Consider the following 72,089-nt stretch of genomic DNA (forward strand, 5'->3'; position numbering starts at 1 on the left):
TCCCAGACACGGGACTGTGCAGACCTCTCTCCATCAGAATCATCTCTTTTCTTATCCTCTCCATCATTAAGCCTTGTAGAAAGAAACACAATTTCCAGGGCTGGTGCTCCGATGAGTTGTGGCGGAGCTAATCCGCATTCAGCTCAGCAACTGTCTCTAAATAATATAACACCTTTTTATGAGCGAGACGCAAAAAAAAATTGAGGAATGCCAATGCGAGCAACGAATGACTGTTCAAAATGACCCGTGCATCCTTTCTAGCCCAAAATGTAATTCATCAAAAAGTGGTTGCTGCTCGTCGTTAAGGTGCGCGTGACGCTGCTCGAATGATCATTTATTGTAACAGGTTTATAAGCAAATAAATACGAGAGGGCTGTCAGTTGATGATGGAGGCGGCCTGCGGTCAGACGAATATATATCCAAGTGGAGAGGAAGAGGAGAAGTGAGGAGTGGAGCGCGTGTCCCTGGGTTGATCTGCGTCTGCTTAAGATTGCTCTTGGGTTTGGCCTCTGGGGTGAAATTGACAGTCTGATTAATAAAATGAGCGCGGCAACATTTCCCTCTTCATTTAGGAATATCATTATGCTTTGATTCTCTATTGTTTCTCCCTTCTGTTCTCTTTGTCCCTCAGTCTGTTTGTCTTTCTCTTTTATTCTCACTTTCTCCATCGATAATTTTACTGAGGCATTCTCGAATGATACATTATTACTGAAAGTTATTTTGTGAAATCCATTTAACAGCATTTAAATGCGAGATAATATAGTGATAAGTGTGATTCGAATTTCACTTTTATTATCATGTGAATTTGTCCTAAGCATTTTTGTCATGTTTGTTTTACACTCTTCACTGTAATAAAAACACATTTTGAGATCATCATTACACTAAATTTTAAACAATGCCGATACAATAGGAAGTTATAACATGTGCCATATGCTAGTGATGTTAGCATTTTCTTTAAAGGGGCAATCTGCAGTTGCTACATCCATTTTTGGACTTAGAAATAAATTATATTGATTCTTGAAGACTATAACTAAATGCCTCATGAGCTTAGTTCAACTGTCGTACCCCATCAGAACACAAAATATGCTTGTTTTACTCCAATGTTTGTAAACAAATTACATTTAAACAAACACTGTATAGCCTAAAAAACATGGTTAAAACTACAATTTTTATATCATGGATGGTAAGTCCTTGCACCCATAGCTCTGTCTGAATTTGAGAGTGGTTACATTTCTCCAGCCCCATCCTTCTGCTTTTTACCCAAACCGTGGCAGGGAGTCGCTTTGTTATTGTTTCAACTGCGAATTTACCTTTTAAGGCAGCCTATATTATCTCCATTACTTCAGTAGGCCTACCGAGTTAGACTTAGAAGGATAAGAAATTATGCCTGACGAATACTTATTTTTTTCTTAGTCATTTTTTATTTTCAAGCGTGGAATAATGATGTGTAATTGTGCTCATTTAAAACCCTCCTGGTGAAATATTACCTATTTTACCGCAGGTTTGGAGTTGTATTATAATCAGGATTATTTTATATTATTCTATATTTTAGAACTATCCTATAGTCAAAGGTATATGTTGGACAGGCTCCAATTACATTGTTTTTGCTGTTATCAAAGATTGTGGTATTAGCCTAATATTGTGATGATTAGTCTCCCGATGTGCTGCCTGTAGATCTCTTAGTAAGCTATAGTCTATTATTTGAGAAACTCGATGTAATATTGAGAATACATCGAGGTGATGCTCTGTCTATCTCCTGAACAGTCTCAGATTTAGAGGCAGAATGGCTCTTATAGCTAAGGTTATCGGGAATGGATCTTGTATTCGGTAAGGTAATGTACCAGAGGGGCCTGGAAACATCGTCTACGTGTCATTTGGCGCCCCCCAGAGTTTCCCTGGATTGTTACAACGCTTGAGTCGGAAGTCCTTCCCGTGATGAACAAGGCTATGTACTGTTTGTTGTCCATCTCTCATCATCGCTAAAATCATCTGGGCTAGCCTATTGGAGTCAATATGACGGGTTAAAAGACCTCTAGTCGCTCTGTACTGTGAAATTTTGAAAATTATGTCTTATGGGCTTCCTAAATATTTGTAGAAGTGAAATGGGAATTACTGCATTCCTTAAAAAACACAAACATTGTGGATGTTTTGAGAAAAATAACGCGGATTAGCTCAACCGTTGGAATTAGAATTCTGTTTTGTGGGCTAAACAATGAACAATGGCCGAATTCAATGATCCATGAATAGACTATTATGTCACCTGATATAGGCTAGCTGTCATTTGTTAGTAAAAGCCGTATAGAGTCTTGTAACAATACTCAAATATAACAATTCTTTATTTATGAAATAGCCTACAATGAAACAAATAGTATAATTATTGGTTGAATCGTATTATAATGTGCTTATACAATCTGTAGTGTTTGAATTTGTCAGACCAGAGCCATATTTATATCTAAATATATACTCTGTGTCAGATTTATTGTAGGCCCAGATGCATTAGCCACCATGATACTCAGGTGCTATCATTGGAATAATGAAGTATTATCGATTTTATTTTAGACCAATTTAATGAATTTAAATTAAGGACTTCTATTCCCAAAGCTCTCCATCAAGTATAATTGTTGCACTTGTGACTCATTGACGATGTACTTGAAGTTGGTGTACTAAAGGTGTACAAATTCTGCTGTCTCACTTCTCTCAAGTTTTACAGTGAGACACCTGTTTGAGTAGAAGTCGAAGACAAAACAACAGGTTGTAGAGCACAATTCGAAGTCGTTAGAAAGTCGTTTAAGGCCAGGTGTGGCTGCACGCTAGAACTGGCTTTTGACTGGGGTGGATATTCAGTCTAGTCTCCACAATTTATGAATCCCTTTTCAATGTAAACTGATAGAGCCATCTAGTGATAACTTTATACCATTGCAGGCTGCCACCCTTAAGAGAGGTGTCTGTGTGGTCGAAGGTTTAGCCGTCTCATATTCATTAGCTTCAACAGAATGCAACCACTGTGCCCCAAACTAGAGACTCACAGCCAAAGTTCACATTCGACACTGACTGAGTCGACCGGTTAGGACTTCAACTCGTTTTGAATATTCATAGACACGTATATTCTGTTTGTGCCACTGTTGTTGCCTTCAGAAGCACAGGATATATGAAGGAACTATAACCTTCTTCCCTTTTGAAGTGCAGCTTCGATGTGTGTTGCATGATTCCTGTTTCAGACCTTTCCTTACACTCTTAGAAAAAAAGGTTCCATATAGAATCAAAAAGGGTTCTATCACTTGCTTCAGATATGGAACCCTTAAAAGTTATATATAGGACCCTTGTATAGGGTTCTTTGATCAGTAGCCGATCTTCACTGAACCAATATTGGTTCCATATAGAGCCCTGTATGGTGCAATTAATTAATTATGGCTTCTAATAAACAGTAATATTTCTAGCTAAGAATAACCTACAATATATTAAACAATTAAATAATGGACAAAATAATACCAGCATAGTTTAGAGATGTTATTGTAATTATATAGATGCGGTAAAGCGATCAATGGAATGCAGACGGTGGGATAGAAAAGGGACGGTGGATTGGTGCACATTCAAGAAATCTGGGCCTCGTTTCACAGAGCCTTTGTAGCGTTAAGACCATCGTTAGAACCATCTTACGATGTATCTTTAGTAACCGATCTGTTTCTCCGAGCCTTCGTTAGTAACGTTGCTCTTAAAAACCTTCGCACATCTACGAGCGAACCTGACCACTCGTAGAGCTGGCAAAGTGCATCATTAGATGTTTTTTGCCCTTCCGCGTAACTTTATTCACACATAATCAACGCTAAACATAGAATCAATATGTTTAGGCTAGGTAGGCTATCTGTCTGACTGTGACCGCGAATAACTTCAGAACAAAGTTGACTACAAATACAAAGTTGCCAAAGTATTTGCAATTGTTACAAACAAGTGAAAGATAAAACGATGCTTCAAATGAAAAATTAGATGACTGCATTAAAATATAAATACATGGGCCTATAGGCCTATATTTAAATCATATTGAAATCATATCGCCTTGTATTTTTCCACGAGGGTACTGTGTGTAATAGCTTGAATGATGTGTGACAAGATGTGTGCAATGACGTCCCCAATCTGTGATTTAGCCTAGTGTATTATTATTGGGTAAGCATAATAAGCCGGATCCATATATTAGGTTGTAATATCTCGCTAGGAGCTGATCCGTTGTCGGTGTTGTGGAATAATTATAATGTTAAGGTAAGATTTGAGTGGAGAAGGCTGGGCCCAGTTTCCTTATAGTGACAGAATTTAGGCTTACGAGTGTTTTAACCAGTAGCGGTGCGTGGGTAAAATCACTGGGGAAGCCCCCCCAAAAACATATTACAACCTATGTGTTGTGATAATTGCGTTATTTGCTTTATAACCTGTTAATTCATATGCCTTGCAACAGTGATATATAGGCCTAAAGGCCGAGACAATAAGAATAATAAATTCAACCACACCTTTGTTTTATCACAAAACTGGATAGCAACCTCTGTCCAGTGATGTCCACAAAGCATATTGCATGTACAGTAACAGACAGTTACATGACCTACAGCATGGTCAAGCATTTTTTCAGACATTTTCAGACCACTAAACAACTATTGATTTAGAACCACAGAGAGTTACCGCAAGTCACAAAGAAAACAGGAGCTGCCTCCACTATTCCAGCACCATTTCAACTTCAACATTTCAACATCATCAAAATACCCCTGCTTAGTCTAATACAGTGACAACTAAAAGATACCCAAAACAATTTAGTCCAATCAACGTAAGCTAAATATGATGTGGCTGTCCATGGTTCTGATTTCTGTGTGCGTGTGTGTGTGTGTGTGTGTGTTCATGCAAGTAGAAAAACATGTTGACTAACCCTACTTGCAGAGAAACGCCAATGCCATCCTCCTCTCTTTCATGTTGACGAAACGGTCTATCACTCTGTCATACAGTACACGCTTTAATTTTTTGTTGTCCTAGGCTACCTGGCTAAAATGCTTGCTCGCTAGCCTAACTTCCATTCATGGGCAATGTTAGCTAGTTAACATTAGTCTTCTACATCTAGCTACATATTGAACTTCCATCCTCTCAGGCCACCGGCACAACAATGTATGAATTAATGGTTGGATCAGAATCACCATTATAATCATTGACCAGTTTGGAGAATTAAGTAAAATCACAAGTCCAAATCCCTATCCCCATCCATGGCAAATTTAGGAAAGGGCCAATTTAAGCTAGCTGGCTAGCTTGCCACCGGAGGACAACAACACAACGAGATGGAACAATTCAAGTTTTCTGTTAATGACATATGCTCTCAATGGGATTTGTTAAGAGTGACGCCAAATCCAAGTTGGCTTCCCTTGACACTTTTTTTTGGGGCGCCAGGACCGTTCACAGTTGAGCTCGCTCAGTTTAGCTCAATGCTGATTGTCTAATTTGTTATACTTTTTTGTCAAGGGAGGCCAGATGCTCAATGGCTTCCCTTGCCTTCAATGCTACTAACGGCAACAATGTCATACTCGTTTGGACCAGACAGCATCAGATAGATGGCCTACACATACAGAGACAGAGGGGCGCTGTTTCGCTGGCTCGGATGCTTTCTCCTGTGAGATACATTCAGCCTCTTGCGAATTGAAGGAAAATTATGAAACACAGAGAGACGAAAGATATATATGTTTTTTTTATTGGTCAATTTTTGGGGGAAGCCTGGCTTCCCTTGGCATCCATGAATACACGCCTACAGAAATCGGTGGTGGTAGTCAGTCGTTTTTAACACTAATGCAGTTAATTAGCGATGATGACATCAAATCAAATCAATTGTAATTTACCACATGCACCGAATACAATAGGTGTAGACTTTACTGTGGAATGCTTACTTATGAGCCCTTTCCCAACAATGCAGAGTTAAAGACTAAGAAAATGTACACAAAAAAAAAACGAAATAGAAACACTATAAAATAACAATAACGAGGCTATGTACAAGGAGTACGTGTACCGAGTCAATGTGCTGGGGTATGAGGTAGTTGAGGTGATTGAGATAATATGTACATGTAGGTAGGGGCAAAAGTGACTAGGCAATCAGGATAGATAATAAACAGAGTAGCAGCAGTGTGTTTGAAGAGTGTGAAAGAGTGTGAAAGTGTGTGTGTGAGTGTGTGTGTGTGTGTGTTTGTGTGTGTGTTGGAGTGTCAGTGTAGTATGTGTGAGTGTGCAGGTAGAGTCCAGTGAGTCTGCATAGAACCAGTGCAAACCAGTGCAGAGTCTGTGCAAAATAAATAAGGGGGTCAATGCAAATAGTCTGGGTAGCCATTTGATGAACTGTTCAGCAGTCTTATGGCTTGGTGGTAGAAGCTGTTCAGGAGCCTTTTGGTCCCAGACTTGGTGCTCCGGCACCGCTTGCCGTGCGGTAGCAGAAAGAACAGTCTATGACTTGGGTGGCTGGAGTCATTGACAATTTTTAGGGCCTTCCTCTGACACCGCCTGGTATCGAGGTCCTGGATGGCAGGGAACTTGGCCCCAGTGATGTACTGGGCCGTACACACTACCCTCTGTAGTGCCTTGCGGTTGGATACCAATTAGTTGCCATATCAAGCGGTGATGCAGCCAGTCAAGATGCTCTCAATGGTGCAGCTGTATAACGTATTGAGGATCTGAGGGCCCATGCCAAATCTTTTCAGCCTCCTGAGGGGGAATATGCTTTGTCGTGCCCTCTTCATGACTGTGTGATGTGGACACAGGGAACTTGATGCTCTCAACCCGCTCCACTACAGCCCAGTTGATGTGAATGGAGGCGTGCTTGGCCCTCCGTTTCCTGTAATCCACAATCAGCTCCTTTGTCTTGCTAACGTTGAGGAAGAGGTTGTTGTCCTGATACTACACTGCCAGGTCTCTGACCTCCTCCCTGTAGGCTGTCTAATCGTGTTGAGGGTCAGCATGGCGGATGTGTTATTGCCTGCCCTCACCACCTGGGGGTGGCCCGTAAGGAAGTCCAGGATCCAGTTGCAGAGGGAGCTATTTAATCCCAGGGTCCTTAGCTTGGTGATGAGTTTGGAAGGCACTATGGTGTTGAACGCTGAGCTGTAGTCAATGAATAGCATTCTCATGTAAGTGTTCCTTTTGTTCAGGTGGGAAAAGGTAGTGTGGAGTGCAATAGAGATAGCGTCATCTGTGGATCTGTTGGGGCAGTATATGAATTGGAGTGGGTCCAGGGTGTCTAGGATGATGGTGTTGATGTGAGCCATGACCAGCCTTTCAAAGCATTTCATGGCTACGGGGCAATAGTAATTTAGAGAGGTTACCTTGGCTTTCTTGGGCACAGGGACTATGGTGGTCTGCTTGAAACATGTAGGTATTACAGACTGGGTCAGGGAGAGGTTGAAAATATCAGTGAAGACACTTGCCAGCTGGTCAGTGCATAATCTGAGTACGTGTTCTGGTAATTCGTCTGGCCTTGTGACCTTGTGAATGTTAACCTTTTTAAAAATCTTACTTGCATCGGCTACGGAGAGCGTGATCACACAGACGTCTGGAACAGCTGGTTCTCTCATGCATGGGTCAGTGTTGCTTGCCTCGAAGCGAGCATAGAAGGCATTTAGCTTGCGTCACTGGGCAGCTAGCGGCTGGGTTTCCCTTTCTAAAAGACATGAACGTGTATTGGGACTGACATCCATACAAGCATTATACTCCGATTTTTACTTCAACATAGTGTGAAATACACATATAAATAATAGCCTATCTGTAGGCTAATTTTGCTGGGGGCAAGTGTCCCTGTGCCCCCTATGGGCATGACACCTCTGTTGCCCCCAGCAAGTGACCCCAATAATCATGAGTTAATCTGCTAAAATTAAGGCAAAATGCTACGCAGATATTGTATATTTATTATTATGTAGAAGAACAATTTAAATGCAGTTGTTGTCAGCAGCAGCCGAAAGAGAGATAATCTACCTCTGGTAGTTGGGTTACTGCCAGACAGCAAAACATAGATAGTATTTCAAAAGTAATGTAGGCTAATGATTAACTAGGCTATTGAATCACCAAGACTTATTATAAATAATTTATTATAAATAATTTAGATAGCTCCATACCTTCTTTCAGTCAGCCCACTGCCCACCATGTGCATTCAACAGAGGTCAGCAACAGTATTCTAATGCCTTCATGAAACAAGTCCCCTCATCTGACTCAACACTGAAATACTGAAATAAAGTAACAATTAGCTAATTGCCAATGTCAGGCTGTAGTCTATAGCTCTATTTGGCATATTCAATAACAAACATGTACATTTATTTGTAATAGTTAGTTAGCTAGCTATCTTCTAAAGTGGCTAATTAAAGTAGCATATCCCATAAACTTTTTCCTGTCTAGCATTAGCGGATTCTGAAATAACCTTATCTATCTAACCTTTAGTTCATCATATGATTATGGCTTAATATGTTTCAATTAAATAATCAACTTTGCCTAACTTAATTCATTGAAAAATAACGTGCTTATTGGTAGGGTATTTGCAACCACCTTGCTCTTGTGTCTTCATGCTGGAATAGCAGTTGATGCCTATATAGAACTCCTTCTTTATCTAAGAGTGTATACTTTTATTAAACGCATTATATCCTCTTGCGTCTAGGTAGCATTTAGTTTGCAACAGCAGAGGTTTGTATGAACCTTGCTGTTTGCCACTTTGACCTCGGCAACATTGTTGCAAAATATGATTTCGATCTCCCCCTGCAGGTGTCCAGCCGAGACAGCTAGCCTTTTTTCTGACCAGGCGAAATCATGCAGCAGCATCATCAATATGGATATACCCGTCAATGCAAAAAAGCCAAAACAAGTGAAAAGGCAGCTAGTTAGCTGTCCTTTCGGAGTTTGACATGACTGTGTTAGCTTTTGTTAGCTGTTGTTGGCTAAAATCCACATTACACTCTGGGGTAGGGATAGAACCCTCAAGCTTCTTTGCCTTCAGGTTAATATATATAACCTTTTTTAGTAAAGGGTTCTTTAATCTCGTCAAAATAACCATACGATTCTATATAAAACCCCAAATAACCGTTTTTCTAAGAGTGTACTTTATTTGAAAAATTCAACTTTGTGTGTCCACAGGCATTACCTGGGGGGGGGAATGTCTACCATTAGGCCTACATTGTTACGTGCAGACAGCAAGTTCAAGAGTGATGTTCAAGTGCAATAGTGTTTCCATGGTGTGCTATTTTGTCTATAGGCTTTTGAATCAGTTGTGTGTCTTTACTGATATTGACTATAAATATTTGGTGTAACATTGAGCAGACTTAGGCCTAGGCTACTGGTTTCTACTGAAATTCAATTCTAAGACTTAATTTAAATTATATGCTGATTATTCATTATGTAGTGACATGGATGTCAAGGTTTGTATAAGGATTCAATAATTATTTGAAACGACATGATTTTAGGACTAAAATATTTGAATATAGGCCTATTTATAGAAGAGTGGTAGAGTAATATTCTTGTTGGACTCCTATTTCAATCAAATGTTGGCACCATGGTTTGTGGAGTAGGTAAAAATGAAAAAAAAACGATATCCAATAGCCACTTTAAACATATATTATTAGTGGTATAAATGTGTAGGCCTATATGTGATAATTGTAGGCTAAAGTTTGTCCCAACAATCATTCATTCTTTTTTAACACGAAGTTAAAAAGGTGTTAAGGCCTATATTGCTAAATTATGGAATTATGTTGAATATACCATAGTGACGTTTCTCATTATAATTACATGCAAATAGGTTGATATAAACATTTCTACAATAACTGAGGAAGTCGATACAAAGCCTGCAACAGTTTTCAAATGTAGATGCCTCCCTGCACGTTTAACAAGTGGGCATATTTATACAGACATACATTGTCAGACAATAACGTATATTTTTTTATGTTCTGGTTTTGTTCTTTTGTTCAATTTAGGCTTTATTTCATCCGTGAAAATGATTGAATTGGTTCACCCGTGGGGAAACATCTAGCCGAAGTCAGGAGTTGGCAACGATAACATTATAAGTGGAATTGTTGGCCTATATATTCAGTTAAATAAAAGCTGACATTGATACAAAAAAAATAGGCTATTGTAACATTTGTTAACAATACAAAACCATTGTTACGAAGACACTTTTTGACGCTATAAGCATAGACTATTTGATATTCAAATGTCTTGCCGTTTTTTTGTTTCATCGATCGTTTTGGAATCCTAGGCTGTTATATATTTTACATTCTCCTATATTTTACAAACATTATTGCCAAAAACAAAATCGCAATAGCCTAGCGCTCAGATGATCCATTAGCCATATATATTTGCATGTCACGTGAAAGCAACCGACCAACCACATTTAGTTGTCACAGTTCTGTAATCAGTCAGGCAAAAAAAAACGAAAGGGTTATTTGTCTTCATCCTTGGTTTGCATTCATGCACTGCAAAGCAATACGTTCTGGATCTGAGGGGACTATGTGAGGTTTTCATGGAGAGAAGTTGCGTTGGCAGTTCGTCAAACTGAAATGGAGGGCTTGGGAGATAATTTCCCTTCTGTCCATCGCAGAAGTTTTTATTCCTCTGCTCCCGGGACTCACCCAAGCCGGTCTGTACCAGGAGTAACGGTATACACCATTTCGGACAAACCAAACTCTCTTGGCTTAGAATCTCTTAAACCATATTCACCTCTTTCTACAGTAGCCACAAATGGATCACTCACCTTTGGCTGTCATTTGGGGAGCAGTTGTTATGGTTGCACCATCCCTGACAGCCGTCTATTCCAACAGGGTGTGATGAAACCAACTTCTCAGGCGTCTCTATCTGGACACTCCACAGATAAACCAATGCATTTCTCAGGGTTTTCAAGTTCCAACATACACTGCAGTGAAATGCAGTCCAGACTGAAAGACTTTGGTAATGTTTACCAAGGCTACACGGGTCCTTACCCAAGAATCCCTGGATACATTGATGTACCTGTTGTAACAAGGGCTGGTCCTGGAGATCCGAGGCATGAGGACTATCAGCAATTGAACTGGGCTAATAGTTGGAGCAATCCGCTGTATTATGCCAGAGAACAGACCCAGGGCTCGCAATTCTGGAAGTCATCCCTCACAGGTAGGTTATATCTTCTGTAACCTTTTCTATTAACTATTATTTCACCCACTTGATGCTTAGTCTGTTTTTAATTGACTTGTTCAGTTTAGCCCACCCGATGATTCCAGAAGAATAATAGACACAGTCTATATATTAGCCTGAGAAAAAAAACTGCTAAACAAATATTGTGACTTTTGATGTAACTATGTTTTTTTGTGTGTCAGAAAACGTCCTACACATAAAGACCACACTATTAACTGTAAATTACGTTTAGTGGTAATATCATGGCAAAATTGTTTTCCTCTTCTCGAAACATGAACTTTCTTCTTGTGCCATACGTGTGTAGAGGAAGCAGTAATGAACCAGCCAGATGTCAGCACTTTACACCGACGTGGGAGGAAGAAACGGGTGCCCTACACGAAACTACAGCTCAAGGACCTTGAACGAGAGTACACCATTGGCAAGTTTATTACCAAGGAGAAAAGACAACGGATAGCTTCTTCCACCAACTTGTCTGAGAGACAAGTAACAATATGGTTTCAAAATCGTCGTGTCAAAGACAAGAAGCTTATATCAAAAGATAGAGACCTTGAAACTTCCTCTTGATTTTTTCATTTCACCGTTTATGAAATGTTGAATTGTCTCAGGTATTAGTCTCACAATATTTTGGTAAATATTTATATTCGTGTGTTAAAATGTGTGCTAACTGACAGATTGAGCTGCTGTCTATTGTGTAGCTGTCATATATTCTGATGCTGAAATTGTATTTGTGCAATTTAAAAAATATATATTTTTCCTGCTCTTTATTTAAACTTTGTTGTTGAATTTATAGGCCTTGGTTGGGTTATGTAGGTCAAATTCCAAGTGTATATGCATATCACATCACATATGCATATCACTTAGATTTATTTTGAAGATTGGTCTACATTTGTGGTCGGTTTCCCCAGACAAAGATTAAGCCTAGGCCTGGACTAAAAAGCATTCTCAATGGTGAATCTCCCTTATGGACACATTTGTTTCAATGTCAACGCCTATTCGAAAACGTGGCCACACATTTAGGCCTACAATTACGCAAATTTGTGTTGATAAGGTAACATATATGTTTGCCAAAGCAAATGGTGAATTAGGTATGATTGGGTCAATAAAATACAATTGTTCAGACAATCATTGTTTTTTTCTTCATATTTCTAAGACGTATCAAGTCCGTTCTTAAACATGAATTGTGCTTCTCATATATATGGTATTACAACATTCATATTTTTAGCAATGTGGCTGTGAGGGCATGCAGTCCTATAGGCCTATAGACTTATACCATATACGTGCAAGTAGGCCTACTTAAGGTTGTGCGATTAGGCCCCTATTTGAGAATAGAATCTCAAATATAAAGTGATGTTTTATTTGTAGACGAGAATGTTGTCTAACAGATATAAAGCAAACATTCAACTCAAATGAGACATTTCCACGACGCAGAATTAGCAGATGTTTTACAATCAGGTCTTACTAATTACACATAGGCTACCACATAGGGTCTAAGAGAAAGTCATATCGGTATGTAGGCCATCGCGATGGACCCAATTCCATAATTCCACTGAAACTGCGGGTGTTTGTCAATAAGGAAGGCCTATAGTTTTCGAGGAATTATAGGTAGGCTACTGTTCATGTTAAAGTCTATATCAATCTAATCTATCAATCAATAAAAACATTTTCCTGATCATTGTTGATGACCATTTTATATACGTTTTCATTCTGACCTATTATAAATACATTTAGAGACTATGATCTCACTCACATTAATGATAATATTGCAACGTTTCATGGACTTGTTTCGCCATCTACTGGTTTCAGCACGCAATTTCTCCACGATAGGGACTTTCTTTTAAAAAATAACAGAATTGAAATGCATTTTTATTGCGAATTAAATTATCAAAGTTTATTGAAAATCGTTCTATTCTGTATGCTGAAAAATCATAATCAGTTTGGGGACATTTTGTATGAAAATATAAAAACCTACCATTTGGTGTGAGCACAACATTTACCCACCCAACGACAAGAGTTCATATAAAACACACGTCTGAGCTTAAGTTTTAGTGCTGTTGGCTATTATCTTACGAGTGATCCACCCACATCAAAAGCTGTATGCATTATCTTTCAAGAAAGGCCATCAGAGGCGATTCTTTGTTTTAATAAACGAGCAATCGCCTCTGCCAAGAAACCACACCAAACATGCACTTGGACTTGTTTTTACTTAATCTGAGCTCTGTGGACATTGACCTTGAACTATACCAATATTAAACGCTTTTGGTAAAACGTTGGCTTTTGCAATATGCATAAAACATATTTTGGTCGTTAGTTTTCTATGTATGAGTGGCTCAAAAGAATGCCGTTTTAGGGTATTCTTAAATTTACTAGACTCGTAAAAGATGGGAGGCCAAGCTGTCGCCTTTCTTTCCGGAGACGGAGGGTTTACAATTATCATTTCTAGAGTCCGAGGATCCTGACTGACTAGATTTGCTGGGAAAACTAAAGGAGAAGTATTAGCCTAGGTAAGATGAATTATCTAGATATGTGTCAAGGGCCAGTATGAAAAAACTGTTGAGAGCATGCTATGCTAATATCGGTATTATAGGAATCAGGAAGCTAGTAATGTATCTTGTGAAATTAATAAAAAATATATATTTATGTAGGCTAGTCTAATCCAGCTGCTTATATATTTATAACCAGGGTTGCTAATTAAAAGTATCAAAAGGGGAAATGTCTTTACTGTAGCCTATTTGTCAAGAGATAATAGCCTACTATTTAAAAGTGTGAACAAAAAAATCCGTTCATGTACATTTTCATTTATAAAACATGAATCATAGCCTATAGGCCCCAAAATGATTTGTATTTTTCAGATGGCACAAAGGTTAGGCTAAATAAGAGTATAGTAGGCTATATATTATTATTTCCAATATAGTTATTCGTTCGTTATCATACTGTGGTCTTCTCGGAAGCAATTCATTTAAAGGTAGGCCTATGCGAGGCTACCGTTTTGTTTGAACACTGCAGGCCTATTTTTCAGTGTTATTTTTCTATATACTAAATTGTTACTAAACTGTAGTGGGGATTCACAATTTCTCGAATCAGAAAACTATTTTTTGTTGTTTGAGGTATGTGTAGGGCTATATCCATGAATTGTGAATAGGGGAAGAATCGTTCGTTAGTAGGATTAGTATTATTGCTTTGAAATTGTATGCAAAATAATACTGCATAGCCTATAATATGGTGATGGTTATTGGGCTTGTAGCAACCATACCCGTCTGTCAATCGTCAATGACTTATGAGCCGTATAGTTTGCTGTAGGAATAGCCTTCACAGCAAACCACCCATAGACCTATGTTAATCTTGGTTATTTTATCGAAATGTTTTTTTACACTGCTGCCTTATAATTTTAGCTAAATCTTAGTAACTTCACATAGACCAGCCTAACTAGCTATATTATCTCTTAACGTGAGCATGTTTTGCGTAAATTACATTGTCTTGCATTGAACATATAGCCTATTGTTTTTCAATAATAACAATGTAATTTAGCAAACTAGCAACAAAACCTTATAATAATATATTGGCATTGAAAATGGTCTCTTTGATTTTGATAGAGCCATCTAACCAACACCTTTCCATTTGACTATACGGTATATAATTTCTCTATGAGAATAAAATTCCCATTTGTATTTCTCACATAGGCTATGTATTTTTTATTTTACTCTTGCATAACATTACCTTATGGAATATCTAGCCTTGCAGTATTAAGGCCAAGGGTGGGACTGAACAACATGTTTTGCATATCACGTGACATTGTATGAGCAAATCAACAATTACCTTCCCTTTATTCATTAGGAGTCGCTAAAAAGGGTTGTAAGAAGCGTTTGAGAGAGCTCCATGGAAATGTGTGAGCGAAATCTTCTGAATTCTGGCTATGTTGGTTCTCTGTTGAATTTTCCTACCCCGGAGTCGTTATATTTTTCCAACCTGCGGGGCAATGGAGCTCATCTCTCCGGGCTGCATCAGATTTCCTACAACAGGCGAGAGGTGTGCTCGCTCCCGTGGACTTCCCCAAGTTCGTGCACATCTCCGCCTCAGAGCCGCGCCTTTAGTGGCTACTCTCCGCCGTTTCTATCCAATTCAGTGCATGTAAATACTAATCCCAACAACCACAACAAGGGACCACTTGACGAGTCCAATAAATACTACTTTCAGGATGTAAACCACAAGCCAGAAGAACCTGCTAGACACGCGCAGGCCTTTTCTGGTGAACATGGCGTTATCAGTTTCGGTAGCTCGAAATATGCATTTTCGAACTTGGACAGACTGTCACATAATTCCGATGCACAACACGAACTGAATCTCACCAACCAGGCAAGTGCTGCCGGCTTCAAGCAGTCGGCCAATTCAAATGCCACAGTTCAACCATCTTCAAGTAATGCATGTGCCAGAGCGTCTTTTTCTCATGGTAAGCAACATCTAACGTTTTCTGATCTGTATGTCGAGAGTATTTATTTCCGCTCCAAATCATAGTTCTTGTTTTGTTATATTTGATGTTTAAGCAATGATAATTGCAGACCATGCCTGCATGCTTCTGGATTCTCGAGCATATCATTTAGTTTTTTTACAAAGTGTAGGAGATCCACAAGTGTATCCACAAGTTGCTAAGGACTGTATTTTTTCTTTTTCCAGGTGCACCCTGGTGCTCTTCACAAGTGAAACCGAGAAAGAAGAGAAAACCATACACAAAGCCACAGCTTGCTGAACTTGAGAACGAATATATGATGAACGAGTTCATAAACAGGCAAAAAAGGAAGGAACTCTCTGAAAGACTGGACTTGAGTGATCAACAAGTCAAAATATGGTTTCAGAACCGCAGAATGAAAAAGAAGAGGCTGATGATGCGTGAGCATGCATTTTCCATGTACTGAGAGCCTTGGGTCTTGATAATGATCTCGTGTGGCTTCCGTTCAGACAAGCGCAGCCACTTCAAACCTCTGTCCTAAGCCGCTCATCTTGGCAATATAGTGATAGGACTATCATTTTATTTTATTTTTAAGAACGATTTATTGTACATTTTGGATGGTTATACAAACAACTGAGATTGTGAATTGTTGTTACTTTTGGCCTTGTATTATTAGTTAGTTGGTGATGAAGAAAGTATTATTTATTTTCAGAAAGTCACGTATTGAACTTGTGTTTTGATTGTTTGTTAAGCATGCGATTTAGGTAAATAGGATACATCTAGGCCTAATGATTTTAATCAATGACCCATACACTATTTCTGAGCGTATAATAAGGTATGACAATGTCAATGTATGATTGTTTTTAATATAGGTAGGCTATGCAAGCGTTACTTTTCTTTATTTCTGGGCTATCAACATGAATGTTATTTATAATTTAATCTTAATACATGTATAAGTTATGTAGGCTTATTGTATTGACGAAATACACAATGATGATATGGTTAGAAATGTAGATTGCTCATATCTGTGGTCAGTCCTACAACTAGGCCTTCAGAATTGCTCGTCCAAGCTCAAGTTCGTGTTTTGTCGGTGGAAGAATGAACCATGAAATGTGTTTTGTATTTCGTATTTTTGTATTGCTTGCATGTCTATTGCATGGCTATCTAATTCAACACAATACATTTGTTTTTGTCTTATTTTGTGTGTGTGTTTGTGTTTGAGTTTGCATAATGGTGCATAATGCATCCTCCATTTTCTGCTGCATTTAAAGGTTAGCGCTTGGGTGGCTATAGCATTCTCTATAGGCCTATAACTGCATTGGGGGTCCAGTTTATGAATAATTACAACAGTTTACTGAAACATATCAGTTTATCCTTATTTCGAAAAGTTTAATATTTTACATCAATTCATACAATTCCACGATGACTAGGTGTCTTGTGTACATGTACATGCATGTACATGTGTACATTTGTGTAGACAGTTGAGGCTACATGAATTGCTCAACATGCCACTATAACACTTGTGGTACTATTTCATCATATCTGTCCAGCACGTACACGTAGGCTATCATTTACTGCATAGTTAGGACTATGTGGATTCCACTTAGTATAACGCAGTTCCTACTGCTACGATTATATGTTTGTATTATATATTTGATCAAGCGGCACATCAACACAAATAGGCTAGGCTATTCCTAAAAAAAACTACAGGAATTTACTACTTACTGAATATGCTCGCTCTCACTCTTTAGCCTATGATCTTTACCGTTTTGTTTGCTTGTAAATATTCCATTTAATAGTCTACCTTACATGAATGCATTGATTGTTAAATTTAGAAATGGTTATGGGGTTTTCTAGGGAGTAGTTTGTAGGATATATTCAGTGGTGGAAAAAGTACCCATTTGTCATAAAGATACCTTAATAAAAATTACTCAAGTAAAAGAAAGAGTCACCCAGTAAAATACTACTTGAGTAAAAGTCTAAAAGTAGGCTGTTTGGTTTTAAATATAGCCTACTTAAGTATAAAAAGTAAATGTAATTGCTAAAATATACTTAAGTATCAAAAGTAAAAGTATAAATAATTTCAAATTCTTTATATTAAGGAAACCAGATGGAACGATTTGCTTGTTTTTCTCATTTATGGATAGCCAGGGGCACACTCCAAAACTCAGACATCATTTACAAATGAAGCATTTGTGTTTAGAGTCTGCCATATCAGATCCTGCTAAGCATTCAAAATGTAAGGAGTACTTTTGGGTGTCAGGGAAAATGTATGGAGTGAAACGTACATTATTTTCTTTAGGAATGTAGTGGAGTAAAAGTTGTCAAAAATATAAATAGTAAAGTAAAGATACCCACAAAAACTACTTAAGTAGTACTTTAAAGTATTTTTACTTAAGTATTTTACACCACTGGACATATTGTCATCTATGGTTGGCTATCAGGGAGGCAGGAGGCTATTGGCCTAATGGTTAGAAAAAAGCTAGCTAGCACACAAGCGCTTGAAATGCTTCAGAATGGCCAATAGCTAAACATGTGTTGTTAATGTTCCGTTATTTACCTCATGACTCTGAAATTATATTTGCTAGTTTACAATCCCATTGTCTTAAAGCGATCAAAGGGGAATGGTGTGGCTTTTTTGTCCAGCAAGGTATTTTTATGAGAACTCTGCCAGATCACGTCTGCTCATGCTCTCAAGATATGAGGGCGCCAAAACAAAGTTAAGGTCAAGTTAGTGTGTAATCTTCTATTGCAAAATACGCACAAAAACTCATTTTTGCATGAAACAACAACAATCCAATTATTTTTATTTTTGTGTGCTTTAGAGACGTGGTATTTGCAAGAAGGAATCTATTTGATGACACATCCGCATGAGACGGGTGTGAAAACAAGGCCCAAATCGCCCATTTTGTCCACAAGGACTGTTTGGCAGGTTACTCATCGTTGCGTTGTCAACCAACCTGTGTTCATTGCCAAATGTATTTATTTTGCATTATGCTACTGTTGGTAGTATAGGACTAGATAATGTTATTTTGATATAGTTAGTACATGGGTAGCATGTGCAGCATTCTCTAATTTACCCTATGCTTATTGTGTAGCTCCTAGTTTTGGGGAATTATTTGTGCGTAATGACTTTTTAACATTGTATTAACTCGTGTGTTTCAAGGTTTCTTTTTCACTGCAAGGTTAATAGAAATAATGATAATATAATCAAGTGTTTTTTCACATTCATTATGTAGCTAAGATTGGGGATATTTCATTGTAGTACACTATATAGAAAAATAACACGGGCTAAACGCATTTCGGGGAGACTGAGGGGAAAACATGTCATTACAAAAACATTTGCATTTGGGCCAAGTTTTTCAGTCCAAATAGCAACGCTCAAACATCATGTGTTATTATTGTTCTCAGGGTTACACACAGGATTAATTATGCTATAGCCTACTATTCTTTTCGTGTGTGTTTGAGGGGCTAAAATATAACTTGTTACTTTTAGCGCCCCCAAAAAATAAAAAAAATAATAAAAATAATAATAATAATTCAGTATTGTGTTACTGTTCAACTACAAAATAACCTGGGCCTGTCGAAAGAAATGTAGATTTTTTGTGTGTAGATTTTTATCCGTGCAGTAATACTATTGATATAATGGAAAATGGGACATTGGGCCCACAATTATAGATCTAATTAGTTAGGGATTTGCTATGTTGAATGCTATACCGTTTACTTCCTTTTCACGTTCTTTTGTATTATTTAATAGGCCTATGTATTTCTAAAGTGAAAAATGTTGTAACTTCAAAATTAAACTCCTGTAGGCCTATCTTCTAGAATACTGTTGAAAGTAGGCTAGACCTAGCTCAGGCTACGGTTTCAAAATGTCTAAAGCACAAAGTAATCGCCACCTACCAAAGTGTTTTTTCCTCCAACAGCTACAAGATACACTTAAACTAGAACACTTCCTTTTGTCTGTGCAATAAAATGATTTGAGTGCCGACGTTATTGGTGATTGCTTGGTGCACATCGTCTCAGACCGCAGACGGTCAAAGCCAGCAGAGATGTTTTGTACTTGGCAGTGCAAAGCCTTCCTGCAGCCAATCATGCTGATGACGCTTCTATTTTTTATTTATATTTTGGAAGATCTTATCCGAAGAACCACTAATTACATATGTAAGAGGAAAATTAAGGCTTATGGATTTGGGGCGAACAACCAGGTAAAGAATTTCCATGTATCCCTTTGTCAGGCCTGGATATGTTTCTGAAATCGGAAAATACAAAAAATATGAATGCTCAGAGACAATATAGGGCCTGGAAATATAATGGAAGTGAGTCAAAATGTAGTTGATACTAAAATCAGAAAAGTCTAACTATTTCCCCCACATAGTCCTAATCCTTCTTTATAATTAACTTTGGTCTTTATATGTCTCTCTTTCTTGTTTTCGTTCTTTTCATGTTTTTATTTTCTACCTTTCACCTTTTCTCTGCTTTTGGTAGCCTATGTGGATAATGAAATAGAATTTGAGATTAGTCTTGTGAAGACTAATGTTTTGGTGCATTTTGTGCATTCGTTTGTATTGTTGAGGCACGAGCGTTAAAAATGTACTTTTGTTGTATCTATCCGTCCAAGTTATTACGCGCGTAACTTGTGCGTAATTACAGGCTAATGTTAAACTTGTGAGTATAGATTTGGATACGAAATAGACCGTGCATGAGGGAACATTCTGTGCCCTTTAACTTGGACTCCAAGGGGAGGTCAACTACAATGTTGCCAGTGTAACAAGTATTTCTTAATATATATATATATATTCCACTACCATGATGCATAAATGGCATACTTTCATAATAGTGCGCACATATAGGGCATGCATGGCATACATACAAAGTTGTGGGTTTGCCATTCTATAACTCGAATTCTATTGCAGTAACCCATTGATGAAATATCTCAGGGATTGTTTAGTAATGTCTATTTCGCGAGGGCGAGAGCAGATCTACATAGGAGTTGCTTCTGAACCCAGGCAACCAATGAACTGTCGTGTGCGCTCACATGAGTTGCTCTAGACAGTTCTTAATGACTGATATTGATATATGGTAATTCCTTAACCGGATCACATGACACAATTACCTCAAGAATCGATAAAGATGAATTGCACGTCAGCCTACGTTTCCGATTTTTTCTCCATCGCGGGTCCTTTCCACGCGCCTATGGTGCAATAGATAGACAAAGTTTAACACACTCGAGCTGCCAATTCTATTTCGCTATAGCAATAGTGTGAAGGGAGAGATGGCGGAGTACGATGAGCGTGGCAACTGTGCGTCAAATATGTATTTACCGAGTTGTACATATTACGTTTCGGCGCCTGATTTTTCTTCAGTCTCCTCGTTTTTACCCCAGACTACTTCGTGTCAAATAAATTTTCCTTATTCTTCCAACATAGCTCAAGTCCAACCTGTTCGAGAAGTGGCTTTCAGGGACTATGGACTCGATCACCCAAACAAATGGCATTACAGGGGCAATTACGCTTCTTACTACTCAACGGACGAGATAATGCACCGAGACTTAATCCAGTCGTCGAACAGGGCGGAAATGATATTCAAAAATGATTCCTTGTACGGCCATCACGGCGGTACGAGTTCGCCATGCAATTTCTTCACCAATGTCGGCCGAAATGGGGTTCTTCCACAAGGGTTCGACCAGTTCTTAGAGACTGTTAACTCTGAGAAGCCCAACCCTGACGACTCAAAACAAAAGACACACTCCAGTCTCCCCGGAGATGCTGCATGTAATAAACAGACTTCAGATAGGCCTACATCTGAGGAGTCTAAACGAGACCCAACTGAGGACATAGACGAAGATGATTCTTCGATATCAAACTGCGCTGTGGACAAGAACAACGGCCCAAGTAGGTACAAGCATTAAATGGGGTTATAGTAAGTCCACTACTTTGTCGGTCCGATTTTATGTGCCCCTTTATAAGCATGCAAAGGTTTTATATACCCCAATAAGATTTACTTGACTGTTGTAAAAATATTTACGATGGGAAAGCAGTTTAGGTGAGCTATACTGCAATATTTCTGATGTGTTGTGTTTTTCTGAATTAATTAAAGTTCTCTGATTCGCTTGCATGGTGTAAATTACAATGCAAGCATGTTTATTAGGCCTATTTGTTTATGACAATGAATTTACAAAGTAATAAAATAATGATATAAACAGGGAGGTAGGCAATGCTGTAATATTTGAGATAGAGGATAGCCTACATAGGCAATAAGCCTAGGCTATGTGAAGGGGTTTTCTTCGGCTGTATAATAATGTTTTACCTATAACTTCGAGAATAGCCGTGTAGGATAGACATGGACTCAAAGAAAATGTGTGTGTGTGTGTGCGCGCGCGCGCGCTCACGAGCATATCTGCTTGTGTGTTTGCCTGTGTGTTTGTGGATGCATGCTGGAAGATGATCTTTTTACTCGGCTAACTTGTTAATTATATGTTCTTTAATGACTAGCATTGAACCAACTTTGATCTGAACTACATTGTACTACATATTTGTAGTAAATCAAGTGTTTGTCTTTGTTTAGGTTCTTCAAAGTCCAGAAAAAAGAGATGCCCCTACTCCAAATACCAGATCCGAGAACTTGAACGAGAATTCTTTTTCAATGTGTACATAAACAAGGAGAAGCGGCTCCAGTTGTCAAGGATGTTAAACCTGACAGATCGACAGGTGAAGATTTGGTTCCAGAACAGAAGAATGAAAGAGAAAAAGCTCAACCGGGACCGGCTTCAGTATTTCACTGGGAATCCCTTATTCTGATCTTTTGCATTTGGAGTCAATAGTTGCTAAATGCTTCACAACAGATTGAATAAAGAGTTTTGGGGGGGGGGGGGGGGGGGGGGGCGGCATCTCATAATCTATCAAAACAACAGAAGGTGAAACACCGCACAGCATACTGAACATTGCAAACAGGCTGGATCTATCTATGCAAGGCTCTTGGCATCTGCCACTTAAATACTTACCTCAATGAACACATGAATCCTGTTATTTAAAATAAGATTCAAACCAGTGAAGAAATCATCCAGGAGACCTCGTCATAATGTCAATTTGTATATCATTATGCTAATTAATTATAATCTCTAGGCTATGTATGTCTTTTTTATTTATTTAAGTTTACATGGTGGCGTTTGATGGATTCGAAAATATTGCAGTAAGCAACGCGTACTTTGCGTAGAGTAATCAATCAAGTAGGCTACAATAAGTAATTTATAATAGTAGAATTGTGTATGCATTTAGTAGACGCATGTGATGTATATTGTGGTTATGTGGTATCAAAATAAAGTACACGTGGCAAATGTAGTTATGCGTTACCTCAAATAATTGCAATCACAAGGAACTAATTTTGTATAGCTCAGGATCCACATTTGGCATAGAAAAAAAGTTTGGCATAATTTCATAAAATACTCTTCTATAGGGATGCTCTTGTCAAAGCAATCTGATATTGGATATTGATATATTTGTAAATTACCAATTGCACTGACACTAGTAGTTATATCAGTAGGCCACAGGACTATACAGCTAATATCCTGTTATTGTAGCCATCCAGTAGCGCCTCTTACTCGCTTCAACTTCAACATTTAGACTAGACCTTTTCTTCCCTTTATTTTGTCTTACACTTAGGCGGTTTGCTAAACCTTGAACCGTCTAGACAGTATACTAAAAACTAGCTGTAAATGTCTAAATTGGGGGCTATTGGACCCTCTGGCCACTCCAAATGCGGCCCTACCACAAAATAGTCGAGAAGAATGCAGTAGGCTACTGTTTACTTGTCAAGCCATTGAGTTTAAAGGAAAGCTAAATGTGTATGACCAAAATGATCTATATCTTTATATAGGCCTTTATTGTATATATTTTTCATATTTAACTTAAATTGGCAAGACCGTAAAAGCGAAGAAAACCCATACGTACAAGGCCTATGATTTGATTTGGCTCCTTAAAAAAAAAGTGGTGTATTTATTGTAATTTTTTCAATGATTAGTATCAAATAGCCTATTGTTAATTGAATTAACAAATGTTCTTTCCTCCCTTTGAATTTCCCGTATAACGTCAATGTCGTCACCTCTCACCTTTTTGAATAAGTAGGCTATAGGCGCCTTTTGGCTGATCTCTTGAGAAACGACACCTTCTGAATGATATCTGCATTGCAGCAGGATTCCAATATGGCTCCGAAGCACTGAGTTTTCCTGTATGAAAAGCAAGCAGATACAGGGATACAAATTCTTGTTTGAAGTCGATACCTGTCTTCTATATATTAACCGATTAAGATGTTGCATTACATTTTGCCTAATGCAATATTCATAAAATCATGCGCAATCTTCTGATGTGGTAGCATTACGCACGACTTTTACAGTCTTACAAGAGTATAATATAGTTTAGCTTAATTAACAACATTGAAACCAAAAATATTTGTCATAATCAATGGTTTAATTCGAATCCACGGATAGGTCCCTCGTGTATTAGAATTTAACAAAGCAAGGCAGTGCACTGCAGTGTACTAATAGTGAACCAGTCAACCATGTGTCATCCTAAATAAGCCTAAATATTTCTGTGACCAATGCTTTTTCACTTTTAGCATTGGGCATTGATTTTCTTTTCGCTGAAAAATGTAAGCCTAGGAGGTCTAATAGGCATGACATGTTGGACATGTTAGTGTATCTGATCATTCAAATTGTATTCCTAGCTGTAGGAAATCAGTCACAAACACACACATATCAGTCAGTCTTTTGATTGGCATGTTTTATTGGGGTTTTGGTTCAAGAAATAGGCCTAGTTGGGAAAAAACGTTGTGCAGACATGGTGACTGCTCGTTCCTATTCTAACCACACGAGGGCAGACGTGTAGCAAGTTTCGGTCCGAGTTTGTTCATGAAAACACACATAGGTTGAATTACAGCTGTGGTCTGGAATATTATTGAAAGGCTGGTAATGTTCTTGTTTGTGGTTTGATGAGAGAATGTACCATACGTTCGGTGATCTGACTTTCTTTTTTGACTTTGCTTCCTTCAGGTAAACGTTGGAAAATAGCTTATTTAAAAAATATAAGCAAACAGACTTTGTTTCGTTCATGCATTCCATGCATTGCAATCAAAGGGGCACCATCACTGTTCCTAACGCCACCATTTTAAAGTGGATTAAACAGTAGCTTTAAATATGTGGATTTGTGTATCATAGGCCTATAGAAGACACCAAATCCAGCTTAACCCTGGTATATATTGGACATGACTTGAAATATTACTGTGTTAAACTTAATTTCCATTCCAATCAAACCCTAAAGTAATGAAATAATTGTTGATAAATTATGGAATAAGGCCATGACCTATCTGGATTCCTCAATCAACCCTGGTTAGACTTAAATTGTCGTGTGCATTACCGATGCATTAAACTAGGTATTTTGATTTGGACGACAATTAGGCCTTGTCTAATAAATATGTTGTCTAATAATTTCAACCGATGTTCCCTGATAGGGTAAAATGTTTTAAAATGGGATGTCTAAACCTAAAATGTTGAATAGACCATGGGTTTGCATTTTACTGAATTATTTGCTCAAGCATTTCACATAATTATTTGCTTAATTGTTAAATACACTATAATCACCGCCAGAACACCTGGATGGTTTTGATGTTGTATTCCTGAAGTTAAAAACAACACATTGCACACTGGTGAATTCGTAACGTGTCCTAAAACGTGAGGTTTTCATTTTCTTCGTTTAATAGACGCATATTGTATGTCTGCATTTTTTGCGTAATTGACCATTTGGCATGTATATCCGTATAGGCCTTTTATAACTTTAGAAATATTTTGGAGAGCAAATTCTATTTTAGGCTATTGTCCATTTAGACATGTATTGAAGTAGCCTACACCTATATATCGTAAAAACGAATTAATTCCTTATATTGTCATCTTTCTCCCTGTTCTTTCAGTCGAGCTTATACGTTAGATTTCTCAAATGTTTATTTGAATTATCTTCGTATTAGTGTTGACCTGAAGCATTGTTTTGGCCTACAACCTTGAAGGTTAAGTTTCAGATGTAGGGATATGCTGTTGTTGGATGTCCTTGGATGTGCGCTTACGCTCTCATTGTTGAAAAAAAAAACTATGCCATCCCTACATGTGCATGTTTTTGGGTTAAATAACAGGTATGTAGGCTATTATAGGTTCATTTATAAAAATCGATGCTTAAATTGAAAGAAACATCATGTAACAAATATACATAGGCTACATATAAATATATAGCATATTAGATATAGGCTATAGTCTGATATTTTCCTCCCATCGTTATTTTGTTTAGTAATCTACGTGCACAAACTTGGCTCATTTAGGTAGGCCTATTCAGCGTTTAATTAATTACATGCTCTTAATAAAATTAGTAGTCTTTTTCAGCAAATCATCTGTTTTTGTATGCTTGTTGGTTTGTCAATTCATTATTATTTCTCTGGGTAAAAAATCCACATAGTCTACCTATTTGAAAACGTAGACCTGTTAAACCGATGTGAGATGCTGAATTGAGAATAGGCGTGTGTTTAGCGCTGTAGTTTATTATTATTAAATGCCTTAGTTTCCCAGTCCGTCATATAGGTCACAAATGCCTTAGTTTCCCAGTCCGTCATATAGGTCACAAAGAAACTAACTGCGTCATACCCTGAGCAGGCATTCAAAGGTTATTAAAATTGTTTTGAAAAATTAGAACCGGTTAATCGATATCACCTATGTGTAGACTTTCCTTGTATTTTTATTTTTAGAGAATAATATCCTACTTAAGCCAGACGCTGTTTAATTAAGAATCCAATTACAAAAAAAAGATATAGGCCTATAATAGCCATATTTGGTTTTAATTTAGGTTGTAATTGTTTAATTACCTCCTGTAAATGTATTATTCTTTTCAGTTAGGCTTAGATTTCGATCACTACACCGTGATTATTTTAGTTAATGTCAAAGCATTGGCTTTAGTGGTTCTATAGCCTATAAAAGTGAGTAGATTACCTATCAGTCGTGAACTTAAATTGTGTGAAGGGTTTTTAAAGGTGTCAAGGTAAGGGCATTGGAGCTTGATGCAACTGTAAATTATTTTCAGGTTAAGACCATGCACATCAGCTTTGATTTTGTTTCATGCCAAGCAAAGACAACAGGCTAAATGTTCAAGATGTCCTTTGTCAGTCTTGGAATCAATTTCAAGTCCGTGTTCTAGGTGTCGCTGTTGACCACGTCTGCCTCCCAGTCATGAGTCAATTCGTCCATGTGATGGGAAAAGAAGCTGCGTCTCAAGGCCATTTTCAAATTTCATTGGTGAGCTTGTCATGTGGTAGAGAGGCATCCTGAGCAACACGGAGATTTTTGTGCTAGATATGTCAGCCTACAAAGGACATCTCTCTCCTTTTTAAAACTTCTCCAAAATGTCCTTTCCCAACAGCTCTCCTGCTGCGAATACTTTTTTAGTTGATTCGTTGATTGGCGCTTGCAGAACAGACAGCTTTTACTCCAGCAGCAACATGTACATGCCGTCCGGTGCAGAAATGGGAACTTATGGAATGCAAACCTGTGGACTCCTGCCGTCTCTCGGTAAACGAGGGGACGTCAACCACCAAAATATGGGCATGAATGTCCACTCTTACATACCTCAAATTGATAACTGGACAGATCCGAATAGATCTTGCAGAATAGAGCAACCATCCAACCAGATGCCCAATTGCACATTTTCACAAAACATTAAGGAGGAGAGTAATTACTGCATGTATTCAGACAAGATAGCAAAGATCAACTCGTCCGATGTCCCAGTATATTCTAATATAATCCCCGAATCTTGTTCAGTTGATGGCCCCGAGATCCCTGTTCCGGGCTATTTCAGACTAAGCCAAACTTACGCGAGTGGGAAACACCAGGACTATGGCCACGAGATAACGAGTCCAAACACCACATTGATGCAGCTCAACAGAGTTACTCCCAAACCGCAGTTGTCTTCCTTTGTCGAAGTGGAAAAGAAAACGGCTGATATACCGCATAACCAGGAGATCAGCAGGACTCCCATCCCCGCGGAAAGCCCGGATCCAAAGTCGAGCGCGCAGGAGGAGAATAATTGCTCCACTGAAGCTTCAGTCTCCAGCCCAGAGTTGCCACAGAAGGAAGCGAAAGGTAGGTACAATAAAAGGATGAATCGTGTCATGGTGTAATATGAACGGTCCAGCATCATAAAAGCCAATATAAAACACAAACAGCCCTAAAGTCGTAATGTTTAATGAGAGCCTTACTCAGGTTGCAGTAAAACGCTACAGGAAACTGTTCGACCCGCACATGTTTGCATTGAGGTCTGTTCTCTTCTATATTTAGGCTTTCTTAATTAATGTTTTTCTTTGTTGATTGTAGCCTAACGGAACATTCCGTTTTATCTTTGGGAAAATGTTATTTATTGATTTATTTAAGTGTAATCCATATTATCAACATCTAGTAGACATAAGGCTGGTAGTCTGTTATGGATCTTCATCCTCAGTGTTGTGATTATCAATTTCCTCCGAAATTATAATACAGAAATACTCTAGGCTCAAACAAATGCGTATTTTAGTTGATTTCATCAGTATGCCTAATATGCATGTCAAATATTACTTTGGTCTAAAAGCTTAGTCTTGTAATTTAGAGCAGGTGTTGTTAGTTATAGCCTACAGCCTGCAATATTCCAACACTTGATCCAAACGAGAGTAGCAGATTACGACTACCAACCAATAATACTCATATAGGCTAAAACTATATCAATATAATTGAAGCATTCTATCATTCTGACCAGAGCTGGGTGACTAGTGAAAACATATTTGTGATAGTTTCATATTTTGCCATGTTAAAACATTTGTTGGTTTGATTCCATTTCAGACAGCAAAACTGACCTTCCAACGAGCAATTGGTTGACTGCAAAAAGTGGAAGGAAGAAAAGATGCCCCTACACAAAGCACCAGACGCTGGAATTGGAAAAGGAGTTTTTATTCAACATGTACCTGACTCGAGAGCGCCGTCTAGAGATCAGTAAAGGCGTCAACCTCACCGACAGGCAAGTCAAGATCTGGTTCCAAAACCGCAGGATGAAGCTCAAGAAAATGAGCAGGGAAAACCGAATTCGGGAACTTACCTCAAATCTCACCTTTTCGTGAGCATGCTTACAAATGCTTGTTTTATTGTCCCTTTCCTCTCTCTTCAAAGTAGTGCTGTGGCAGCATTGGACTTGTTTTTTTGTTTTTTTTTTTCAATGAAACTGTGACTGTAATTGCTATTTTTGTCTTATTTACATGTTCTTATTTACATGGTGACGCATTGTGTATTTTGAATGTTTCATCACAGGGTACAGTAGGCTAGGTCTTAAATTATTAAAATATAGAAGGTATTCATTATTGGACTGTTTGGTTTGATTGAGTCTAAGGAAGATGTCACAGTGACTTGTTTGTAATATCATTTTTTTCGGACATGAAAGCACATTTATTTATAGTGGTTGAATAGATAAACATTCGTTCAGAGTTAAGCGCAAACCCTTTGCTGAATCGTAAGTAATCTTATAAACGTTTCTGTATTATAAATGTGGTGAGCAATGTTAATGAGTGTAAATCTTATGCATGTTTGTGGCATGTATCATGCAATAAATTGATTGTCAAACGTAATTTCTTATTTCAGTGTTTTGTTTTGTAGTAGGCCAAGGCAGATGTGTAAAAAATAAATTAAAGAAACTAGAGCACTATTTCTGGAATGTGTAGGCTATAGGACCTAACGTCCTTTCAGTTACGTTAAAATTAATAGGAACTGGTCCGTAGCTTCAAATTGTTATCGTGCTTGAATCAAAGTAAAAGAAAAACAAGTCTAATAACGATATTAGTATTTTTATCTTTAGACGTATGTGCAGGGTCGCAATATGAATTTCAGAAGCATCTCAATTTTAGCATTAGGCTGCACTCAACATAATTCGCCCGGCTATTTTCAAATTAGTTTATAGTTCTAAAGTTATTATCTATTGAATCATTTTAAAATTATTGTATTTATCATGAATTAATGATTAGGACTATTGTCAATTAGCTTTCAGCAACTTGACTGTAATGAAAAATAAATGTTAGCCTATAAAGTTAAGTTATTTTAGCTTTTTATTGTGAATAAGGTATCCAATTGGCGTTCGTGGACTGTAAAACGTATTCAAATACACAAAATACACACTTGTACTTCTATTCAAAAACACAAAAATAAGACTCATATCCAATCATGCCCTATATAGCTATGTAGCTAACATGTTATGATATTTACACGGATCTGGGAAGGTTCCTAATCAACCTACAAAAACAGCCATTGGCGTCCGGATATAGGCTACTATAAAGGAGCTACACTCTTAGAAAACGGGTTAATTAGGGTTCCAAAAAAGGTTCTATATAGAACAATTTATTCTAAGCGTGTAGAGGGATAGGCCTATAACAATAGCCTATTTAAATTGCCTTTATTGATCAAAACAGTTATGCCTCCATACCACCTAAATATAAGGCTCTGATCATATATATAGCCTACAATAATGTTTACTTCTGGTTAAAACAATAATAATTTAAATAAAATACTGGCGCAACATTCTGTCATGATTCAAAGTGTTGCTTATGTTGATGTAGTTAAACGTCATGAGATGATTTGTTTTGTTTTGTAGGCTCATAATAGCATGCTGGTTTGCCCCGTAGTAGACTTGTCTTCAGCCACAGTGTACAGTCCAACCCAAGTTTATAGCTCTTTATCTGTGTAGACTATTTGAACTCGGCACTCCTATTTTCCGCTTTCCTCTGCCTCTCTTTTACGCACGCATCACCCGCTGATGTCCAGACGAATGAAGGCTGAAACACACACACACAACACCACCACCAACAACAACAACAACAACGATTGTATGATTTTATTTATCAATGGCCTTGGCCGCATCATTCGTTTGGTAACACTTTAATTAAAGCATCCAGGTATAGACTAGTGCTCTATAACTTGTTATAAACATATACGAACCCTTATAATGTCTTATAACAAGACCTATACTATGCTATGTCTCTCGAGCTAACGCTGACGAAGCGGGTCCCTATAGCGTGTATGGACCTAATGATGTTCAAGCACAAATTCATTGGCAGCTCACCGCCGTGTTGTGCTGTTCCTTCTTTCTCCTTGTTTTTGCTCCATCCTGACCATGTATTTAAAATAAATCGGTTTATGGATTTTATTTACATTTCTAGGCCTATTCATTGCTGACTTGTGTCTTGATGTGAGTTTGCAAAAGTAGGCTACTTCCAATGCTCTTGTAGTGAGTGGTCAACTAATAGCCTAATCAAGAAGTCATGTGTTCTCAAAAGTAAGAAAACCTAAAAAGGCCCTCTTAAATCTAGATTTTTTTGACATCACTGCACAGATCCACTTTGTTGCGCCATGAGTCCGTTTTATTAAGGGCACATTAATGTATAATCAAACGCACCTCATAAAGATTTTATTGATCATAAAAACATTAGGCCTATGCCTCTCCTCTAGATAAATACAATTAGTATACAAATAATACTTCCTGATTCAAACTTACAAGACCAACCAAACTAGTGAAAGTGACTCCTCATTGAATAAAAACGAACAATTCCAAAACAGAGTCGGTGCGGAAATGGTGTCTCGTTATTTTACAGCATGTTATTACATTTATTTTACGAGGACTTACAACTCAGAAGTCTATAAAATGTTTTACAAGCATTGAGTGTATGACATACCTTATGACGATATCTTGTAAGAGTTTACATGCATAATATGCTATGGCATCAATGTTGAGTGGTGGTTGTGAAATAAATGTGTGTATTAATCTGTTGACGTAAAAAAAAAATAGTCCGGCACCACCCTCAACCGTATGCACATTCAAAATGCCCAGAAACACAGAATTTCTTAAAGTTTTGCATTTGTTCTCCTTAAACATTCGGTTTTATTAGCACTCTTGAATAAATAGCCAAATTAAATTTAGGCCTACCGTTACCAGCGGACTGATTTACTCACTGTATTGGTAAATATGATCACGTGATTCATGTAACCAATCCCTGAAGATGAAGCCAGCAAAAATACTATGATTGTTCAGAGGGAAGGTTTCCGTAACAGTGTAACCTTTTATATGACTACGAAGGGATCCAAATATGTCGACCAGTAGCACTCTAAGTAACTATTATGTGGACTCTATAATGGGGCATGAAGTGGAGGATGTGTACGGGGCGCGCTTTGTCCAGGGTCCGCACACTACGACCTCAAGGCCATCAGGTGTTGGGGACAATGCAGATTTTTCCTCCTGCAGTTTTGCACCCAAGTCAGCCGTTTTCCCAGGGTCTTGGTCCTCGGTTCACCCGCAGTCCACTGCCGCAGTGTCAGGGATTTACCATCCTTACGTCCACCAGTCCCATCTCTCCGCAGCAGACAGCAGATATGTTCGGTCCTGGATAGACCCCATTTCTAATGTTTCTTTCTCCAGCTTTCACTCTAACAGTCGGCATTATGGAACAAATGGAACCAAGCCCGAAAGTTTACCACTGAAAAGGACTGAGAGTGCCACTTTTGAGACAGAGACTCCGGTGGTCGCCCCTGGCCCTGATTACGCATGTGGAGTATCCGAATGCCCGGGAAAAGTAACCAAAGAGAGCGTTGGCAGTGATATGTCGAGTCACAGCGAGCCTAAAGAAGAGAAACAACAACAACAACTTGACCCAAGTAAGTAAACGGAATTGCCCCCTGATTTACAACCTTAAGAACTGTAGGAGCTGGGTGTGTAAAACTGGAGGTTTTACTAACCCATAAAAGTGTCTAGCTCATAACCACGGGCCGAAAAAAACTACCCACGGCTGTAAAGTGGGTATTTAACACAAAAGTGAGATAATAATTCCATCCACAAATTCAGTATTTTGTACAAGTATACAGTAATTAATTAAATTCCGATGCTTGTATTTTCCATGTTCCTAGTTTCTGTTTATTTCGTTTTCCTGCTAATTCTCATGTGAGTTTCAACTTTGTCCTCTCTCTTCTCCAGACAACCCTGCAGCAAACTGGATTCATGCACGTTCAACAAGGAAGAAGCGATGTCCATACACAAAATATCAGACACTAGAACTGGAAAAAGAATTCCTCTTCAACATGTATTTGACACGAGATCGACGATACGAAGTTGCTCGAATTCTCAATTTAACTGAAAGGCAGGTCAAAATCTGGTTCCAGAACAGAAGAATGAAAATGAAAAAAATGAACAGAGAGAGGGGCAGTAAGGATCACTTATAACTAGATTGGATGTAGTCCCTCGCCCTTTTGATGTATCATATTGTTGTGATTACTTAGAATAAAACTTTAGTTGGAGCTTAGGCTATGCATTTTTGTGTTGACATATCAAATGGAAAGGTTGACTCAGCATGCCCGGAAATATGCTTTCTTTCTTTTTTGTTTTAATCAAAGTAAATTTTCAGTCTTAAATGAATTACTTTATTGATTAACCAGAGCTCGAGTATTTATGCCTAATATGAGACCAGGGAATATGCTTGCGTATATAGTTTTCATAGTCATGTAGCCTTTTAGAAAAATCAAATGTTTTCAGACGTTGCATTTATGCTTATATTTCAGTGAAAGAATCATCACGCAAATTGGAAATTATTTAACTTACTAACAAGGTAGAGGCCGACTGATTATGTTTGTCCAACTAGGACTAGAACTTAAAACTAAAGGGTCATGTTTTTGAGTATTTATGATATTTTCATCGTGTTTTTTCTGAGGTTGCTAGTTTTGAAAATAAACAAGATATAGGGCGTAGCCTTAATCGTTACATAGGCTAATATTCCTGCATTTTTACAATTCCGGCTGTATTTAACCATTAAGTTTTTCTTACATCAGCTCTTCTGCTCAGTGGTTTTGCTGTGGTTGTCCCTGTATAGACATGCTTGTTATTAGCCTAGCTACGTTGTATTTGAAAATTGATATATATATATATATATATATATATATATATATATATATATATATATATATTTGAGATGCATTGCTGTATATAGTTATTCCTGACGCTGTGAACACCAATTCAACAACGTGTATTAGCCTACTCTTAATATAAAGCTATAGGGTAGTGTAGGCCCCATCGCATCAATGCATTAGTTTGTAAGAATTGAGAGGGAGGACTAATAACGCCCAATTGCAAACGTAATGAGATGGGGTGATGAGGGAAGACGTAGGATTAATGAGAAAGTTTCTTTCACTTAAATACATTTATTTTGATGAATCTGTATGAGCCTAGAGATTGAATGATTGGACATTTGGTTGTCTTTTTTTAAGGTCAGCAGAATGAAACATCTAAAGGTGCCACTTGGTGTGGTGAACTACCATTTCAGAATTGTTTTCCTAGTTTGAATTTGGCATACAAGGTGGTTGGATTTCAATTGAAAAGTAGGAGAATGAACATTGTTTAAAGAGACTAGTAATAAAGAATTTATGATTGGGAGAGGTGTTGCACGGATTTCCAATTTATTGTCCAACCTGTACATATAATTGCTTTAAAGCAGGAAGAAACGTGGTCCAATAAAGCCATATAGATGGCTAGACGTCTGGTCTAAATGAGTTTATGAGCCAGGGCAATAATTGCACTCTCCTTTGAAACACTCTTACTTGGGTGTTTGAGTCTGTTGCTGACTAACAAAAATGCAGACATTTTTTCTACAGGGTGTCTGGTCGATAAATTGTCTGTCTTCGTGACTGAGAGGAAATCAGACCCCCTAATGTATAGAAAGTAACGTTTATTCATCAACTGCATTTCCTATTGAGAGGGCGAAACTTCACTTTGACTGCTGCTTAAAAAGCCGTTTACAGCAGTGGATCTATTGGCACTGCAAGGGTGGATTTAAACCCTGTTTCTGAAATGCCATGAAATGTCACATGTAATTTCTGTTCTGTGTAAAAAAAAAAAAAGCCCTGCGTTTTATGTGAAAAAAAGCTAACATTGTTTATCAGGGGGTGTTTAAATATCTGAGAATATAGTTGGATTTTAATGCGTAATGTGTAATCACTTTGGTTACTTTGATGAAAATAAATGATGATGATCGAGGCATATTAATTCCCCCTATTCTCCAAGCATTGCTAAAGTAGTCTACTAGATAGTATTATTGGTTAATGAAGAGACACAATTTATTCTATACTAGGGGGAGCATTTTGTTGATAATCAAGAGCGCTAGAGGGCGACGTTGTTCTACACAAGACTACATCTCAATAGTGATCGAGGCCCGGGTATAGGCCCTAAATGTTTGTTTCAAATATAATATTCAATTAATTCATAAAAACATATTTTCTAAACATTGGAGGCTTTGTTAGATCGCTTTTATGGTAGACAGAATATAGGCCTATAGGCCTACATCAAATAACACATTGAGGGCTGTAGTAGCAATTTCAGATTCGGCGACAATTCTCCTTTAGTCTTTTTATTTTAACCATTAAATATAATGACTAAGAGCGTAATTAGCCTATAGGCATATCTATTGATAACAGAAAACAATGAAAATATGCTTTTATATTAGAGCAATGGGTGTAATATGTTGTAATTAATGATTTAAGTTACTGTGATTATGAAGAGGATTATTATTAATTACGATTATTTATTTGTTTATTTGTATTAGTTTATTTATTGTTTCACCTAGGCCTATCAGAAATGTCCTTGAAATGTAGGCGAAGACAAATGGAAAGGAAAGGATAGGCCTACATATACGAAAATATTGGAAATGTTTTCCTTCATGGGACAACTCTGAATTCACTCCACTTTTATTTTGGGGGGTTTTCAGCCTCCTCCACTGATGTTAACTACTGTACATATAATTATAGTATTTTTTGCTCCTACGGTGTGCCGTTGTATCATAACATATCTGTTGACCTTGCCTGTTGTAATTTTATTTTCTGCGCTATTTTGGGGACAAAGTAATCTATGAGTCTCATTAATTACAAACATATAAATAATATATACCCCAGCACAAGTCGGCCTATAGCAAAACGTTCACCAGTCCCCTGGTTCCTTTCATGCTTTGGGATCAAAAGAAACGACAAATGTGTCTTTAGGTGTGCTTGATCAATGTTCAGCAGTCGACCGTTTACTGACTTCTGGAATTTAAAAAACTAGGCCAACCATAAGACTATTGGATAACAAAACTAGCCTACTCCAGTCACCATTGAATCGATGGAATTGTCCTTAAAATTAGGCAGAAATGTGTTGTTATTTCGAGCCTTTTTATTGCCATTGGGCCTACAAACAGAAAAGGCATTTCTTGCAGCTTACGATTCAACCTTTCCACAAGCTTGTCTGCTGGGTCTGTAGCAGCAGTCTGCATCAAGTCCAATAATGTTATAATCATGCAAAGCAGCGCGCAAGTTATCAACCGAATCCTTGTGGAATTACGAGTCATAGCGACTGCTCTAAATTTCACAAATACGATAACTTACAGAGACAGCAGGCCTGTGCGACACCGCAAGAGACCGAGCTGCTACAATACCCTGACTATAAATCGTCCGGTGGTAATACTGGCGAACTACCAGAGCGCCTAAATGAAAGCCCATCTCTTCCACAGACCTCAAGGTTGGTTCTCGTAAAATGTGCTTTCAAATCACGTACAGGCCCAATTCCTAGGCTTACTGTTTTCGAAATCTCCTTCTCTTGCCGTAAAATTGCACAATTCTTTGAGAATGATGATAATAGACTATGCTGGAATGGAACATTGCATAATGCAGTCCTCTAACCCCTAGCGAGGAGAAGAAACAGACAGTCTGTAGGCCATAAAACTGGAGCAGGAGAGAGAGTTTCCCTTCAACCCCATATGACCAGGGAGAGAAGGTTCGACGTGTCGACCCCATATGGTCCAAGTACATTAAGAAAATGAGTTTACCATTTAAAAAATGCTGTCTCCAATGGTACCAATAACACTGAAACACTACAATAGAATGCAACAGAATACAATCCCCATTTTACGCACGCATTACGCATACTCATGCCCAGCAGAATCACGCTGAAACACACACACATACACACACGAAAATATCCTAAAGCCCATTTGTGGACACTGTCCTCTTGCTGTCTTTACAGACCCAAAGCACATTGGTACTATCATGAACGAAAGACTGCTACAATGAATTGTGACTAATAATAATTGACACGAAATGTAATTGTATATTTCTTTGTAGCTTAGTTTTCCCAAGAAAATACTGAGCATTGATTAATGAGCCAAAATACATCATAGTATTTTTTTTTACATCTTATGACATAATGCGTAATAGTCTTAAAACATCATAGTCCTGGATTCGCTGGACTATAGAGCTACATTTGGTTTGCTTTAATAATACGTTTATGGTGCATTTTGTGTTGTGTGCTGCATTAATGTATTTAAGTAGCTTATATTTGGGTAAATATTCAATCACGGTCCTTTATTTCACCTTTATGAATTCAATATATGAAAAATAGGCCCACATCTATAACTTTTTAGTTAGAGCAGCACCTCATTTTATGATTTTAATATCATAGGAGGAATGGATGATAGTCTGGCCAAAAAGGTGTGTGAGGACTAGAACCGAACCGCGCTCACAGCACATAGGCCTCGCCTACTCACGACATGAGCAAGTAGGCCTAATAGTTTGTTTTCAATAAATAACAATTTCTCTATTTTGGGGTTGATTTCGTGTAGTTATTTGTGGTACCCTATTTTCAACACCACATTGAGCCTGATCCTATTTGTTTTCGATGGGGTAGGGCCTATAGACCTTAAACTTTCGATTTTTTTTCGTTTCAAATATCTTAGTTGAATCATTTGTTATGCGACATTTTGACCAATGCAAGACATATATTTCGCCAAAGCGGTAATGTTGCTAATGACGGATTATCTCTGATTTGTTGTCAAAATATTGCATAGTGCCAGCGCCAATGAATGTTTTCATGATTCTTTTTTATCTTGTTTTTACAAAAATATGTATGTTAGCCTCTCGATCTGCTCTACATCCATTCGTTTCTGTTTCCTGTTATATAAGACCCCATTTACTTACATTTTTCTTAATTACAAACATTGGCCTACTCTAGAATATAGGCTATTAGCTGTATGAAATGCTTAGGCTCGACATTTATTCAACATGTTTAGGATAACTGATGGGTTAGGCTCTTCAACATGGTAATATCTATGTTATTATAATAATGTTATAAAAAATAATATATTCTGTATGCACGAATCTTCTGACTCAATACTAGCAAATTTGATTTGTCTACGGTTAAAATCTAACATGTGAAATTTGAATTCTAGAAGCAGGGACATTGTTCGTTCACTTTCCAAATGAGATTTTCAAGCAAAGCTTTCTGAGAATAAATGGGGAATGGCCCCCGCCATTATGCGCAAAAACAGGGTGAATTGCTGCAGTCGAAATTCCTTTTTGTGAGAGGAGAATTTACAACTTGGTAATAGAGCTTTTTATGTGCCTCTATCGCCTGTCATTGGATGCCACTGGTCATGTGCAAGAGGCAAACGTCTTCATGGCCCTTTTCCTGATTTCCCAAGCGGTTTTTTCTCTGCATTCTGCTGCTATAGCGTCCCAACCAAAACGCTCAGCCTACACTCTCTCAAAATTTGCCTTATTATTGCTTGAATGAAAGTGTGAACATACCAGATCCTCGATAACTATATTGTTATTTACTTGACTTGTCAGGGCTAGCTTTCTCCCTGAGTGCATACCGAACTCCACATCGAAACGAGAGCCTCTGCTGTTCATCATCCATATAGTTTCACTGTATTTTCATGTATTATTTACACAGAGTCACCACAAGAAAAGACATGGATTACCCAACTGCATTAGGTAAGCATTTTATGTTATAAACATCATGTTAGAATGTTTGTTTATTGACTTGCTCTAGGCTACTTCCTGTCTCGTTGCACTAGGGTATATTAGCAGTATAGGCTAATCAGAACCTCAGTCGAGATGACATGTATAGACTAAAGCCAAAAGACACATGTTTAAGATAAGTAAAACTGCTGCTATGTATGTATTATGAGTCAACACCAATGAACGTTTACATTTAACATTGCATGTGAAACTGAACGCATAAAACTGTGGTCGGTATTTGACCAATAGGCTACATATGATTGAATTATAATTTGCTGTGACAATGGGGTGATGTGTTCATTTTAGTTTGGCCAAACCGATGAATGTATAAGGACGCATATTTAGCTTCAGTAGCCTATAACTAATGTTTACTAACTTTGAAGTGCATTCAGGGAGGGGTTATTTCGATGTTTGTGCGTATGAACAGTTTATGTCTGTCTGTCTGTCTGTCTGTCTGTCTGTCTGTCTGTTTTTGTTATGTATGTGTATGTTTGTGTATGTTTGATATATATAATTGATTGTATAATGTATCATAAGTGACAAGCAGCCTAATTTAGTTTTGAGGAGCTGGCTGTCAGATGATTTTAGACAGTTCGATTTTCTAAGTGAAGTCAATTCATTGGTCCTCTTTTGGTGCATGAAGTCGATGTAATTACTGTTGTGCGAGATAACTAATATCTGCATGATGGACTTTTTTTATGAAGTCACCTGATATTGTCTTGATTTTAATTCCACTTTCTATCAGGGACGTTGTGTAGGCCTACTTGTGAATATATCATTACACTCAAGCTATTGCTCTATTGGCTATATAATACTAGTAAAAGACCTACACACTGTTATATAGTTGAACTAAACAAGATAACCATTTGCATTGTATTTTCAGATATGGATGTTTAGAACATTTGAATTTGTCATGTTGTAACAAAACAAACTACTGTGGGAAAATGCAACGAATAATGTTAACCTTTCTGAAATGCAGTTGTTTAGCTTTCCCATCAGAGAAGCAGTTTTCATAGATGTTTTCAGCTGCCTGAGATGGGGGCAACGGAACAAAGACAGTATTTCACTGTTGTCTGACAGGCAGCTGCGAAAGTATTTACAGCTTTACTGCAATGCGGCAAAGGAGTGAAAGCCTGGAAAGAGGGCAGCCTATAAAAGTGGGGCCTGCGAATGAGAAAACCTTGAGCATTTAAATTACTCGATTAACTTTTAGTCTAAACTCTGGATTTGAAATCACATCACGTCCCAATATATATATATGGATATAGCGTTGTCATTTCGTCCTTCGTTCGTTCTTATACCATATCGCCCATAAGTTAAATAAAATATTACACTGGATATCAACTTATAGATAGATAATTTATCTAAAAATAAACACAGCGAGAAAACAGTTCCCTTGATTATTATGTTTGGTGTGTGTTTGTATTGCAGTGTTTAGAATTTTGCGGTTATAGTGGTTAGCCCTACAAGGAATCTGCCATACGAATTATGCTTTTTTTGATTGCCAGTCTAGTTTAGCCCATATAGTATGCAATTATTGAAAATCATGAGAGCATATTAATCCATTCATCTGCTGTATAAGGGATGAATGGATAACAAACCTAGACCATCTATGGATTCTTCTCGGATTGAACTGCATTCAAAGCCTACCATTTAAACATTAAGCAAAATATAATGGCATGCAAGTGGCTGCTAAAATCCAGCTGCAACACATTTGTTATGCGCCATAGGGATTGGGAGAAAAACTGAACATGCTGAAAAAGGGAATTATTATCATGTTCCAGCAAGAGGCGCTGTTGCCCAACATTCAGTTATCCCTAGGTTATTTTTCCGCATAGTTTACCTTATAGGTCACTGAACTGGAATATGATTGGTCCTTACACAATATGACTAACCGATGCGTATTATGCTTGATAAATTGAAAGGAAGTAGTTTCTGAATTGAAATATCAATCTAGATGTAGGTGGAGTTGGAGTTTCCTTATAACCAAACTCTTTTTCAGAGGGTATAGTTAATAAGGAGAGTGGTGGGGGTCATATGAGACTGGCCTACACCAATGCATGTGATGCATTTGATGGTTATAACGTTTTAGTAGTCCGAAGTTATCGTGTGTGCTTCTGAATCACCCCAAGCCAATTTTTATGAAACTTGACAGAAAGGAAACCGTGAGCGAAACACCCACATATGTGTGTAGACTACGTCAGGGATCACCGAGTCATCGTCCGTTTTATTTAAGAGAGGCGTTTATGGGCAAGAAGAAGTAATAGGTAGATGTAGACCTATACAGTCAGGTCCAAAATTATTGGCACCCTTGATTAAGATGAGCAAAAAATACTGTATAAAATAAATAATATAAATATGAACCTATATTGTATGCTCAAAACATTTAGGAAATTATTTTATTTTATACTAATTCAATTGCGCACAGAAAGAGATTTTGTGGTAATACTTAATTTTCTCAAAAAGATAGGGGTCAAAATTATTGGCACGCCTTTTTTCAATACCTTTCAATACCTCACCTTGCCAGGATAATGGCACTGAGCCTTTTCTCTCAAATGTTTTTGAGATTGGAGAACGCATTGGGAGGGATCTTAAACCATTCCTCCATACAGAATCTTTCCAGATCTTTGATATCCTTCGTCTGCATTTATGGACCGTCCTTTTCAATTCAAACCACAGGTTTTCAATGGGGTTCAAGTCCAGAGACTGAGACAGCCATAGCAAAATGTTGGTTTTGTGTCAATTATTTACATTTTAGTCATTCAGCAGACGCTCTTATCTAGAGCGACTTACAGTTAGTGAGTGCATACATTTTTCATACTGGCCCCCCGTGGGAATCGAACCCACAACCCTGGCGTTGCAAGCGCCATGCTCTACCAACTGAGCTACAGGAGGCTAAATTATCAATTTATTTATGGATTTTGATGTGTGCTTGGGCTTATTGTCTTCCTGGAAGATCCACTTCCAGGTTTTTGGCTAAAATGTCCTGGTACTTCGTAAAATTCATGATACTCTTGACCTTAACAAGGGCCCCAGGACCAGTGGAAGCAAAATAGCTCCATAACATCAACAATTCACCACCATATTTTACAGAAGGTATGGGGTTCTTTTCTGCATATGTGTTCTCATTTCAATGCTAAACCCACCACTGGTGTGCGTGGCCAAAGAGCTCTATTTTCATGTCATCCAACAAATGTAAATGCCTGGAGTTTGCTAAACAGCATTGGCACCTGGATTCGAACAGGTGCTATGGTCAGATGATATGAAAATAGAGCTCTTTGGCCACACACACCAGTGGTCGGTTTGGCGTCTAAATAAGGATGCATAAGCAGAAATGAACCTCATACCTACTGTAAAATATGGTGGTGGATCTTTGATGTTATGGGGCTATTTTGCTTCCACTGGTCCTGGGGCCCTTGTTAAGATCAACCGCATCATGAACTTTACCCAGTACATGGACATTTTAGCCCAAAACCTGGTTGCCTCTGCCAGGAGGCTGAAACGTGATCACAAGTGGATCTTCCAGCAAGACAATAACCCCAAGTACACATCAAAATCCACAAAGAAATGGTAAATTGATCACAAAATCAATATTTTGCAATGGCCATCTCAGTCTCTGGACTTGAACCCCATTGAAAACCTGCGGCTTAAATTGAAGAGGGCAGTCCATAAGTGCAGACGAATGATATCAAGGATCTGGAAAGATTCTGTATGGAGGAATTGTCTAAGATGACTCCCAATGTGTTCTCCAATCTCATAAAAGATTTTAGAAAAAGGCTCAATGCATTATCATTGCAAAGTGAGTGAGGTAGGCTATTGAAAGTTATTGAAAACAGCGGTGCCAACAATTTTGACCCCTATATATAAAAAAAAAGTATTACTCGTTGAACAAAATATCTTTCTCTGAGCAATTGTATTAGTATAAAATAATATAATTTCTCCATCGTTTTGATCATATAATATAGCTCAGTATTTGTATTATTTATTTTATACAGTCATTTTTGCTAATCTTTATTAAGGGTGGCAATAATGTTGAACCTAACTAGAGAGCAGATTACTTTGTTATACTTTTGAAATGTCTTATATTAACCTAAAAATACATATTCATATCAAAGACGCAGATTAAATTCCATATCAAGGTGAACTTGAACAAAAAAAAACCGATATATTCTTATTTTTTTCTATTGCATAAAGTGTATTATAATTACACATCCTTTTTATTTTATATGGCATCAAGCTAATCGGCGTTATTGAATAAGTGCAACTTTGAGGGTTATTTATGGCACCAGTGCGGTGTCATGAATGGCTGTGGGGGAGCACGTGATGCCATTAAACTTTGTTTTATGGCCTGGGAGTTGACAAGCCAAAATATAATCCTCATTGTGTATTAGTAAGGCCGTGCAGATGGCTTGGAATAGACCTTCGAATTGGTGGAAGCAAGTATAAACCTCTGGTTTTGTCTGAACATGGATATGTTTGTCTATCCGATGCAATGCGTTGGTCTTTGCGGTGAGCTCTGTTTTATCATTTGATAGGCTACTAAAACTAGTGCGTGCGCATGCTGATGTCATCAGGTATACATGTCTGTCTCCTGCAGTTTTGTTTGTCTGTTCCGAAATACAGGACTTTAACCAGAGTAGGCTGTGTATTTTGCATTGGTCAGGATGTACGGGAAAGAGTTAGGAAGTGTTTGAATATGTCAATACTTTGCTGATATAACCAATAATCGTTCAAATCAGTCGTTAGAGAAACAATGCATTTTGGAAAATGGCTGATAGCCTAATATTGTAGCCTATAGGCATATTCGTTTTTGCTTCAAATCGACAAATATTGCGTGATGGTTTATTAAAATCTGTAACCTTTTTATTTGCCTGCAATACGCACATATTTGAATGACAATGGCTAATAGGCTTGTGGGGATCTGAAGTCTATGGGCTGGCAAGTTTTGAATTCGGAGGGAAAATATCAACCTGTTGTCACAGACTCAATGGCGTTTACAGCTATTAGCATTTCCTTAAATTACGTTTTGGTGACATAGGCCTTGTTCTAACAATGTATTAATTAAGTTAAATACACATCAGTCCTTTTGAATCTTAATACCCCAACAATATCTTTAAAATAGCCATGCTCTATCGCGCCCCCTAGTAGCCTACAGAATATTATCGAATCATAATTCCTTGTACTATCGTCAATTAACCCATATCAGGGTGTTTTTTATAGGCCTACATTGTGATGTTATGTAGGAAGTGAAGTGGTGACATTGGAAGTGATGTAGATTATTTAGTTTGTTATCCAATACAAACACATTTACATGAGGCAACATGAGGCAAGGACAACATGCACGAATCAGAATTGTGTTATAAAGGACTACACTACAGTAGGCATAGGCCTCATTTTTTCTTTTTTCCTTTCTTTTAGCAATGTAAAGGAAACTTTGTATTGTTTTTCTCCAGCCTGTCTGCCACTTTGACCATTAGTGTATTTCGAAGTTCAATGCACTGACAATGGCTTTAATAGGCCTACGATTGACAGGCTACATTATATTGAGGTTGTATTTTTATTTAATTGAGAATTGCATTTCTGAAATAATTTCAGTAGTCTATGATGGCATGTTTAAAATAGTAGCTTTATTGTCCCTTTATTTATAATTAATAGCCCACAAATAAGATTTCAGAAGAAATACAAATGTTTTATGTAACTTGAATCCATAATTGTCGATTATGTTTTGGCACAAGATCTGGCTTTAGTGACATAGCTACTTGAAATCGGAACAATGACCTATTAACAGTTGTATAATAAAATAACTCTAAATAGATCAGAAAACATAGCAAGTTGGTTCATTCTTGGTTCAAACGAAGGATAAAGACAAGTGCTGACTTTATCGTTCTTTTGTTCCCCGGTATCCTATCTCGGCTTTGACCGAGCAGTTGTCTGAACAAGTCTCAGGGCAAGGTGAATCCTAGGTCAAGCTGTCCAGCAAATATTAAAATGTTGTGACATGTAATTACAAAGGTGTAAAGAATGTGATTCATATTTTCCAATAAGAGAAGTAGAAAACGGGATGAATACCTTTAACTATCTCAACGTATATGCTTCTAAAGTGGCCAACTTTACTTTTGAAAACGTTGTAGAACAAGTGTTGTGAAACTTTCGGCCAAAGCCTTTATTCTTAAACTACTAGAATTAGACTACCGAAATTAGACTACTGAAACTGTCTAGTAACAAAACATGAAGTCGGCCTAGCCTATAATTTGGAGAGAATAATTTAAGGATACTACATCTTCGGGAATCTTACTATGTAAGGCCTATGTGAATACTCAGTCAAATTTAGAAAGCACTTGGCCAATCAAGTGTATTAAAACGAATCATTTCATTTTATTTAAATCATTTATGTAATTCAAAAATGTATGTTATTATAGGACATTTCCACAGTGGCATGTTCCCAAGACCTTAGACCAACGGAGGTAGTCAACTGAAGGCTCATTTGGGATTCGTGAACTTTTGTATTCTTTGAGCTGTCACTAAAGTCAAAATAATTGAACTTTTTGATATGTTTGCAAATGATTTAGGTTGACCTCGTGGCCGTTAGCCTTTTTCCTTATGGGTCCACTCGATAGTCAAGTCTCGGACAGTGGCTAGAGCGCAGGCTGGTTAACTTTATTTTTTATTTTTACATGGAATCCCTCTAAAGTGAGTATTGGTAGTCTATACCAATTAATTGTGAATGACCTATGTTGTTTGCCTATACCTCTAGCCAATAGGCCTAGCCGGTTGACTTAAAAAAAATGCATTTCGAAGCTGGAACAGAATTGCTCATCTTACTGGTGAACTACTTAGGACTTACCAATATCTGATTAATCAGGGGCTATGATTGGATGGAAGTTATCGAAACTTATTTTGAATGTTCATACACTTCCATTGTTTACAATTGTCGACGGTATAAGAGTGTATGGAGTATGAATAGGCTTTTTATTTGTCTTTTTGAGAACTGAATCTAATGGCTGGACTCTTGAATTGAGAGAAATGATGGGACCCCTGTATTCCGTCGTCTATATATACCCTGTAGAACCGAATTTGTGTGATAAAACAACAGTCACAGATTCGATTCTAGGGGAGTATATGGTCGATGCAAAAACATCGATTTACTTACATACTTTTATATAAAAAAAAAATCATAACAATTTATAATTAATTAATTATTAATTAATATGCCATTTAGCAGACGCTTTTATCCAAAGCGACTTACAGTCATGAGTGCATACATTTTTGTGTATGGGTGGTCCCGGGGATCGAACCCACTACCTTGGCGTTACAAGCGCCGTGCTCTACCAGCTGAGCTACAGAGGACCACGGATGATGGAGTGCACATCGTTTGATTGCTGTATTGTGCCAGCTATTGAGTCTAACGATTATTTAGAATGATATTTTATATATTTTATTGAGTAGAATCTGTTCTAATATTGAAAGTAAATGTTTGAGTTATATGCTCTTTCAGTGTCACTTGTCATTTAATTTGGTGATTTACGTTGATACAAAGACATCGGCCTAGTCATGCTCATAAGAAGCCTTTTTACGCGTGTCACTTCTTGGCCTGTACACATATCATTACAGCCAAACAGTCCTTTTCGTTTTGATAGTGAACATTAAGTAACTTGCCATAACAAAAGTTATCATTGGAGACTGAAATGTAAACAGATTTTAACATGGCATCAAAGTAATGCATTTTCTTACGTTTTCATTCGTTTTAACATTTCAATCATTGAATTATTGAGTGTTTGGCATTGGTTGGTTGCCACGAGGCTCTTTCAATAGTTTTGAAAGGGATAGGGTAGATGAAATGATGAGATTCTTGTAACTTTTGGATGACCCCTTCTTGACAAAGACAGTCCCCATCAATTGTCCCCAGGCTTTATTCCCGTCTTTTTGTGCCAGGGGGACGTTTGTATCTTTTGTTTGTTTATCTGTCAGACTCACGGGCTTTAGTTTGATTTAGTATTGTAGAACATTAAGCATATTAACCATACTATTGCACAAAACCATCTATATTTAATCCATTCAGATTATTTCCCATTGACTGTTAGGGATGACCACAGTTGAAATTAAGCTGTTGACATTAGGTAAATACAATTTTACATTTAACATCTTATTTTTCAATATAGTGCGTACATTGCCAATCCTGAATTGCAACTGGTTAAATATTTGTTTTTATCCAAAATAATTGCGGTTTTTTTTTTATTAGTGGAAATTGCTGCTATAGGTGTGCAGTGTATACCCGTTAATGGACTAGCTTTACCTCCATTGGCCAATCTGGTCACATGGTTCCCTAACTTTATTCAGTTGACAGCAAGTAGGAGGGCTTTATGGAGGGTGGAAAAAAAGACAACTCGAGAAAAATTTGTATTTTCTACCTTCAGAAATTAATGACCATGAGTTCGTTTATGGTGGACTCTAAGTATGTGGACCCACAATTTCCTCCTTGTGAGGAATATTCGCAAAATAGCTATATACCTGACCAGGGGACAGACTACTACGGTCCAGCGCAGGACCCAGATTTCCAGCATCCAGGAATCTATCCACGGTCAAACTACACCGAGCAGCCCTTCAGTTGTACCACTGTGCAGGGTTCTACAGTGCAGCCGCGGGGTCATGTGCATGAGCGAGTCAGCCACCCTAGCCCTTTCACCGCCCAGACCGAGCCGTGTCCCCCGGTCCAAGTGACTGGCCCCCGGACTTGTGGACAGCAACAAAACACAAAGAACCAAAATGGGATACAAGCCAAGCAGCCTACAGTAGTTTACCCCTGGATGAAGAAACACCACGTTACTACGGGTAAGATTGACTCTATCCTCTCCACGTCTCTTTGGGACAAGTTGAGGTCCAGGAATTTAGCCACTTTAAAATCATTGTGTGAAATATTTATGGGTTGCTTTGAAGGGGCGGTCAATTACACCAGCCATAAATTTTTATTGCTAAGGAAATAGGCCGCTGCCTATGTGACCGTCTCAGAGCTCTTGAAATGTCCACTTGCCTTATGACTATGTTTTATTTTATTGTGTGTCGACAATATTTCCTATGAAGAGGGTGAAAATAGACCAAATTGCATGAAAGTTTGGTCATAGTTTGGTCAAATTTCATTTCTGGATCAGGATTTTCATTGTTTTGTTTTTAGCTAGAAGTTTGGAGCGTCCGGTGAAGGGCTGTTGTTTTTGTTAACTGGGACCTAATTGGCTCACATTGGTGTTTTGTTTCTCACAGTAAACCCGGACTACACAGGACCTGAACCGAAACGGTCTCGGACAGCTTATACAAGACAGCAGGTTTTGGAACTGGAAAAGGAATTTCATTTTAACAGGTATCTGACCAGGCGGCGTCGCATAGAGATTGCCCATACACTCGTTCTCTCCGAGCGTCAGATCAAAATCTGGTTTCAAAACAGAAGAATGAAATGGAAAAAAGACCACAAACTACCGAACACAAAGGGGAGATCTGCATCGGCACCCAGCCAAGATTTACAAAGTATTCAAAAGGATAACCAGACTGATATCACAACTTTATGAATACGATGGGAAACTTTGAATCTTACATGAACTGTAGACCTATAAAAAACGATTTCCCATTTGACTTTGCATGATCTCAAAACATGGCATTCTGGTCATAGTCGTTTAACGTGAAAAAGTTACACATGGCAGTTCCATTCAGAAGGACCCTCGATGTGTGTTGGCTCGCTGAATTGAGTCAATTTCCAACATTGTAACTGATAGGTGCTCAGAAGATATGAGTGCATCACTAAATGCTTCACATGCTTCAAAGAGGTAGCAGTAGATCAAACGAAAACTTTCGCTTTCGGATGAAAGCTTGTTAAAGATGTTTTTCTTATGGTAGGCCTACTCTTCTTGCTTGCTATGATTCTCTTCTTACCACAAAAGTCAGAGTACTGCCTGAACATTTATATCTTTATTTAAAAGGGGGAAAAAAAGTAAAATGAAGTTTTTGTACACTTTAATTAGAAATTGTCTTGTGATGAAATCAAACTTTTAAAACGAACAATATTTGATGCATATATTGCTAAAAATAAAATGGCCATTGCACACAAAGCATCAGTTGATCCATACATTTGTGACAATATTCATTACTTTTATATAGCCTAGCTTAAAGAAAGTAGTGAACTCATATTTATGGGTGCTAACTGGTTGAATTTTTCTGTTTACGTTTTCTGAACTTTTATACAATAAAGCTTTTAAAATGGCGTTAAATTCTATTCAGAAACAAGACATTCCTGTGTGCAGACCTTTCCCAGTGCCCTTATTTGGTTATAAATCTCTCTTGACATCTTTGTAAACATTGTACATTTAAAGAGGGTCTCCCATATGGCATCTGAAACTCTTTCATGAGTTCCCTTGTTCTTTGCATCGAATTTATATTTTTTAAGATGCTTCACTATTTTTATTTTGATGAATATCAAACAGAACACTATTAAAAGTATCTATTCAATGTTAAGGACGTTGAGGAATATAAATATGTGTAATATGTTTTCCCCATTTTTATTATACTAAATTTGTAATATAGAGTGTTTAAATTGCATTATGATTATTTATTTAATTAAATATTTGTACATTTCCGAAAACCCACAACAGTTCTAAACATATTTGAGAAACGAACGTTTATTTAATGAGATATGTTTAAAACGGTTGTGGATTATTAGAATTGTCTCTTTTGTTATGCAATGTAAAATCGTTTAATTAATGCGCTTAGCTGGTGTTAAAATCTAACTATGGCATTAATTTATACCAAACCAAGCCACACAGGCATTCATGTTATGTTTCAAGACAGATATTCTTGTATTATTCCAATCATTGTCCTCGTGACAAAAATAATCATAACCTCTTGTACTGCGAAGATGTCTTCCCTCTGAAGTCTTCATGATGAGAAGTAGAAAAGGTATTTCAACTGAAGGTCGACAAAGCTCCAGAGGCAGGTTCATCCAGAGGACACTGTTTCTATCGCCTTAGACACATTTCAGCCGCGAGGAGTGACCTCTAAACCCTTGACCCGTCGGACCTATACAGCCTTTTTCTCTCACAGGCGCTATTCGCATTGAGTTTCATTCAGATACTTTTTCTATTCTACCTTAGTATTGGTTTGCTATAGAATATGGAACGCTTATATAACTTGGTTAAACATGTAGGCTAACGTTTTAAAGCCCATTTTTATTCTGCCAGATGCACCTCAAATGGTACTGATTGTATATTCATGTCTCACCATGTTAATATGCAATCCTGTCTGACTTTATTTTTGTACCTGCTTTTTATTCTGTACATTCCCAGGTGTCATGCAAAACTTTAGTGGAAAAATAAAGATTGTTACTTGATTTGCATTATGGTGGCACAGAGCACTCACGTTTGTCAATAGATTTCTTTATCAAGTATTCAGAGATGCATGCTGGGCCATTTAGCAGATAGAATGGTTAATCAATGTGCACACACACACACCGCTGTCTTTCCCAGTTCTTGTGTGGCTTTCGTGATCGTGAAATATCAGATACCCCCAATACATTTCCATAATACTAAAATGAGGCATTCTGTAACATTTGGGTTCCATATCAAAGCATAAAAGACATGGTCCTCTGTAGCTCAGCTGGTAGAGCACGGCGCTTGTAACGCCAAGGTAGTGGGTTCGATCCCCGGGACCACCAATACACAAAAAAATGTATGCACGCATGACTGTAAGTCGCTTTGGATAAAAGCGTCTGCTAAATGGCATATTATATTATTACATGGAATAGAGCCTTACCTGAGATACACCCGCATAGCTCGAACTTTATGCATGTCTCTCATTGACATCAAGCCATGATTTTCCACAGTGGACTTATTTACGCAAAGGCTACGCGTCGATACCTCAAGTTAGGATTTAGCCTATCGGTTTGGTTCGACCACACATCTCGCAGGTGACGTTTTACTTAATTGTGCTTGTTTGAAAAAATTATGGCATAGTTGACTCACATAATGTGTTTCAATGGGCGGTAAGTTACATTTTATAGCAAGAATCATTCATGTCCCCCTAACCCACACCAATGTTAGTGTCAGTGCCATAGGTTTTATGAATGTAGGATCAATGGGATTATATTTGTGATCAGATCACATTTTCATGCTTGGATTAAAACTTGTTTCATTTGAGTGCTTATCTGTTTCTCTTTGTGTGTATGTGTTTGTGTGTCTGTTTCTCTCTCTCTCTGTGTGTGTGTGTGTGTGTGTGTGTGTGTGTGTGTGCGTGTACGTGCATGCGTGCACGGGCGTGCGTGTGTCCTCACATTTGCGCGCACTCCTTTATAAGCTTAGCTGGGGAAGCCTTGTGTCACTTTCATCAGGCCGTTACACTGAAGCCTATTCATCTTCAGTTTGCCACTACATAGATTTCAGTGTACAAGCATGATGATGTCATTGCAAAAGAAAGAAAACTGCACCAAGTTCACTCTGACAAAAAAATCCTTATGTAGCCTAACCATAGGCTAAACAACAGTTCTACATGCAACCCATGTTGTTGTACGTGTGCATTTCCAAGACTATCACAATGGATTGCTGAATATTATATTTTTATGTTTCTTTTCCACAGTGGACTTATGAGGCATGTAAACATGTAAATTGTCGCTCTTGTTCACTGAAACGACCATGGGAATAATCATAAAATGCCTTTTATGTAACACAGTTTAAGAAAAGCAGTCATATGTCAGTACCTGCCCTCCAATGTGCAGTGTGCATTGACCTACATGTCTGAACACAATAAATGAGAGCCATAAGCAGTGCCATTTTCAATGACACTGCACCGAATATGGTATACACCAACTCCGCGCTCACAATGGCTTTCAAACGGCCATATTTGATTTCCTGCTGTTCGCAGAAACTGTCTTTGCCAAGCGAGACAGCCCCTTAAGATATATTAAACTGTGCTGTCTGCATTCAAATATATAATTCGGAGTCTATACCGCTCCTCTCTCTATTTTTGACCACGTGATTGTCTAAATAATTAATGCAGCACGTCCCCTAGAAACACGGCGTCGTCATTAATCGCGAGGACTCTATCAGACTTGAAAACTGAAGAGATCCCAAGAAAATAATATCCAAACGCTCCGATACCCAACGCAACTGTAACCAGCACTTTAGCACAGCCTCTCAACCAATGGAAGCTTGGTAGGTAAATATTTTAAAATATTTTTTTGAGTAAGATGGTAAATGACCATATCTGTCAGATATTTGATAAATAGCGCCCTTTGATGAGTGCGCCTTGGACAGGCTGAACTTGTTATGGGTTCTTCAATGCTGTGCTTTTTATGAAGAAATAGACCAAGAGGACAATGTCGATATTATAAAGTGGTAATATTTTACAACTAGCGTCCGTGTTATGTTTCATAGCAAGTAAGTACAAAATCGAAAGATTTTCAGCCACCTTTACTGTGTGAAATGGTTGTGATTATGAATGTGTGGGCAGAATGAATGCAGCGCTGTTGGGCAGTTCTAGTTCGTTCTTGAGGGCTGTATGTTAGGGCCTCTGTGATTTATAATATCACCAAAGAGAGCAATTCAGTAATTGGTTTACACCAAATTGCCTGTTACAAAATGTAAACAGAGTGTTAAGATGAAAAACATTTCAAAGTGGTACAAGTGCAATATGTTATAATACAAAAGCTTATATTAGACTATTCTTTGGATAACACTCCAGCTACCTGCGTGATGGCAAAAACAAAAATCGGAATCGTTGTAAGAATATACATCTTTGGATTGAACTCAGATGACGCCCCATTGCTAACATTGTTTAGATTGTTGATGGGGCATAATTCGAAATGTATTTCTGAGAGTAGTAAAAGTAGTGTTTGAGCAGGTTGACAGTTATCGGCCTCGTTGTAAATCATTCTCAGTAATTCCTGAAAGGGTGCGAGGCTGTTGGGGGGCCGGGCGAACACTGTAAATCTTTCACTTTTATTACCCCATGAACATATGCTGCGACGCTAGTAGTCCTGCATCCTTTCCTCAGTACAAGATAGGCCTGCCTCTCGGCAAGCTTCCCCGCTATCTTTTACGGCCTTAAATCTCTATCTTCCAATTGATTTTTGAGCTCACAAATTGTCCTTTGAAAGTGTTTTGTTATTTACATCGAAAACAGTGGCTGAAACAGAAAATATTACATTCGTTGCTTGTGTTGATGCTCAAAAGTAGGCTACCGTACGGCCGAACACCATGAGAAATAGCACAGCAGACAAGAGGGTTTCCAAATTGGTTTATTTGTATACAATTCCATAGGCTTTTTCCCATGCATTAATATTGGTCAATAGATTTCATAACATTCTAAAATGCACATCTCACTCAACCCAGTATAATATTGTAGAAATTGTTTTTGAACAATTGTGATAACAATATGTTGATAGTTTCAAGTGCCAATAATGCATATAAGTACACAGCCAAATGTACAATGCTGTATCAGAAACTATGTTCAGAACCCTACATTTGAATAGAATTCTCAAAACTCCATTAGGGAAAGGGTTCTAATAAAGGTTGTATTTTTAGTAATTCATTTCTCTTTCAACTGTAGTGTTTGATGAGAAATCGAATATTATCAAAATACTGTATGAGGCCTATATAACCAGGTAAACATCAAATACACAAAATGTATGTATTATCTCTTAAAGATGACCAAATCGCCACCAGTGTCATTATATTGGCATAGTATGCCTGCAACCTGACCGAATAATAAATCAAATTATATTTCTACAATGGAAAGAAGAGGAAAAAATCATCACCAGAATGAAATCATATCGCAAGTTGAGCATTTTCACTATGGACACAGGTCAGATAAAGAAATGTAAACGCCATCCCTTTTAAAAACAGATTTGTGAGTTAAGGCTTGGTTGTAGAAGCAGCCTCAATCAGAACATCTCGATCACGTGAACAAATATGCTTGTATTTTAAGGCAGTGCCTTTATTTGTCATTATAAAGGTTTCTGAAACACCAAAAATCTTAATGTTAGCTTCATTTCGGTGACTGTGTCTGAAAACCTGTATTTTTCAATGGGAGATGATTGCCACATTTTTTTGGGTGGAATAAGGATCCCTTCTTCGTTTTTTATTGGTAGTTGAACGTGAGTCTTTCCATTCTATCGGGAATACTGTCTGCATTGGTATATGGAAATGTCTGAAAAACCGCAAGATCAGGTTTAGGACAGTATTGTCTACAGACAAAGGGTGAAGGATATATTCTAGAGACTGCAGGGAAAGGAATTGAGACTAAGAAGCACGAGTATATGATAAATTGACTCACAGGTAAGCAATTGTACGGCAAAATGCAACCTTTAAACAAGGCTTTACATAATGCTAGAGAATAAATATGATTTATTCCATTCAAAGGAGGTGATCTTTATTAATGTCGCTCTTGTCGGTAACTACGCGGATAGCTTAAGTCTTATGGACCTTAGATACGATTTTAAGACAGGTTCACAATTTTGAGGAACCACTTTGAAAGGTTAGTTTGGACAGATGTATTTTGACAATTGGTTTTCAGCTGATTTTGCAGTTTGATGAAAACTGACCAAAAGAAAAGGGATAAGAAGCAGAGGAACTTTTCATTCTGACTCCTAGGTTGTTAGATCGTAAATCACATTCATTTGTTGTCTTATCGTCACAGTGATGTTAGACATGATTTATGTGGTTTCAACTATATGGCTTTGTTAACCTGCAAATGTTATAATATTTTGAATGGATTCAATAGTTTTAATTTGTATTTGAGAAATACTTTCAGGATTTCTCCATTTATAAATAAGAAATACATAAATAGATATAGCCTATTTTGGGGGGCTATATGAAACACTTTCAGTTGATGTTCTGCACTCATTTTTACTTAGGCTACATGATTCCTTTGTGAAGTTAATGGATAATTCTGAATCTCAAATGTTTTTTTATAGGCCTATGGGAATCAAATATTAATTAAGAACAGGTCTAAACAATAGGCTATTGTTCTAATAATGCTCAGGATGATTTGTCCTTTTATGTTATTGACTGTAATATATTTTCAAGTCATTATGAATGATTTTAATTCACTATCGTCTGACTATACTGCGCTTTGATAACGAAATATGACTGGCTGACAAATACTGAATTTAAACAAATGTATTCCAAGTAAATATTTGCGAAGTATGCTTAGTTTAGAATGTGCGTCTAGTGACAACATATTTTAATGGAAAAATGTCTGGAAGCTATAACGAGCTGCCAAACTAGCGATGAGAATAAAATTACAACAACAAAAACAACACATCCAATAATTCGGAGGATTTATCCAAAAATTCGTCATAAATTTTGCCAAATTAACAAGCTTCTAAAAGCTATAGGCCTTAGCTTTATACAAATGTTTAAGTATGAACAATTAGTTAATTATATCCTCTCATGCTTCCCAGCTCAGGGATGCGCAAAAGAGATATTATTGGTTCTTTTCGATTTCCAGAGTAAACGTTAGAAATAAAATACAACTTTTAGGTCAACTTTCTATCCAAAGCGCATAATGGACACAAAGAAAACGATGAAATATAAGCAGACATTGTATATACTAAACTTACCGTAGCAATGCGTAGGCGAGAAACATTGTTGTCTGAAAAGACGGTCATGTCTAGCCAGAGCAGTAACAACATGTGGTAACAATACACTTTCAAATCCACTCAAAACATATCGACTTCGACTTCAACATAATTTCGGAGTTCTGCACATTTCTAAAACACGCTAGGCTATATGTCAAATGATAAAATTAGCTATTTGCCGAGAGACACTATCCTCAATCATGTTCTATAAGGCTACAGATAGCTAAGTAAAGCAGAGTTCAAACCTACATCAAGTAGCCTACAGACTAGTTTCTTATTTCGGATGTTTATCTCCTCAAATGTGGCCATGTGTCCCATCGTCAGGCAGTGTTTCAGCTTTAAAAAACTGGTGAAAAGTTCTGTGGTTAGGATTTCACTGTGACTTTCTTGAACCCCTTCCGCTCGTTGTTCATTAATCTATGAGTTATTGCTGAACAAGCCAAAGGTCAGCCAAAAGGCTTATGACTGCTAAATATTTTGGCCAGCTCTTTCTTTGTTTAGAATCTTCAGTGTAAGATTTTTCGTCTCCACCACTGCACTACATGTTCGGTTTAAATGTCTTAAAATAAAGAATAATGTGTTGGAATTTGTGGTTTCTGAATTGTCTCATTTCTTCTCGTATATGCTCTTATAATGATTAGAATATATACTTGTTCATATAAGTTAATTATGGTGCTATATTAGATGCTACTTTCATCAAATTCTCACTGTAAAAAAAAAAAAATCAGTAGGCCTACAATGGCATTTCAACAGAAAATCTAAGCTATAGAAATGGTGCAATTTGTTATATGAAATGATTACCCTAAAGTAATCCAATGTTCTTCCAATTAAATGAGGAAATGGTGGCGCTAAAGCAGTTTTGTGAAACCCATGTATTGTTTTCTCTTTCAGGTCGAGGTGGATGTAATGATGAGCACGTGAAGAAAAATACAACACATATCTGCATAAAATACGGTGAGCAGCATTTATTTATTGAACTTCCGTTACATATATACATCAAATATAGAAAGAAAGCAAATTAATGCACCAAATGATAATGCTTAGGCCTATATAGGCCTATGCCTGCCATTTTTTATTCTTCTCAAAAACAGTTTTCAATAGGTAAAGTAAAGTAATGATAAACAGATTATCTAGATTATAAATGGCACTGTTTAATTCAATTCTCCAGATTAGCATTTTCTGTTTCCCCTGTAGGTCTATATAGCCAAGTCTAGCAGAGGCTCGTTTAAAACATGCACTTTATCCTTTAAACATTGAAGAATGTTCATCATCTTGACATGCAAGAATGCAGAGTAAGGCCAGATGCAAGTTGCAACAGAACATCATTTATTTGTTTAAGCAGAACATAGGGAACATATCCATACACTAGTTGGTTATGAAAGATACATACCCCACTGGGCACAGATGTCATTTCAACGTTTAATTTGGATTTACATTTGGTTGAGATGTGAAATCAACAAAAAATGTCTCCATGTCATAGGATTTAGGTTAAAAGTTTTTTTTTTTTTTTGAAAAATACGAAATTCCCTTATGCTTTTTCTATTCCAATAAGTTTTCCACGTTGAGTCAACGTCATCACATATACATTTTTTTTGTTGAAATAGCGTGGAAACAACGTTGATTCAACCAGTTTTTGCCCAGTGGGACATTCAGAAGTAACATTTCAAATCAAAACAGAATTCCACCAGTCATCCCATCACCTCAATACGAATTTCAAACAGGAATATGTCCACTTTTGCGTCAATGACGATGGTCCTCTTTATAAACAAAATGATTCCATTTTCTGCGGTTTCAAACGTGCGTTTGCGAGAGTGTAGTAGCGGCAATGCAGAATGATTGTAGAGGCTCGATTTATATAAACGGCCTCTCTATTATTGCTGCAGAACTTGCAGAGTATGGCATTTTTTAGCTTGCCTTCCTCCTACGCTTAGTTTTACACTTCTGAGGGTGGCAAGTCTTGAGGAGTGTTTTTCTTTTCATTCCTCTCTAAGGCGTTTACAACCATAACATTTGCAGTCATAAATTTTGCTGCGGTCTACAATGACAGGTGCATTGATATGCACCGCGCGGACATTCAGGGAAGGCTGCTTCAACTACTGTAGGCTATTAGTTTTTTTCCATGCATGCCTTGGCCATTCAATGTGTTACTTATGTCAAGAATTTAATGTGAAATCGTTTCCAAAAGTAGTGAGAAAAATAATAGTTTTTATATGTAGTTTAGGCTCTGGTAGATAGCTAACTACAGACTAAATATAGGCTTACTGATTACAGACTACATGAGGGTGCCAGAATTCAGGAGCAAAGTTTTGACACCGATGCATTTGTTCTATATGCACAAATTAGCATATAGGGATCCCACCCATTCCGACCACCCCAATATTTTGGTGAGAAACGGGGAGAGGGGAAGGCACTTATTTTAGCATCATAACCCCCCTTAGCACACGTGCATTGTGATAATCTTTTCTAAAATAATTTCATGGTTTAATAATTGCTTTTTGAATAAGGTTCCTAAAGTGGCATTCAAAATAGAAAACTCACAGGAGTGCGAGATTTCGTTTATAAATATGATTTCCAAATAAATCGAGAGAAGTCGTATTACATGTTGGTGTGTTAAAAAGGGAAGAAAGTAAGAGCTGATGGTGGTTTGTGGGGTATTGTGATTAGGTAGGCTACTGAAAGGGATATTGTGTGGGTAACCAAATGCTGATTCAGCTCCTTTTCTAAAGTAATTCAAGAAGATCTTTTGATCTTTTGGCAAAAGTTAAACGTTAACTATTTTGTGCCAAACATGCCAAAGGGTTCGAAAGTGAGAGGTTAAGAAGGCCTACTGATGATTTGATAGTTAAAGAAAGCAGAGTTTGGAAAGTGAAGTTATAACTATTACAAAACAGCATTTGTAAAAGTTTTTTATTTTCATAATAGATCACGTAATCAAATATGATTGTATTTGTTTGTAATATGGATAAAATTGAGTTATATTGAAACCAACGAAAAAAAATACCAGAAAAGGACATATAGTTTCATGTTTTTTTTTTTATTGATGGAAGGTTATTTTTCAACCCAAAGTACAGTGTATGCTCAATCCTGGTTGAGCATGGGTTTAGTACACGTTCAATTCATATTGCCTGCATAATGAGCCTAACAACTCTTCTCTTCGTAGGTCAAGGAATACAGAGGCTGTGGGAAACTCCAATCACGTGATACAAGAACACCCATGCCATTGGATAGGGCCTTCTTGGTTTGAATCCTCACAATGCAGAAAGCTACATACTACGATAATTCTGGACTTTTTGGAAGCTATTCTTACCCCAAATCCGACTCATATATGTATGGCCCAACTCACCAGCCCTACCCCACTTCTAACCTTGAGAGTGATTATCAGGGTCCAGTTTGTCCAATACAAACCACAACTGTACGGCCACCAACTCATAAAGACAATGACATGAATGGCAACTGCATGCGACCAAGTAGCAGCCAAGGAAACAGCCAACAGTCGAGTATTGGTGAACAGCCGCAGGCACCTCCATTGTCGGCATCTTCCCCTAACTCCAGCAACACTTCATCTCAGAAGAAGAAATCTCCTCCAAACAATGCTTCTAATACTGCCACCCCAGTCATTAACAAGCAAATATTCCCATGGATGAAGGAGACGCGATCGAACGCCAAACAGAAAAGCAACAGCAGCAACAATTGCACAACTGCAGAAGGTACAGTGTGCGTGTGTGTGTGTGTGTGTGTGTGTGTGTGTGTGTATATGTGTGTGTGTGTGTGTGTGTGTGTGTGTTTCAGCATGATTCCTCTGGACATGGTGGTGCGTAATGCGTGCGTAAAATGGCGATTATTCTACTGTGCGCATGGGTCATTTTAGGCAATTGAGTAGGCCTATGTGAAATCATTCATAATACATAAAGAGACTTATGGTGTTTACTATGTATTTTCAGGTGAGTCCTGCGATGAAAAAAGCCCACCTGGTCCAGCCTCCAAACGGGTCCGAACTGCCTACACCAGTGCACAACTTGTAGAACTTGAGAAGGAGTTCCATTTCAACCGGTACCTGTGTCGTCCCCGAAGAGTGGAGATGGCTAATTTATTGAATCTCACTGAGCGCCAAATAAAGATCTGGTTTCAAAACAGAAGGATGAAATACAAAAAGGATCAGAAGGCTAAGGGGATAATGCACTCTCCCATCGGACACTCCCCGGACAGAAGCCCACCATTAAGTGGCCCAAATCACATAGGATATTCTGTAAATGTAAACAGCCTCAGCTATGATGCTCCCTCGCCCCCGTCATTCGCCAAACCCCAGCAAAACATGTACGGCTTGGCTGCGTACACGGCACCATTAGGTGGCTGCATACCGCAACAAAAAAGGTATCCGGGCTCCGAATACGAACACCACAGCATGCAAGGCAATGGTGGCTTTGCCAACGCTAATTTGCAAGGCAGTCCGGTGTACGTTGGGGGAAATTTCGTTGATTCCATGCCAGCCTCGGGCCCCATGTTCAACCTCGGCCATCTCCCTCATCCCTCATCCGCCAGCGTGGACTACAGCTGTGCCGCTCAGATTCCAGGCAACCACCACCATGGACCCTGTGACCCCCATCCCACATATACAGACCTCACCTCTCATCATGCGTCTCAGGGAAGGATTCAGGAAGCGCCTAAACTAACGCATTTGTAATATGTGAGGATTCCATCTGTGTGCCCAAATTATGTTACGCTCTTTTATTACCTCACTAGTCTAAAGTAATTTATATGATTACACTACAAGTGAGTCATGTGTATTACCCAGTATTATTATTGATATTACTATTAATGCTATTGTGTAATTATTTTCTAAGAATAGCTGTGGTACATTTTTCTTGACTGTTGAGGATGCGCAGGGGAGGCCGTTTGTTTGTCAGTTGTTCGTTTTCTGAAGTGCAATGCGCAGTATGGGGACTGAAAATGTCATAACATTACTTGAAGGTAAGTCCTGTAGATCTGACAGTAGTCACCCATCTTTATAGGGATGGATTTTATAGAAAAAAAACTCTAAGCTGTCTGTTTGTTAATTTCAAATTTTCTAAATTTGAAGCGTCTTATTTATTTTTCCAAGATTGTATTGCATTTATCTCCTTTACGATATGTATTATTTAACGATTTTTGTATCACACATTATTTATCATTTACATATATGCCTATTTATATGGACATCTAGAATTTATGCAACATAGTTGGACAGACTTTGACATCATAGCTCTTCAATAGGTACACAGGTTGTTGGTGAATGCTAGTTTTAAGATATGGTTTCAGTGGCTGGTGGTTTTATGTTGTTGTAGTAGAAACTCCTAAGTGTAAATCTTGGAATATTGGGGCATTTTTCATGATTCATCTTGTGTCAATGCCTCTATGAAAAACAAAGTTATATGTAGCCTTTTGAAATACCGAATATTATAGAAATGTAACACACCAGCATGTCATTTGTTGTCATTGCCAATTTTCATATCACGTCATTGTTATTTCATCAGTTGGACTGTCCATGCATACATTTATGAAACGCTAATGATATGAAAATGTTATATTTTATTGTGTTTAACATTTTGTAAATAAAGTGCTTAAATTTACAAAATGGGTTAAAAGCACCGTTATTGTCCATACACATAACACACGTAGAAACATGAGAAAACAATACGAACATGTAGACCTATTCTTTCCACTTGCTGTTTGGGACTATATGAAATTGCCACGTAACCATTTTGAAGTATAATTACATAGTAAATAGAGGGCTTATAGCCTAAACAAAGAAATTGCATGTCTCTTTGCTCAAATCAGACACATATGGAAAAACTATCCATTTTTCACATATGAGGAGAGAGTGAAATTGAATCGAAAGAGAAACCAGATACCGTGTATGTCTCTGCTTGGTGCTGAAGAAATGCACATTTTCCATGACTCACAGACACTCCTATTAAGCCTGAAGTCAAATTGCGCAGGAAGAGCATATTCTTCACAATGTAAGCTCCATTTTTGACAGGGACGTCTAATTAATTTGCCTTTTCTAATTATTTTTTGTTTCCAAAAGGTATATTTAATCTCAAAGTTGCTGATTTATTACCACAGTCTATCGTGAAGCAGACCACACTTTCAACATTTATATAAGGATTTGCCTTTATCAAAATGTCATTATTTGAAACTATAGGCTAAACAAGTCCACATACTGTATAGGCTTATAACCAAAGAAAGCACTTGGACTGTTCTTCTACGTTTGAAGAGCACTAAGAAAATATTTGCTTAACAAAATATTTGTAAATTGGAAAAATACATAGGCCACAGTATAGGCCTAATATTCTACAATAGTCTGTTCAACATTAGTGAGTGACAAAGGAATGACGCAGGCAGCGGTAGCCTATGTTGAGCTAGGCATCTCTAGCATAGTGCCGCACACCCTTTCTTCCTCCTGGAAAGACATTTCAAAGCTCATTAATCAAAAACTCGTCGCTTTCAGACTCCACACTGATTCCCCCTCCTTGTGAACAAAGCATTTGCATTCCAAATTCTAGAAACACATTTCAAACTGAGAGGCCAAACTTTGGTAGATGTCCAAAGAGCACACAGACCTGGCTTAATAAATATCAAGGAATGAGAGGGACGAGAGGGACGAGCCACCGAAGGTATCATTAGATGGCGTCGAGAGAAAGTAAGTGGGTCTGAAAATGGGTTCAATGCATTCAATTCCTCAGATAAGAAAAAACATTATAGACTGATTCAACGTCTGAATGAAATTAAACCAAAGTAATTCGCGAAAGCTGTTTATAGCACATGATTAACAATTGGCATTTTTCTAATATGGTAAAATAGAATCTCAGCCTTTTAATTGCAGTGATTGTATGGCCTACATCAGAGGCACTGAAGTACCATCTTGTTCGACACAGTGAATGGCGGCCATTTTAACCCTCGGTGAGCTTGTCCTTTCATCTTTCCTCATACATTTTCTCCCTCCAGATAATGATGACGTTGATACCTTGATATAATGGACTATGCGCACAGCACCCAACCATCGCTGGAGCTATTATAATTGGGTAAAGCCAAAAATAAATCTCTCTCCAAAGAAGGAAGCAAATTCAAATAAGGATTCAAAGAGTGAATTAAGATTAAATGTACGTTTGATCCTTCCATAAAGGATACTGGGCACCTGTGATTCCTTCAGTGATATTTTCGTTTTGTATATGACATGGACACACCATAAATGTGAAGCAGATTGCCCACATGCGCCATAACGTTAGTAGGTTTATGATGCGTAATGGTGCTGGGATGGTTTGCACATATATTTTATTTAGTCAACAATATGTTTGACATTCAAGCATGCTCTTCAGTTAATTATTGCAAGATTATTATGAAGCTTATAGCTAATACAAAGGGAATGTAGAGGGAAATGAATGTATTGTTACAGTGGAGTGTGCAGTAGAGTGTGCAGGTGTAGCCTGTCATAGGTCACGCTACAGCATCAACCAAGAGCAACTTTCTCTGTAGTTCCGCCAGTCCCCATCTCACATGGTTGTAAACAAAGGCCTATGTGTCCATATGGTCCAAATATGTTCAAATTAGTTATTGTACAGAAGACCTACAATGTTATTTTAGACTGTTCTCATATATATTCTCATATATCTCGAAATTGTATTTGGTAGGCCTATCTGATATTGTTGACAGAAACTGTACTATTCAGGAGGCATTAGAGTACTTGGCTGTCAACATAGTGCGTATCTGGGCGGCACAGTATCACTTGAACATACATAGCTAAGTTTCATTCTATCAAAATGGGGGTTATGTGCATGGCTAGTCATATATCCGTGGACCCCCATCATTTCAGTCCCTTGTCGGCATTTGCAGGGCAGGCCTGTGCATGCTTTGTGGTCACTAGGCCTACTTCAGAAAACGTATGTGTGGAATTCGGCATGTATTCAAACAATAAAAATTTATTGTGAACATGATAATATGTCAAAGAGTTTGTTTTGACACATAAATACTGGCAACGTTAACCTGTTTAATATAACTTTTATGATTTAAAAAAATTCCTAGATATACATTTTACTGCCTCCCTATGTCTGATTGCTTTCTTTTTCAGAAATTTCCTGTATGAAATGTTGAGTTGTTTTATATTTATAAAAACAAAGTATCATAAAAATATTATATGGGCCTATAAATAAACAAATATGATATTGTCACTATTGTTATCATTACTAGTAGTATAGGCCCTAGTAGTAATAGTTTATTGTTAGCATTACTAGTAGTATAGGCCCTAGTAGTAATAGTTTATTGTTAGCATTACTAGTAGTATAGGCCCTAGTAGTAATAGTTTATTGTTATCTTTATGGTAGTAGGCCTACAAGTAGTAGTGGTGGTAGAGGCATGCGAGCGCGACTATTACATTTTCACACAGTAAAACGGGTAATAATGATTACAATAACAAAACATTGGATGTCTAACCCCCAACCCATTCCTGTTTACTTCACAGTAACTATAAACATGAGCTTATATACATATTATAACACAAACAATGATTATTGTTGTGACATACACAATATATCCATCAGTTATATGGAAAATACTTGGAGTTATAGTTCATGCACATCCTTGCCGGTCCGTAGGGAAGGAAGTTAAATGCAGCTCACTTGGGTGCTCCACTTTGTGGCCCTGATTGGATAAAACGGGCCCAGACCACGCCTGCTTAGTAGTGGGTCATATTTACATGTTGGGCCAGGAAGTACAGTAGGCTAACTAATGAGGACAAGGGGCGCTGGCAATCATTAACCTCTGGTGGATTTACAAAGCCGATTTACAAGGGACAACATGAGCTCGTATTTAGACTTCTACTCCGAAGGCGACATGATGGCATTGCCTGCGAAATTCTGTCACGACGAACACAAACCAGGGACACTTCAGTACCACGGGGAGATAGTTGGGAGACTTTCGTCAGGTATGCTGGACCACCAGAGCAGCAGTCGATCGATATCAGGAGGAGTGCATCATCAAGGTATGTTTAAGGTGCCACGCGATAGCGACGCATCTGTATCTGATGGCAATTACGTGGATCAGGGACTTGCTTATAATTTGGCGTATGGATGCTACAACGACGTGGAACAGAACAGGGTGCATACCCAGTGCATGAACCCGGCATATTCAGGAAACCGTCCTTTCCCCAGCCATCCCACAGAGACCTACTACCACGATATTACAGAAACAAACCAGCAGTGGCAGAGCATAAAGATATCGCGAGGATTCGTTGCTGCCAGTCATCAGAATTCATCACCATCCCATGAGAATTGTCCAAGAACTGGTCCTAGGCAAGAGGAGCCGCAAGTTGTGGCAAATACATTTGACTGGATGAAAGTCAAAAGAAGCAACCCCAAAATCAGTAAGTAAATGCTACTCTATAATTGAACATTACAAATAAAACATATCATTGATTAACTTTAACTGACTATAAAGACACAGACCTGACATTATTATTTTACTATTTTACAGGTAAAGCTATTGAATATGGATTATCGAACGCCGGATCAATTCCAAGAACAAATTTCACAACCAAGCAGTTAACAGAATTAGAAAAAGAATTTCATTTCAACAAGTATCTCACCAGGTCAAGAAGGGTTGAGATAGCCCATAGTGTGCACCTGAATGAAACCCAGGTGAAAATATGGTTTCAAAACAGAAGAATGAAACAGAAGAAGAGAGAGAAAGAAGGTCTTACAGGGATGTGTGTGCTTCCCATATCGAAGAACTCGGACTCGTCCCCATCATCAGAACTCAACTCTCCAGTTTCATCCCCTCCCTGCTCCCCAATCAAGCTCTCCCACAGCCGATAACTGGAGGGGTTGAACACATCACTGTGGTTTACTCAGGAGTTCAGTTGTCACCTTTGGCTTTTGTTATCTGTTGTAAATAGGATACAGTCACTAATTGCACTAATGTATTTTATGATATTAAGTATAAACACTGTGCCTTTTGTTTAGTTATCTGACTGTGGGAAAGTTCCAAAATGTTGTGGATGAAATTGTTTGTGAAGTTTCAATCAAGGGCCACTGTTTGTGTCTTGAACTATAATTGCCTTACTTATTGATGACTGATCAAAGTGTTACACTGAATTAACCAAATATTAAACCAAATGCCTTATTATGTAAACATTAGGTTTATGAGATCAAGTTGTCATCAGAAGTCTGGAGGGGGGAGTTCCAAAGTGTTAGAAGTGGATTAAATTGTTTATAAAATGTCAATTAAGTTTACATCATTCTCAAACTACTCTCAGACTTCTATCATGAGCTATGACTGTCTTTTTTACGACCCATGTACTGTATGTCATTGTTACCCTGAATTAACCAAATCGTTTTATTTAAATGCCATGGTGTAAGGTTGTGCTCAGGATAGTTATTCAGTCTGCTGATGAATGCACTAACTCTCAGGTTCAGAGATACGATTGTTGAGTATGATAGCATCATTGAAGAGTCACTGCAGTCATACCATTTTGAGTGACAGCAATTAATAAAATACATATAACTCATATTTGATCATGTTGTATTTAGTCTCAGATTGAAAACACACCTTTCATGAATGTCAATTTTACAAATGTTTTGTCCATTTTCAACTACAAACAAAGTTCAGTGTGTGTCAAAATTCGCAGAGTGTGTGTGGCAAACGCATTGCAACTAAAGGCTAACGTTAGTCCTACACCCCCTACCCATCTTTTATTTTACAATGAAAGCTTCTGAGTCTTGTCAGTACAAGATCAAGTATTTTAAAGTCTTTGATTACTAGAGTTGTGGTAAGGATAAAGCTACCTAGAATTAACATGCAAACACTGAGGGAAAAGTGGTCGGCAACCCAGGTGTTTTTTCATAGCCACATTTACCCTCTTTGATATCCAGTACTCACATTTGAGGAACGGAAGGACCGTTGCCCTCCAGGAGGAAGCTTGTGTAGATCGAACAGTGGGGAACTCGCTAGGGGTACTGGGTCACCACAAGTTCAACCCAACCCAATGAAAACACACGCAAGCACGTGCGCGCGCACACACACGTTATGTGAGAGTTTAATAAATTCGTCCAGCCTCGACGAGGAGCAAGTGACTATGGATATGACGTCAGAGAAGTATTCTTTTTCTTCTGCAAACTGAGCAAACGGAGAAAGAAAACATACACGAAAAGAAAGAAACAAATAAAACATAAAAAGAAGGCAACAGTGTGTCAAAGGTCTACCTTACTCTGGTAAATTCATCAAAATCCACCGCGAAGCTGTAGCCTATTTCCTGCTGTGCAAGCCAAGGCTATGAATGGCCTTGTGCATGCTCACAAATTATTAATTAATCTGTACCATAGGCCTACCAAGGAATGGAAAAGTAATGCACTGTATAACCACCCAGCAACTATTCTAGAATTTGATTTCATAGGAGTTATATTCACTCATCTAGTGTTGGGATGCGGGGACACAAAGGCCTAGGTGAGGTAAAAGATTGTAGGCTGCTCAACAATGGACTGTTTGCATGATCAAACTTATTGTGGGAATGCACTGACTGCTTTCCCCTTTGTGGTTAAAGAAACACAGTATGTAATGTAAAAATGACTGGTGTGATTTGAGCTGGGGTGCATATTAATTTATCTTAAGATCACATAGCCACCATTTTGACTCTGTAGCATGATGTAGTTGTCAGAAATGCAAGTAATGAAGACTAATAGTTAACAGGCCAAAGCCTACAGTTAGATCTTTTAACTATACTGCAAACATCCTTCTTTCTCATGTCAGCTTTGGACAAGGTTTGCAATGAGCATTTATTGACATCTTTACACATCACTGTCAAATAATGCAGTACGCAATCTATGCATTTCCACTGATCTTTTACTATTAATAAGAAGTTTATACATTAGATTTATTATGTATGAGTCTCTTAATTGATAGTTCTGATATGATAAACTATTGCTATATTTAACTAATCTAAAGTGCCTGACGGAAAGGCTCTTCCCCTCCACAGTTACCTGGACAATGACTTACTGATAATGCAGGAATGGGAGTCATATAACCCTTAATATATAACACTTGCCTTGACTATAATGCTTCCTATTACAAGTACCTTTCCCTTTGCTGATGCCAATATGGATCTCCTTTATGGCGTTTTCGGTATGAAATTATGACTGAATAAATTGCATCTTCATTTATCTTCCAAACCTTCTGTGCTGACTGTGATACCTGGCTCTCAGCTCTTCTTTACATAATTACATTAGTCCTCTACTACACCAAGAAATGGATTACTCTGGAAAATGAACCTGGCTTTGCTATAAATTACACCTATGGATTCTGAGAAACGTGTTATTTTGTTTAAAATAGTCCCTAATATAATTACAGTTCTAATTCATGGAGAGCTACAAGTGTGCATATTACAGTAACAGGGTTTGGAATTTAATCTGTCTGCAGGATAAAGAATGATCCTGTGTGCTTTTCATTTGTAATCTTAGACACATTATTTCAGTAAAATAGTCTGTGACCATTAGATATGAAAAATTGATTATTGTACGGACAGCTTTATTCATGAGTTGGGTTTTTTAAAGTTAGCAGTCCATCCACGAAAGCAAGTTAAATAAGGGGTAATCAAATAACTTATCATATGCTGGCTGGTGACGCTTTAAGTATCAGTATTAGCTGAGCCTTCTGGTTAGAGAGCCTACCTGTGCTGGCCAGGCCAGTAGATCTCTACCATCCTGATTTATCTATCTAGGTGGCCTTTCTGGTCAAACCTTTTCCTCAGAAATAATTAGCCTACCACCATTTTAAAAGGCTTAAGAAGGCTGCATATTATCTATTTGATGACTCATTTCAACAATCCAGTGCCAAAGCAAAACAGATATATTGCCTTTTAGTATCAGCAGAATTATAGTTAGAGTGAAGATGCTTTTTCAAAATTTAAGAGGTTTGCAAGCTTGATGCTGCTTTCAGTGGCTCATGAACTTTGAGGTAATCGTTTGAGATGCTACTGAAGACCATGGATGAATTCATCATCCCCCCCCCCCCCTGTCTCTTGTCGGTGTGGTTACGGATGTGGTGGAAGCCTGTAATCCTCTAAGTCTGAGGTTTCTAATGAGTGGTGGTGTGAAGGCTGCAGCCATTATCATCCAAGTCCAAAACACTGAAAACGGTTGTGATAAACCCCCACCCTTTGGAGGAGATCCCAAGAGTGGATCTGATTGCCTTCAGTAAGAACATGTATCTAAGTGCATGTACTCAGCCCCCTCAAGGACTGGGGATTTGGAATGTGTCATAATGGTTCTGTTCAAAATATAGTAGTATCAGAGCAGTGTACAGACCTTTCAGGGGGAAGTTGCTCAAAATGAAAAAACCTAGTTACAGTGCCTCCTAAAGACATAGCCCCACACAGCAAAGTTATGTTTTACATTTACATCATTCAGCTGACACTCTTATCCAGAGCGACTAACAGTTAGTGCATACATTATTATTTTCATACTGGCCCCCCGTGGGAAACAAAACCACAACCCTGGCGTTGCAAACGCCATGCTCTATCAACTGAGCTACCTCCCTACCTGCCATTCCCTCCCCTACCCTGGGCCAATTGTGCGCCGCCCCATTGGTCTCCCGGTTGCGGCCGGCTACAGCAGAGCCTGGATTCGAACCAGGATCTCTAGTGGCACAGCTAGTACTGCGATGCAGTGCCTTAGACCACTGCGCCACTCGGGAGGCCAACGGAATTCAACGGAATTCACCCAAGCGGGGACGAGCGGGGTACAGATTTAAAAAAAACTATCATAACTGGATTATAGCTCCCGTACAAATGTTGTGAATGATATATATTCATGCCATAGTCACTAGTCAACTCCATTACATTCAAAAGTTACTTCAACTTCAACCAGTGAATGCTAGCGATGGCTATAGCTATGCTAGCTATTCTACCAGTCTGTCTTAATGAGTGTTAGCATGCTAATAGCACACCATGCACACAAAAACCTATATTTCTAAGGAGTATGCAGTAGGTTTATGATGATATCATGAAAGTATGTTGTATCAGACATTTCAAACAACATTCCCAGCTAATGAGAACACAGTCATGGTATTTAATTGAAGAAAATGAACAAGATTTAACAAGGCAAACTTGGGGCTAATTTTAATGGGCACCAACGGCAGATTTTCAGGGATTTTTACATCCGTACCCCAGTACGACCCATGTGACCGCAGTGGACATCACTCCGTGAGGGACTAGGATTGACATCGAGAAAAGAGGGTGGGCTGTCAGCTGATCATTGATGTTGATGATTGATTTAAATCTGCTAGTCCCGTATAGCTCAGTTGGTAGAGCATGGCGCTTGCAACGCCAGGGTTGTGGGTTCGATTCCCACGTGGGGCCAGTATGAATAAAATGTATGCACTCAGTAACTGTAAGTCGCTCTGGATAAGAGCGTCTGCTAAATGACTAAAATGTAAATGATTGATTGTGATTCATCTACGCTCTTAAATAATAACTTCATAATCTTCTAGCTCATGATATATGGCTGGCTGGCTTGGATATTTTAGTATATGGTGGTTAGCTAGAGTCTAGATGACCTGTGTTGCTTCTTCCCTAACACACTTAAGAAGGGATGGAGTTGAGTCAGAGGGTCGTCGATGCAGCCGCTCCTCTCTGTGTCTTTCTGCCTCTCTCTGATGACGATGTAAATCAAGTGTTAATCAATTGTTATGCTGCTGTGGCAGTACTACTGATATTGAAACTACACTGAACAAAAATATAAACGCAACATGTCCCATGTTTCATGAGCTGAAATAAAAGATCCCAGAAATGTTCCATATGCACAAAAAGCTTATTAATTTGGTGTACAAATTTGTTTACATCCCTGTCGGTGAACATTTCTCCTTTGGAAAGATAATCGATCCACCGGACAGGTGTGGCATATCAAGAAGCTGATTAAATAGCATAATCATTACACAGGTGCACCTTGTGCTGGGGAGAATAAAAGGCCACTCTAAAATGTACAGTTGTGTCACACAACACAATACCACAGATGTCTCAAGTTTTGAGGGAGCGCACAATTGGCATGTTGACTGCAGGAATGTCCACCAGATCTGTTGCCAGAGTATTGAATGTTCATTTCTCTACCATAAGCCTACTCCAACTTAGTTTTAGAGAATTTGGCAGTACATCCAACTGGCCTCACAACCGCAGACCGTATGAATGGTGTTGTGTGGGCGAGCGGTTTGCTGATGTCAACATTTTGAACAGAGTGCCCCATGGTTGGCAGGGGGTATGGTATGGGCAGCCATAAGCTATGGACAACGAACACAATTGCATTTTATCGATGGCAATTTAAATGCACAAAAATACTGTGACGATATCCTGAGGCCTATTGGTATGTGCGACCAACAGATGCATGTCTGTATTCCCAGTCACGTGAAATCCACAGATTAGGGCCTAATGAATTTATTTAAATTCACTGATTTCCTCATATGAACTGTAACTCAGTAAAATCTTTGAAATTGTTGCATGTTGCGTTTATATTTTTGTTCGGTATAGGTAGCTAACTACACACACTTGAAACCGTCGTCTGGTGACCGCATCTCAAGCGTGTTTGGATACTGGGTGTGCGCAATCTCTGGACAGGACAGACCAACAGGCGCAATCAACGGACGGGGTGGGGGTGGCGAACTTAATGACGTCACGACGACTTGCGGGCAGTGGATTCAGAACAACAACGAAAAGAACTGTAAAAAAGCAACAACATATATACCACCACCCAAAAGGGCACTTGGCGAGTGGGAGGGCAAAGGGGCATGTGCCAGGCACAGGTAGACTCCCATCTGTACACGTGCCTGAGTAGTATGTGTGTATGCCAAACGTTGGAGCAACGTATCACAGAAGCGTGAATGGGATCTAAGTCAATAGTTTAAGGCATTTTTTGGCAATTCATAACAATGCTATTGTATTCTTATAGTAGGCTTGACAAACAATGGTACAACGCTCGCTTCCTTTTCCCCCCTAACCTATGCTGCGCTCCGATCCAAAAGCACAGGAGACGCAGGGTTAAATCATTCTGCGCCATTGAAAAATACATTTGATTTCATTTGTACTGTGTCTGGCGGCGTGTGGAGGTGAGCCCACCTTTGGCTACGGGAAGATTGGAGCAGCACACATATCTAGTATTTGGAGACACAAAATTGACAATGCATTTATCTTTGAATAATGTAAATGTCCTGAGAATATGGTGGCAGTGGTCTTGGCGTGTCAATCGAGGGCGCGGGGCTGTCAGGCAGCGAAGCTCTCTGGCCCTGCTGCAGTATAATGTGGTCTCCAATCTCTCCCCTAGAGCATCTCGCTGCTCTGCTGCTCAGCTCTGCTACTCTGCTCTGCCTCAGGCCCACATTTCTCCTTCCACGAGCTCCCTCCGCCACACTGCACCGGCTCCCCACTTAATTTACACTCCTGTTGGAGAGGGACTTAATGCGGAAAAGCCTGCTGCCAAAAAGGATCTTATCTGTTCTCTCTTTTAGGACAAAGTAGTCTGGAGCACATTGATTAGAGAGTTTGAATATTTTGAGATAGATTTCCTTCAAATGTTCTTTATTCTTTTGATGTAGAAGCAAACTTCAGCCATTCTCCTGTTGGTACATTTATGTATGTAATTATGATGTTCATCTTATACTATACAGTTGGATCCTAAATGAAAGTGTACAGAAAAATTGCTTTTTGGGAGAGTTCAATGTTTGACAAAATGATAGCCCTTTAAAATTAGACAGATCATGGACAGTCTTTACAGAATATCATGGGTTGGTGCCTCCACCAATAGGTTGCTGTGGGCTGGAGGGAGTAAGACATGTATGGTTGAGAATGGATGGCTCCTGGCAGCCTGACAGTGTTGTTCAGTGAGGCAAAGTGTCAGTAAATTGTTTGTCTTCTGCAGTGCAATCCTATAATTCTTCTGGGAACCAATGACATTCTGTTTGCCAAAGAGAATAATGATAGATGGGGC

At 38.2% G+C, this 72,089-nt stretch overlaps 9 protein-coding genes across 9 annotated transcripts in view; 8 read left to right on the plus strand and 1 right to left on the minus strand.

The window, feature by feature from the left end:
- Nucleotides 1–67, minus strand: part of evx2 (even-skipped homeobox 2) — a gene marked incomplete at both ends in the record, with an annotated part of 2,248 nt that extends 2,181 nt beyond the window's left edge. Inside the window, one exon of the mRNA XM_084179430.1 lies at nt 1–67. This exon is cut by the window's left edge and continues 342 nt beyond it. Coding sequence (XP_084035556.1) covers nt 1–67 — 67 coding nt within the window.
- A 10,468-nt stretch (nt 68–10,535) lies between these two features.
- hoxd13a (homeobox D13a) lies at nt 10,536–11,709 on the plus strand (the record flags this gene model as incomplete). The annotated part of the gene is made up of 2 exons (XM_084179527.1): nt 10,536–11,124; nt 11,450–11,709. 2 exons carry the CDS (start codon nt 10,536–10,538, stop codon nt 11,707–11,709), a joined length of 849 nt encoding a protein of 282 aa, XP_084035653.1.
- A 3,309-nt stretch (nt 11,710–15,018) lies between these two features.
- On the plus strand, nt 15,019–16,782 carry hoxd12a (homeobox D12a; the record flags this gene model as incomplete). Its single annotated transcript, XM_084179564.1, has 2 exons — nt 15,019–15,589; nt 15,814–16,782. 2 exons carry the CDS (start codon nt 15,019–15,021, stop codon nt 16,050–16,052), a joined length of 810 nt encoding a protein of 269 aa, XP_084035690.1. The 3' UTR covers nt 16,053–16,782.
- A 3,906-nt stretch (nt 16,783–20,688) lies between these two features.
- On the plus strand, nt 20,689–22,386 carry hoxd11a (homeobox D11a; the record flags this gene model as incomplete). The annotated part of the gene is made up of 2 exons (XM_084179108.1): nt 20,689–21,480; nt 22,154–22,386. The coding sequence occupies exons 1-2, from the start codon at nt 20,862–20,864 to the stop codon at nt 22,384–22,386; spliced, it is 852 nt and encodes a 283-aa protein (XP_084035234.1). The 5' UTR covers nt 20,689–20,861.
- A 4,500-nt stretch (nt 22,387–26,886) lies between these two features.
- hoxd10a (homeobox D10a) lies at nt 26,887–28,756 on the plus strand (the record flags this gene model as incomplete). Its single annotated transcript, XM_084179569.1, has 2 exons — nt 26,887–27,752; nt 28,482–28,756. The coding sequence occupies exons 1-2, from the start codon at nt 27,017–27,019 to the stop codon at nt 28,754–28,756; spliced, it is 1,011 nt and encodes a 336-aa protein (XP_084035695.1). The 5' UTR covers nt 26,887–27,016.
- A 2,939-nt stretch (nt 28,757–31,695) lies between these two features.
- Nucleotides 31,696–32,888, plus strand: hoxd9a (homeobox D9a; the record flags this gene model as incomplete). Its single annotated transcript, XM_084179886.1, is given in 3 exon segments — nt 31,696–31,761; nt 31,763–32,327; nt 32,644–32,888. Coding segments are annotated over 3 exon segments (876 nt in total).
- A 13,955-nt stretch (nt 32,889–46,843) lies between these two features.
- hoxd4a (homeobox D4a) lies at nt 46,844–48,040 on the plus strand (the record flags this gene model as incomplete). Its single annotated transcript, XM_084179055.1, has 2 exons — nt 46,844–47,312; nt 47,739–48,040. The coding sequence occupies 2 exons, from the start codon at nt 46,844–46,846 to the stop codon at nt 48,038–48,040; spliced, it is 771 nt and encodes a 256-aa protein (XP_084035181.1).
- A 10,308-nt stretch (nt 48,041–58,348) lies between these two features.
- hoxd3a (homeobox D3a) lies at nt 58,349–59,776 on the plus strand (the record flags this gene model as incomplete). Its single annotated transcript, XM_084179071.1, has 2 exons — nt 58,349–58,802; nt 59,037–59,776. 2 exons carry the CDS (start codon nt 58,349–58,351, stop codon nt 59,774–59,776), a joined length of 1,194 nt encoding a protein of 397 aa, XP_084035197.1.
- A 4,148-nt stretch (nt 59,777–63,924) lies between these two features.
- On the plus strand, nt 63,925–64,940 carry LOC311143417 (homeobox protein Hox-A1-like; the record flags this gene model as incomplete). Its single annotated transcript, XM_084179238.1, has 2 exons — nt 63,925–64,489; nt 64,600–64,940. 2 exons carry the CDS (start codon nt 63,925–63,927, stop codon nt 64,938–64,940), a joined length of 906 nt encoding a protein of 301 aa, XP_084035364.1.
- Between the last annotated feature and the right edge of the window lie 7,149 nt (nt 64,941–72,089).

Source organism: Coregonus lavaretus, assembly GCF_964263955.1.
Source record: "Coregonus lavaretus genome assembly, chromosome: 16".
In the NCBI taxonomy this organism is placed as follows: domain Eukaryota; kingdom Metazoa; phylum Chordata; class Actinopteri; order Salmoniformes; family Salmonidae; genus Coregonus; species Coregonus lavaretus.